This window comes from Narcine bancroftii, chromosome 7, assembly GCF_036971445.1.
Source record: "Narcine bancroftii isolate sNarBan1 chromosome 7, sNarBan1.hap1, whole genome shotgun sequence".
Classification (NCBI taxonomy): domain Eukaryota; kingdom Metazoa; phylum Chordata; class Chondrichthyes; order Torpediniformes; family Narcinidae; genus Narcine; species Narcine bancroftii.
The window spans coordinates 53,856,192-53,928,280 of NC_091475.1; the positions used below are offsets into that span (position 1 = coordinate 53,856,192).

Sequence of the window (72,089 nt, forward strand, 5' to 3'; positions counted from 1 at the left end):
AAGTGGCATCCCCCCCCACTTCAAGCGGAGCCCTGAGCAAGTGCCATGCCTGCTATACCCTAGATATGCCCCTGACGTCAAATGATATTTAATTACTTGACTACTAAACAACTATATAGACATTCCAGGTTGGCCTCTGATACCAGTGGCTGCCTATCTTCTACACACTCATGTGCACACTCTACAGACAAGGACTTTCAAACACACTGCCGGTTCCCTGTTCCAAAAGGGGTGCAGCTCACTCTGCGAGCACTGATTTATTGTAGCACTATGACTCAGCTCAACTGTGCTGCACACCTTTCCTGTGACTCTTCCAGCAATGTCCACAGTAGCGACTTGGTGTGGAGCAATGTCCGGGGCTTGGACCACGAGGCAGAGAAAAGGAAATGTGCTACACATTGATTTTTTACACAATTTTGAGCTTGGCGTCTAACCAATGATGACCCTAAGTAATTTAAATGAGCCAATGGCAAGGTGTGCACTAATGGGTGTGCAGAGTCCAACCTTGATTGGCAGGTAATGCGACTTTCGAATAAGTTTAAGACAGAGAGGACACACGACCATCCACAATCCACAATATTCCAGACAGAGAGGGCAGCCACATGTTCCACTACCATCCACATATAACATGGTACAGTGCTCAGACTGAGAAAGTTGTTAAAATAACTCCAACACCATCAACTAATCTCTATTTCCAGCACAACTGCCTTGTCCCCCTCTGCAATTACATTCACCTTATCCTCACATACCACCCCACTAGCCTCCGCATACCAGATATTATCCTTTAAAATTTCCGCCATCTCGAAAGTGATCCACCACCAGATACATCTTTCCCTTTCCACCTCCCACAGGGACAACTTCCTCCTTAACTCCCTCACCCCTTCCCACCAGTTGCCCACTTGGCACATACCCCTGTGACTGGAAGAGAAGCTGCACTTGCACCCACATCTCCTCCCTCACCACCATTTGGGACCCCAAACAGTCCTTCCAAGTGAAGCAACACTTCACTGGTGAATCTGCAGAGGTCATCTGCTGCATCTATTGTTGCCTCCTCTTCGTCGAACAGACTGGACGCAGACTGGGAGATCGTTTCGTTGAGCACCTTCGCTCTGTCCGCTGCGGCAGTGGTGACTTCCTAGTGGCCAATCATTTCAATTCAGTGCTCCACTCCCACGACGACATGTCTGTCCACGGCCTCGTGCACTGCCAAACTAAAGCCACCCGCAAAATGGAGGGACAACACCTAGTATTCCGTCTGGGCACTCTCCACCCAGATGGCACTAACATTGACTTCCATTAGGCTCTTTCCCTGACTTGCTCTCTCTCATTTTCTGTCCCTGTCCATTGCTCTCCTTTCATCTAGCCTGTTCGTTCTCCATTCAGAGAGCTATCTTCTCCCCCTATTATGTTCCATCATTTTCCTCTTCTGCCCTCCCATATCCTCTTGCCTGTGGGCCTGAACTCCTCACCCTCCCTATTTAGGTCCCCGTCTACTCTTTACTTATACCTTGATGATGGGTTCAGAACCGAAACTTTGCTTATGTATCTTTGCCATAAAGAATGCTAATGCAGCTGCCTAATTTCTCCAACACTTTTAATATTAAACGACAATCACAGCGTTATTTTTTGTTTAACTGCTAAGTTAACTTGTACTGTACTCTCCAATGAAGCAGAGCATTTATTATCACAAGAACACGCTCCAAGAATTTTGTTGAATGAAAGACTTTGTTGGAGCTCACCTTCCTTCTTCCTTCCTTGCTGATCACACCTTGCAGTCACTATAATATCACCCAACCTATCAGAGATATTTTTAAATTCAAATCTAAAACTTCCACAGCTTGAAGCATAATTATTTTCTCTCCGTACATTTCTGACGGGCTAGTCACCTGAAGTAGTAACTTAGTGCCACACACCTATGGATTTCCACCAGTTTTTGTTTCAATCTTAAAATTTGTGTTCTCCCAGTCAAAAATTAAAACATCAATTATTTGAAAGTGAAGAGGAACTTGAAACTATCATCTGAAAAGGAAAATGTCATGTTTAACTTCATTTTTTCCCTGAATGAGAATACAAAGATAGCACTGTTGAAAACAAACATCACATCAGGCATTGCATCCATCGCTCAGCTCAGTCAGCCCTCCCTCCCACTGCTTAGACCGGTCTCACCCACCCCCTCCCCCACCCGCCCTGCTCAGCCTGGCCAACACTCACTCCCCGTGCTCAGGGCGGCCTAGGGCAGAAAATAGTATGGTACCAACCCTGTGCTACTGACTCACGAATGCATCACCAGCTCCAACAGTGTCATCAAGTTTGCAGGTGACAATAACAGTAGTTGGCCTCATCAGCAACAACGATGAGTTGCACTACAGAGAAGAGGTGGAAAACCTCGTGAAATGGTGCAAGAGTAACAACTTGAGAAGATCGTGGACTTCAGGAGGACCAGGAATGACCATCCTCCACCACGCATCAACAATTCTGTAGTAGAGAGCTCGAGGTTTCTTGAGTTCATTTAACTATTGACCTATCGTGGACACTCAACATCTCCTCACTTGTCAGGAAGGCGGAACAGTGACTGCATTTCCTGAAAATATTGAAATGGGTAAGGCTACTGGCCACCATTATGTCAACCTTCTATAGGGGCTCTATCGAGAGTATCCTGGCCGGCTGCCTCACAGTGTAATGTGGTTGCTGAGGAGAAATTGATCAGAGATCAATCCTTAAGACCATAAGAGTGGCAGAGGGTATCACTGGAGTCTCCCTCCCCCCATCGATGTGATCTACCAGGATCGATACCTGTAGCGGGCGTGAAAAATCATTGAGGACCCCTTCCACCCCGCACACAGCATCTTTCAGCTGCCCCCGTCGGGGTAGAGACATAGGAGTCTTAGAGCCAGCACCAGCAGGATGAGGAACAGTTTCGTCCCACGGGCAGTGAGAATGCTGACACTAACCATCTGAGACTCTCATATTCATGAAACAATATTTATTTGTATGGCTGAATTACTTGCCCTGCATATGTATTGTTTGTCTGTATGTGTTATGTCTGGTTGTGTGTCTGTATGTTTTGCACCGAGGACCATAGAACACTGTTTCATCGGGATGTACTTGTACAATCAGATGACATTAAACTTGACTTGAGAAATGGATTTAAAATAGACTCTAATGGAATTTGTGAGAAAATAATTGACAAAATAAATGCAAAATACATAAAAACAAATATTGTCAATTTTTGTCAAAGGTTTGCTCAATAAAACAAAAACATGATTTTGTACTTTTGTTGGCAGCGAACTTACATAACTCAAATAACAGACCGTGGTGGAGTTTAATTTCTGTGATCCTGTTGAGATAAACAATGAAAGTTGTGTGAGGCTTTGAAGGTGTAAGGTCTAACTGACCCTTTCATTTATGGATTTTTTTTCTTAGCATTTTAGCTGCTAAGATTTACTTTCACAAATTTATTTCAAATTCCTTTAACTCTTAAATCCAGACTGAAGCTAGAGCTTTACTCACAAGCATTTTGAAGTGATTGTTGATTGGTACAATTCTAAACCTTGGGACCCATTTTAAACTGCACCTTAAATAGCTGCTTAAGTTAAGATGTAATTTATGATCTGTACAGCATTTTGGTCAATGTGAGTTGTTTTAAATGTGCTATGTTAATAAAATAAACTAAATTAATTTTCAGTTAAGTCCAATTGGAGAAGTGTTCAGTTTTTGGTCCTTATGTCTTTGGATTTTTTTATTTGCAGTTCTGAAATTATCCCTAAAATATGGGAACACTTTTTACCAAGTGAAAAGGCTGGTTCTGAAGTGTTTCTGTTGTCAAATTGAAGTAACTGTCCACACAGTACAGTAATATGGACAGCTACTTTGAAGGTCAACATTCTACGTGAACTGTTGTTAATGTTTAGAAACCACATTGACAGCTAATATGCTGGGGCCCAGAAATTCCAGTGCCTTTAATTGGGTGGTTAATTGGGTGCAACAGGTTGGATGGTAATTATTGTTTTGCCTCATTGGCAACTTTGCTTGTGTCTGATCTGATGTCAGTGCATCAGGCTTCAGGAAACCCTCTGAGACTGCAGTAATATGGAAACAGAGACTGCATCTCAGAATAATATTTGGTGGAATTGCAGGAATCAGAAGTGTTGTGGGAGATTTGGTTGGCAGATTGACAGGTGTAAGTGGAATGCTAAAACATGCAAATTAGTCTGGAATTTACTTGACAGCGCTCCCAATCTATCAATAGTCCCTTTGAAATTGTAGCACCTGGGTGGCCCTCCTGCAACCTGGGTATGATTACTGGGGCAAAGGTGCTGGAGGCACCTTTTAAATTGCAGGGGGATCCCGCCCCTGCAATGATGCATCACGTACTCACTGGAAGTATTGCTGGATGTTCAGAGGCTGGCTGCCCGGTGACACATACATGCAAGTGCTGACGTCACTGCAATAAGCGGTTGGCCATTTTCCTGTACAAATCACCTGTGGACGCGACCTAGGTAAGTTTAACTGGGTTCTTGGACTATCTTTCCGGTTGGGTTCCGACAAGGTAGACCCGCTTGGATGTTTTCCAACTGCTGCGTAACTGGGGTGCTAACCGGGCAAATTGTCCGCTTAACCCCATTTTACACGGCAGTTTGAAAGGGCCTAATGTATTGGGGGAATGGGGTTGTCTTTAAGTCCCCTTCAATGCAGGTGAACTTTATGGAAGAATAAAGTCATACTGTGCACCTGGATGCAAAAGTGACTCAAAAAAATGCTTAATTTTCTAGAAAATCACAATAGGATAAATGAAAGATAAATAGCATTGCGAGTAAATTTCTAAACTAAATTATTCAAACTGCTCAAAGTCTTAGCTAATAAAACAGTTCACTATCAAGTGAGCATCAACCTCAAATAATGGAGTGGTGTGGATGGTAAGTCAGTGCAGACAGACATGATCCTCAGCTAAAAATAGCTCCCCAAATATCTGCAGTTTGAGCAACAGTTGAACGGAAGAGTGAGCTGCACGCTTGGTCATGGTAACAGATGACACAAGACAACAGTGACAAATTATCTCAGCTATGAGGAACAGGAATTAAAATGGATGTATATACTGGATAACAAGGGAGCAAAAATTTACTGTCTGAAATGGAGAAACATAAATAATTAAAAAAAATAAAAGCTGAAGTGATTGGGACAGTTTATGTTATATTTTATATTGTATATAGATATGTTTTAAAGGAGATAAATTGTGGCCGGTATTTTAGTTAAGTCACACACAGATACAAACACTTCTAAACAGATCTCATTTAAAATGCCAGTGTTCTGCTCCAGCCAGATAGTCCAGGCTCTGAGTGCCTTTGCAAAAACTTTGAAGGATGCCTATAAGGACTTCACAAGTAAGTGTTAATGGACTGGAACATGACAAGCTGGCAAGCTTGTCCAAAAACCCTATTTTGAAGAATGGTTGTGAGTTTTTAGTTCACCCTGTTCAAAGCCCTTACAAGAGGAGATGGCTGGCTGTGTAATGTTTCACTTAAAATAAGGGAAACAGAAAGGAATTCTGTGGTGACCTGAAAGAAAGAGGTTATCATCTGGAAAACCCTGATGGGCAAGTTTCTTCAGCAAGACACTGAAGTGGCTGTTTGGAAGGGATCAGTTGTGGGTGTCCAACGAGCAACAAATCTCTCTCTGAAAACCAACAAGAACCTTTCTGAGCAGTAACTATTTATCTTTCAAGCACCAAAGTCTGGTGAAATTCATAAATGTTAAATTTGGTGCACAGTATAAGAATTGCCTGATACCAGTGAACTTGGAGGAATAAGTGAGATTAGACTGTGATTCATTGAACTTTTCTGAACTTACACACACACTACATACATGTGCACTTAGAATTAGAAGGGGGTTAAGTTAGGTTAAATTAATAGTAATAAGTTAAAGTTTGATCCTGTTTTGATGTTTAAAGCAACTCGTGTTTAAGTAACCACTTGTCTTGGTGAATTTCTATTGCTGCTGGGTTTTGGTGTCCTCTGGGCTCATAACAATACAGTATGGAAAAAAAAGTTCTTGAACCATCTCGTGTGGTGAAGCAGTGATATTTTGTTAATCGTACAAAGGAACCCCAGGGGGAAAAAAATTCACATACCATGTTTTTTTTTAAATATTGCACTTTGAGAGAAAGAACTAGACAGAATCTTGAGGTGTAAGAAAAACATACTATTTGCAGAAAGCACGAAGGGCAGCTTGGTGAAGACTGATTGGGAAATTGGATTAAAAGATTAGCTGGTAGCTGGCAAGATGAAAGAATGGTTTCAAAATTCTCAATCAACATTCATTCAACTGACGAGTCCACCAGAGAATGAATTCATCCACCTTAAGTAAGGAAGTTAAAGTCGGGCTAATTTAAGAGGATTGCAACATTTCCAGATAAATGGAAGGCAAAGTTTTAGAAAGCAACAACAAATCACAATCAAAGATCACTTTGAGGTAGCAAATATTGTTTCTTCAACAATGCAAGAGCTTCTGCACCAAAATAAAACCGAGAACGGCAAAACTGAAATGGATATCAGGAAGAAGGGCAGGGGAAACTATTATGGGGAATGAAGGTATTGATTTGTCATCTGCACTTGCATAAAGAAACATGAGTTGTTCATTTCTTTTTTTACACAAGTTTTGTGAGAACAAACTTTATTCCTATTTCTCACTTTTTGGGTTAGGATTTGAGAAGTCTGTTGGAGCAAATTTCTGATACCTGATGGCCATATCGTGAGTCTCAGCTGCTGTGCGAAATCAATGAGAACAAAAGGATAGGGATGATTTGGGTTTTGTAGCCTGCATTCTCAGGACTTCTCAAAGGTGTGGCTTTGGGGGAAAAGCACATTTTTCATTATCTTCCAAAATTTCCTCAATTGAGGATTCATTTATGCAGCTTTTTGTGCATCTGTATTTTACTATTTTGTATTGCACAGGGAGAGAGCATCAGAATGTAAAAATCAGTCAGCGTTCAGCCATTTCTGTTCAAGATGTCATCTTCAAAAATGTACCACAGTTCACGTTCCTGTTAACTTCCTCTTTGGGACACATATTTATGAACAACTGAACTTTCAGGTTCCTCTCACTGAGGAACAACTTCAGCACGACTTTACAGACAGAGAATCTTTCACTCCACTTAAAGGTGAGAAAGTCATTTTAATTTTTCTGATTGGTTTAAATTTGTTTGCAAAATGTGCTTTAATTGAATGTCTGGAACTCTTTGTCGAACAATTGAAAAGCTCAGAGATATTTTCATTTTGTTATGATCTAATGTCAGCTTTCTTCCATTGGCAACGGCAACATTAGGTCAGCAAAAACACAAAAGTCTGCAGTCACTCTGATTGTAGTAAAAACACACCAAAATGCATTTTGAGGATTCAGTCTTTGAGAAGGGGATATCGGATTTCCAGCATTTCGGTGTCTTTTTACATTATATCAGTACCAGCCTTCTCAGTGATCAGTAATTTCATCATTTCTGTGTTTATGGATTCTAAACTACAAGATCAGATTCACAAGGAATCAAGCGTTCAAACCAGTCTAGCTGCACACAATTCAGTTTCAATGAAAGTTGGCACACAGTTAATTAATATTTCGATAACAACCAAATTATTTTCACTTTGTTGCAGATGATGTTTAGAATTACTCCTCGATTTAAGTTATTTCTGTCAAGAGAATCTCTTTTGCAATATTTTGAAACCAGCAGTACTTTGATTTTGAATCCAAATACTTAAAACAGCACTAATCAATTCTAAAAAGCATCCGACAATGAATCTGTCATAAGATGTATTTACGATCTTCATAATTGTTGTTGTGTTCTCATACCCTCATGCCTACAAGATTCTGTGAAACATAGATAGGGTGGACAGCCAGCCTCTGTTTCCCAGAGTGGGAGTAGCAAACACCAGAAGACATCTGTACAAAATGAAGGGAGGAAGGCTTAGAGGAGACATCAGGGGCAATTCTTTAAACATGGAGAGTTACGGATGCATGGAATGCCTTGCTAGGGGTGGTGGAAGCTGCAATATTAGGGGCATTAAAGAGACTCTTAGACCAGCACATGGAAGAATGAAAAATAGATGGTTATTAGGTAGGAAGGGCTTAGTTTTTTTGGTGAGGTAGGAATATATAGGTCAGCACAACATTGAAGGCCAAAGGGCCTGTTCTGTGCTGTCATGTTCTATGTCAATTTTTTTTTTAATTCCCCCAAACTTCCCAGCCATACAAAGGGGCAAAAAGGCTTCAATTGTACATACTTGCTTAAAAAGTTTTTTTTCTACCAGATTTTTATGGCATGAGAGAAAAACAATTTGAAGCAATTTCTCAAATTCCTGGGAGAAAGTCTATCAAATAAATTGGAGTATTCTGCAGTATTATTTTACGGCATTTTGGATCAATTGAAAATAGCAATATTGCCCACCAATTTTTTGTTCATTTCATAAAGTGAAATGGCATACTTGAGATTTGATTTCAGTTAAAGCAGTTGGTAAAGTGTCACGAGTCAAAAGTGGTGTGTGACTCCTTGCTTCAGGTCAACACTGGCCTCATAACTAATTCAGGAACCGATTCCTTTGGGCAAATTAGACATGTAATTCTCACTCAAGTGCCCAGCTCTGAAATTAATCAGAAATTCTCAAGATAGATGTTGAGATTTGTTCTGTTCAAGATTCTACACTGACTTGCAAGTTAAAAAGTCTTTTGCATGCATCATACAAGTCACTGGACTTTGCTATTTAATGTGTGAATGCTTTGGGATATTTCCAAAAATAATGCACTATTCCAAAATGCTCCTTCCTTTCCATTAGTAAGTAATTGAACGTGGGAGAATAATCCAACTTTGTTCAAAAGTAGACAACATCACAAAAACTAGCTACACTGTGAATTGATGTAGGGATACTTCTGTGGCGCCAATGGCCTGCAATAGGTTATCATGGCCACATCAATCTGTGAAAAGGATTATCAACTCCATTCATGTCAATATGGACAACTCTAATCTATTGGCCTGGCCAGTATCAGATACCTTTGTACACACTTAATAACAAATTCATACCACAGAGGGGTTAAAGTACGAATAAGTTCGTTTTTTGCATTTTACACATTCTTTTTGTCAAAATGTGTCGAGATCATTTTTCTTTGAAATGTACGGGGTTGCTGGGTTAATTAGATGACACGGGTTTCATGGGTCAGAAGGGCCTTCCGCTGTGTTGCATCATTATTTTTGAAATTAAAAGTACAACCCAAAGTGGAAATTGGAAATTGTGATTGTTAATTCATCTAATGAATGTTCATCATGTTCTTCCCTAATCCAAACATTATAAGTTTGTGTATTTTTAAAAATATTGGTAGGCGATAAATTCCTTTCTCTTTAGACATCAAGATGCTGGTGTACATTTTACATTGGAAGCATTTATATGTAGCACATAAACTGTAATTGGTCCTTCACTGTTTGCCATATTCTGACATTCAATACTCCAATATCTAAAGCCCTGAAACAATTCCTCTCAGGCTACCAAAAGGACACACTTTAAAGGACGATGTCAAATTTGACAGAAGAAAAATACGAGGCAATTAGTGTAGCAATTAGCACAACGCCTTTATAGTGCCAGTGATCGGGCCATGGGTTTGAATCTCGCACCGACTGCAAGGACGTTCTCCCCGTGTTTGAACGGGTTTTCCCCAGGGGTCCCGGTTTCCTCCCACCATTCGAAACATTCCACGGCAGTAGGTTAATTGGGTTTAAATTGGGCAGCAAGGCCTCGTGGGCTGAAAGAGTCTGTTACCGTGCTGTATGTCTAAATTAAATTGGTGCAAGGATTAATTTATATTTCAGGGACACAAAGAGCCATAAAGCTTGGAAACAGGCCCTTCAGCTCACAGAGTGTGCACTGACTATCAAGCACTCATTTGTACAGTGTACCCTGACATGGAATATAGAACATAGAACATACAACACAGTACAGGCCCTTCTGCCCACGATGTTGTGCCAACTATATAGACTGATAAAAAATAAATACTGAAACCTTCCTGCCTCATAACCCTCTAATTCTCTTTCATCCACGTTCTTGTCTGAGTCTTTTAAATGCCCATATTGTTCCACCTTCCACTACCACCGCTGGCAAGGCATTCCAGGCAGCCACAACTCTCTGCAGAAAAACTTACCCCTAATGTCTTCCTAAACATTCCTCCCTTCACTTTGCACAGATAAACTCTGTGACTATTCCTCATCAGGGAAACCCAGTCTTTGTCTGAGATTTATCTGTGTGACTGGAGAAGCCTTTTGACAGGCTAAAAGCAATTTTGTGCAATATTACATGTCTATTTTATTACAGGATAATAAATAGGATCTGATCTGAGAACAAATATGTTTCTTTACGAGCAAGGAAAATGTTACTTATTTACAGAAGCAGCAGATGCCCATACACTTACAACGATAGAACCTGAATGCATTGCAGCACAGAAACAGACTGCTTCTATCCTTCTAGTCTGTGCTGAACCATTTTTCTGCCTAGCCCCACTGACCTGCACCCAGCCCATAACCCTCCACTCCTCTTCCATCCATGTACTTGTCCAAATTCTTCTTAATTGTTAAAATTAAGTCTGTATTCACCACTTCTTCTGGTAGCTCATTCTATACTCCAACCTCTTCTGTGTGAGTTTCCCCTTTCACTCTTAAAATATCCTCTAGTTTGTATTTCGCCTAACCTCAGTGGAAAAAAGCTTACCTATATTTACTCTGCCTTTCCCCTCATAATTTTAAATACATCTATCAGATCTCCCCTCATTTTTCTATGCCCCAGGGAATAAAGTCCTAACCTGTTTAACCTTTCCCTGTAACTCAGTTCCTGGAGTCCAGGCAACATCCTAGTAAATCTTCTCTGCCCACATTCTATCTTATTGATATCTGTCCTGTAGTTAGGTGACCAAAACTGCATGCAATACTCCAAATTTGGCCTCACCAATGTCTTGAACAGCTTTACCATGATGATATTATGAAGACCAATATGCCAAAAGCTCTTTTTACAACCCTATCTACCTGTTGATACAAATCTGGAGGACCCCAAAACCCAGCAGCAATCAAAATTCACCAAGACAAATGGTTATTTAAACAAAAATTGCTTTTAATTATCTTTAAACAGGAAAACAGGATTAAACTTTAACTTATTACTATTAACTTAATGTGACATAATCCTCTTCTAATTCTAAGTGCACATGTATGTAATGTTCAGGAAAGTTCTTTGATTCACAGTCCAATCTCACTTCTCACTCCTCCAAGTTCACAGGTATCAGGGTGCGGTGCGTTGTTAGACAGAATCAAACACACTCAAGGTAAAGACTGAACAACAGGCTTTAATCCACAAAAACCTCCACAGAGCCAGGCTGCCTGTGGCTGCAGCAACTCAGTGTGAGGCCTCGGCAGGCTTATATCCTGGAGGGTGGTTGACACCTGACTGGGTGGGGCTTGATCTATTCAGGCCGACTGATTGTCAGCCGGCCAGGCGTTGTCCTGTCCCCTTACACTCCTGCAGGTACAGAGGTTGCCCCCTGCAGTAGGCCGGTGGTGTACCACCACACGGGGAATTTTGATACTGTGCACAGAATTCAACATTTATGAATTTTCACCAAGCTCTGGTGTTTAAAGTTAGATGGTTACTGCTCAAGGAGGTTCTTGTTGGTTTCAAAGAGAGAGATTTGTTGCTCACTGGATACCTTAAAAGCCACTGCAGAACTCTCTCTCTCTCTCTCTCTCTCTCTCTCTCTCTCTAAAGAATCAGCAGGCATTTTCAGGTGGCCAATGTAAAGCCGCAGGTTTAGGGAAAATTGTTAGGTCTGCTTTGTTCATGAATGAGTGAGACAAACACCAGGCTGAGTCGAAATCAGGGTTCTTTGTTCTTTATTACCGGATTGTAACACTTGCGACCAACCAGGTTAGTCGGAGAATGCATTCTGCCGTTATCAGCAAAATGGTGATTTTTTATACCCTTGGATATGTGCTTAGAACATCATCATATCATTACTTGTCCAATGACTAAAACTGTTGCTATCCTTTCCCTGCTAGCTTCCTGCCTCTCAATCCATCAATGTCTCTCTTATCTTGTAAGTACAAGGATGCATTCACATCTTGTTACTGCCCCGTACATTCCCATCTCATGATGTTTTACCTTACAATATGTGGCTGTTTTGAGACCACCTGAATGTGCAGGAGGGACTCTTGAGGAGAGCTATGTAACCCTCCTCCTAGACGGATAATCAGCTCAGCGGCTCCCCCAGCCACCTGAATGCAGCTGGCTGAAAGTGGATGTTAAAGGGTCAGGCTGCTGATCACAGCTGACACTGGGCAGGAGCCGGAGTGTGCTCAGAGCCATGTCCTGTTCAGCTGTGTCCTTCAGGTGGCCAGCGTTGCACTTAAAACGCTGCCACCTGAATAGCAATTTAAAGGGCCGCTTCTGCTTCTTCAGGCACATTCTTACCATAGAATGCACCTGAAAAAGCCTAGTGTGTCCCATCTTAGGCTCCAGACCCAGTCTTTGAAAGATCTTATCAGCCTCTTCCTGGTACATGATCAACATTCTGTTCCATTTGCATCTTCTATTAAGTTCTTTGCCAAAGCAGTTTTTATTGTCTTTGCAAAGGCATTCAGGGTCTCAATGTCTCACTTTCAGCAAAACTTGCAATTTAAATGAGATCTCTTTTGTGACATTTTACCATCTGCTTGTGAAGTGACCGACACTAATTCCCCACACCCGACAATCTCTTTTAAAAACATATTTATATATTATATAAAATGTAATATAACCCGTCACACTGTGATGTCACTTTCAGGGAATTATGCATCATTATTCTTAGATCTCTCTGTTCTAATGCACTCCTCAGTGCCCTACCATTTACTGTCGATGCCCTTTCTTGGTTTGTCCTTCCAAAATACATCACCTCAAACTTGTCTGCATTAAATTCCATCTGCCATTTTTCAGCCCAGTTTTCTAGATGGCCCATATCCCTTTGCAATCTTTGAAAACCTTCTTTGCTGTCCATTACATCTCCAATCTTAATGTCATCTGCAAACTTGCTGATCCAACTTACCACATTATTATCTAGATCATTGATATAGATGACAACAACAATGGCCCCAGCCCTGATCCCTAAGGTGCACTACTAGTCACAGGCATCCAGTTTGAGAAGGAATCATCCACCATTACACTCTGGCTTCCCCCGTCCAGCCATTGTCAAATCAAGTTTACTTCTTCACCATGAATACCGAGCGTCTGCACGTTCCTGACTCATCTCCCACGTGGGACCTTGTCAATGGCCTTACTAAAGTCCATGTAGACAACATCAAATTTCATCAGATTTCCAGGCAACCTCCTCAAACAACTCTATGAACACGACCTCCCACACACAAAGCCATGTTGACTATCCCTAATCAATCCCTGGCGATCCAAATACTTGTATATCCAAATACTTGTATAAGCCTTCCAATACTTTACGTACTACTGACGTCAGGCTCACTGGCCTATAATTTCCAGGGTTACTTTTGGAGCCTTTTAAAAATAATGGAACAATGTGAGTTTCCTTCCAATCCTCCGGCACCACACCCATGACTAAGGACATTTTAAATATTTCTGCTAGAGCCCCTGCATTTCTACACTAGCCTCCCTCAAGGTCCGAGGGAATATCTTGTCAGATTTTATTACAGTAAGAACCTCCTCTTCTTTAATCTGTATAGATACCATGACCTCACTGCTTGTTTTCCTTACTTTGCTCGACTGTTCCAGTTTTCTGAGTGAACATTGATTTAAAAAAAAATAATTTAAGATCTTTCTCTATCTCTTTTGGTTCCATGCATAGCCAACTACCTTGATTGTCAAGCAGACTAATTTTGTTCCTTACTATCCTTTTGCTCTTAATATACCTGTAGAAACCCTTAGGATTTTCCTTCACATTGTCAGCCAAGGCAACCTTGTCTTTTTTTTGTCTTCATGATTTCTTCCTTGAGGTTTTTCTTGCATTTTTTATACTCTTCAGGTACCTCATTTGCTCTATGTTGCCTAAACCTGTTATACACCTCTCTCTTCTTCTGAACCAAATCCCCAATATCCCTCGAAAACCAAGGTTCCCTAAGCCTTCTAACCTTGCCTTTAATCCTGACAAGAGCATACAAACTTTGAACTCTCAAAATTTCACCTTTGAAGGTCTTCCACTTACCTTGCACATCCTTACCAGAAAACAATCCATACATTCTAGATCCTTTCTCATTTCCTCAAAATTGGTCTTTCTCCAATTTAGAATCTCAGTCTGAGGCCCTGACCTATCCATCTTCAAACATGAAACTAATGGCAGTATGATCACTGAACTCAAAATGTTCCCCGACACATACTTCTGTCACCTGTCTTGTCTCATTCCCTAATAGGGGATCCAGTATTGCACTCCCTCTTGTTGGTACCTCTACATATTGATTTAAAAAAACTTTCCTGAACACATTTGACAAGCTCCAGGCCATCCTGCCCTTTTATGGCATGGAAGTCCCAGTCAATATTGGAAAGTTAAAATCTTCTATCGCAACTTTATGTTTCTTGGAGCTGTCTGCTACCTCTCTACAGATTTGCTCCTTCAATTCTCGTTGACTATTGGGCGTTCGATATTACAACCATGAGTGTGGTCATACCTTTTCCGTTCCTCAGCTCCACCCATAAAACCTCAGTAGATGAGCCCTCTGGTCCGTCCTGCCTGAGCACAGCTACAATATTTTCCTTGATAAACAAAACCACTCCTACTCCTTTCACCCACCCTCTCCACCATTCTATCGCGTTTGAAGCAACAGAAGACAGGAACATTGAGCTGCCAGTCCTGCCCCTCCTGCAGCCAAGTTTTACTAATGGCCACAACATCATAATTCCATGTGTCAATCCACACTCTAAGCTTGTCTGCCTTTGCTATAATACTCCTTGCATTGAAATATATGCACCTGAGAACATTTCCACCATGTCCAACCCCCTGACTTCTATTTTATTTAACATTTTATTTAATCAACATATATAAGATCATAATAAGTAAGATTGATAAGTAACCATAAACCCCTTGACTTCTAATGGTGCATGCAATTTTCACATGATCTATTTCCTGGTCCACTCCTCTATCTCCTCTGGCACTCTGATTTCCATCCCCCTGAAAATCTAGTTTAAATCCCCCTGGAGCAGCACTAGAAAACCTTCCCACGTGGATATTAGTCCCCATCTCATTCAGATGCAAACCATCATGTCGGAACAGATCCCACCTTCCCTGCAAGAGAACTCAATGATCCAGAATCCTCAACCCCTCCCCACACCCCACACCATGTCTTTAGCCTCATATTAAGCTGCATTATCCTCCTATTTCTAACCTCACTGGCATGTAGCACAGGTAGAAATCCTGAGATCACCACCCTGGAGGTCCTGTCCTTCAACCTAGCATCTAACTCCCTGAACTCTCCTTGCAGGACCTCCTTACCCTTCCTACCCACATCATTGGTCCCTACATGGACCACAACATCTGGCTACTCAACCTCCCTGTTGAGAATGCCGTAAACTCGCCCCGCACTGTAGTGCAAGGCGACGAGGAAGCGCTCTGATGCAGCGGGGCTGTCATTCAGGAGCCACCGCTTGTCAATGTTGGGCTGGGGAGTTCTTCCTTGATGTTGTAGCTAATAATTCTCCATGAGCACTGAATCATAGACTACGTGTGAACCATTACATTTTGGGTACCATGCCGTCTGAAAATTGACTGTCACATTTCAGCAATCACTACAGAAGAGTAAAATATGACATTTACTTAAGCACTTCATTGTGTCCTGAGATTATGGCAGAAAAATGTGTATTCAAAATTGTTATAATTGATTCATACACACAATAGAACTCATTTAGTTCCTCAATATGGTCTCAATTCCTTCTTCCCAATTTATTTTTGCTCTTTCATGATCAGAAGTATGTTGTTTTTGTAACTTTGGGGAAATAATGTTTGAGGTTGATGTTGAGGAAATCTTAGAATGTTTTACAGTTGCTGTTTTAAGTGGAACATGGGCAAGAAATATAACTAAAAATATAAAACGGAGTCAGCCATTCAGCCCCTTGAGCCTGCTCTGTCATTCGTCCAGAATGATTGATCCTCCAGGTGGCGCGGTTCGCAGAGCGGCTAGCGCCACGCCAGCGCCCCGGGTTCAAATCCAGAGCTGTCTGTAAGGAGGTTGTACATTCTCCCTGTGTCTGCGTGGGTTTCCCTTGGGTGCTCTGGTTTCCTCCTGTCTTCAAAAGATGGACAGGGATAGCCGGTTAATTGGCCACAGGTTTATTTGGGTGGCGTGGACTCGAAGGCTGGAAGGGCCCGTTACATTCTGTATCTCTAAATTAAAAAAAAAAATCTCAATGCCACATTTTTTGGTCTTTGTCCCTAGAGTGCTTGATATCTTTTATTTCCAGAAATCTTTTCCTGCTTAAATACATTTAGCTACATGTTCTCTACAATCTTTGATGGGTGAGAATTCCACAGGTTCACCATCCAAATGAATACTTTTCTCTTGAACTCAATTTTTTTTGCTCTAATAAAATCTTTTGTTCTTCTGGACTCTTCTGTATAATGACCAAATTGATGCAATTTCTCTTGACACAACTGTTCTGACACCACAGGAATCAGAAAAGTGAGAATTTATTGATCTCTATCGATAAAACGGAATAATCTCTAAAGTCAGGAAATCAATCCAGCACACAACACTCCAGATGATCGTGAGATTCCCTTACTCCTGTTTTGAAAACCTTTTGAAATGAAGAGCACTAAAGAGCCAGTTGAATTCTCAATTGTTTGTTAAGAATGTACAAGGAGATCAAGGCTATTAACATGTCAGAATTTTTCACCATTGTCTGCTTTTTGTGTTTTGCTTGCCTGAATGGTTACTCTCTTCATTCACCATCCTTGGCCATGCCATATGTTTGTCCATTCAAATCTTGCCTAAATTTCCTTGAATATAATTGGTTACACAGACTATACATTACACCGCAAAAGTTAAATAAATGGGACCCAACAGTATCTGATAGATGTTTTTGATGTAAAAAAGAAATGGGAACAACAATTCATGCAATCTGGACATGTGAGAGAGTAGAAAAATTTTGGGATGATCTCAATCGGATATTAAATAAAATAACAGAAAACAATATACCAAAGAATCCAGAGATCTTTCTCCTAAGTAACATAAAAAACAAAGAATTTGGAATTGATTTGGAGGATGCACAAAAAAGATTTGTTAAGATAGCCCTAGCCGTAGCAAAAAAATGTATTATGTCAACCTGGAAATTGGAAGATAATTTGAAAATACAACAATGGTATATAGAAATGAATAAATGTATTCCATTAGAAAAAATAACATATAGTTTAAGAAATAATATTGAAATATTTGAACAAATATGGGAGCCTTACATTAAATACAATAGCGAAAACCTACCGGGGACAAACATTACCTAAGTTGATGGAAGGAGAAGGAAAGAAAAGAATGGACTCAGTAGAATTTCTGGTGTATTTTTGTTGAATGACAACATTGTCTGACTGGTTTAATGCAACCTAGATTGTATACCTAAAATGGATGAGAGGGGGGGGGGGGAGGGTGGGGGGGGGTGGCTTGGGAGGAGGGGGGGGGGAGAAAAAGTCACTGTATATGTGTGAAAAAGAAAAAGTGTATATCATGGCTAATGTGATTTATGGTGTGAAAAATAAAAAATTTAATTAAAAAAAAATACTGAATTCACTTCATAACCTCTAACTCCATTTGGTTTTGGGTCAGATTCAGATTTCAGATTTATTGTCAGAGTGCCTACATGACATTACATACACCCTGAGATTTTTTTTTCCTGTGAACCAGGGATAATTACCACTAATTTGTAGTTTGAAAAAGTGTACACAATGTACACATCTAAACAGTCAAATGTAATCAACTGTGCAATATAGAGAGAGAAAAAAAACAAATAATAAAGTTCAAAAGTTAGAGTTTTTAAATGAGTCCCTGATTGAGTTTGTCGTTGAGGAGTCTGATGGTGGAGGGGTAGCAGCTGTTCCTGGTGGTGTGAGTCTTGTGGCACCTATACCTCTCCCCTGATGGCAGCAGCGAGAACAGAGTGCGTGCTGGGTGATTGGGTCTTCGATGGTTGCTGCTGCTCTCAGATGGGAGTGTTCCCTGTAGATGATCTGGATGGTGGGGATGGTTTTGCCTGTGATGTCCTGGTCTGCGTCCACTACCTTTTGGAGAGTTTTACACTCAGGGGTATTTGTGTCCCCATACCAGACCATGATGCAGCTGGTCAGCACACTTTCCACCACACCTTTGTAGAAATTTGCGGGGGTTTCTGGTGTCATACCAAACCTCCACAAACTCCTGAAGAAGTAGAGGCGCTGACATGCTTTTTTCACAATGCCATTAGTGTGTTGGCTCCAAGATAGTGACCCCCCCAAGAACTTAAATTTGCTCACCCTCTCCACCCTAGTCCCCCAATGATCACTGGATCATACACCTCTGGTTTTCCCTACCTGAAATCAAGCATCAGCTCTTTAGTTTTGGTGACATTGAGTGCAAAATTTTTGTTGTTCAATCTCCCTGCTGACTCATTGCTTTTATTAAATACAAAAAAAGTGATGAGTGATATATGCATAAATATTAAATTTGTGTTTTTCTTCATACCATTGATCTCCAGAGAGAATAGCTGGGATCAAAGCAATGATCCCTATGGTATCTCATTTGCAACCACTTGCCAGCCAAAAAATTGAAGCAATGTTTTAACTCTCAGCTTTCTCTCTGCCAACCAACTTTTGATCCATACATGTATATTATCCTTAATCTTATATGCTCCAACTTTGTACATTAAGTTCTGAAGTGGGACTTGTTACAGAATAAGTTAATAAGATTAGGATAACATATATCTTACAAAGGTATAGATTGTGGGGAGTTAGTTTAGGTCACACGTCACAGAGATCTCAGTTACATTTCACAAACAAACATCTGATTTGGAATGAAAAAACCTGTGCAGGTGGAACCTTCAAGTCTCCAGTGTTTTACAGAGACAATGGAAGTGCTTTTGGGAAGGGTTTTCACCAGTATATGTTAATTGGACAGCATGTTTATACAGTGTCCAGACTCAAGAACTGAGAGGTCTTTTATTGTTTCAGCAAGGGCCAGGTGTTTTTGCAAATGGAGGAATTCATCCATAGTGGGGGTGGGGGATGAAAGAGAGTGAGAGTGAGAGTGTGTTTGGTGGCAAAGCCTGCAAATTGAGAGACTTGGTAAAATCCCCATTTGAAAATGGGTTTTGAGTTCCGAGTTCAGCCTACTGACCCAAAATCTCTGTAGTCAATTGCAGAAGCTGTGGCTAATTGATGCGTTTCTCCTGAAATAGGGGAAAAATTACTCTTTGTGGTAACATAGGAAAAAGAGGTTATCTTTTTCAAAACCCAAGAGAGGGAAAGTTTTATCGACAAAACACTTCAGTGGCTGATTGAAGGAGATCAGTTTTTGTGTGTCCAAAGAACAATGAATATATCACTGAAACCAACAAAGACCTTCCTGAGTGGTAACCATTTAAGTTAAAGCACCAGAGACTGGTGAAGATCATAAATGTTAAATTCTGTGCACAGCATGGAAGATTGCCTAATACCAGTGAACTTGGAGAAGTGAAAAGTGAATGATGGGACAGTGAAAAAGAACTTCCCTGAACACATAAACATTACATACATGTGCATTTAGAACTAGAAGGGGGTTAAGTTAATAATAATAAGTTAAATATAAGTGAATTTGTGCTGATGTTGGTTTTTGAGTCCTTTGGGCTCGTAACAAACTGTATCAAAGGTCTTTTGAAAGCCTTGTGTGAACTGAAGGTAATTAACCCTGAGGAGGTTTAGGACCAGAATTCAATAGCAGAATACCTTTTTCAAGTTAGCAGTCAGCTTGCAAAATTCGACTTCCATGAAATGTGTGATTTACTTTCCTCTCCCTTGGTCCCAAACAGACATGTTAAGTGAAGGCTTCATCTGTGGAATCCCTTATTGGAATGAGTACCCAAGGGAAGACAGGAGTGAGCAGAGGGAACCAAGCCCATTATATGATGACATGGGTCATGAGCTGAATTCAGTCGAAAACTTCCTGCATTGCCCTCATTCTGATTCATCAAGTGTGGCTTTGTCGCTTCTTGAAAAGTGCAAATCTTTTGGCAGCTCCTTCAGATCGAGTGAACGGGAAAAGAAAGCAACACCACTGTTGCAGGCTGCCAAGGTGACTCTGATTGCCAAGCAGAAGTCTCTGGTCGTGGATATCCCAGGAAGTTCTGGAGTGAGCAAGGAAACTTATTTTGTTCCCTCCTGCTGCAAAAGTATTTGTGACAATTACAATGACCTGCAGATTGCAGGAGATCACGTGTTGCCAATTGATTCAGGAACATCTGGCCTGATATCTCAAAGTAGCCTCGAGGACAATATGGGCCCGTTCTTGTACTCTCTGGAAATTCCATCACCAGAGTCTCCCAAACTGTCAGAGTTCCCCAACAAGCTCCGCAATAGTGATACATCCTGCTGGTGTGAAAGCAGTGCAAAGTACAAAAGCATCATTCAACACTCTCAGCCTCTCACCAACTCTGTCCTCAATGACTATCTCGAGCAGAAAGTTATGGAACTCTACAAGCAGTACATCATGGACAGCATGGTGAGCAGTGCATCACCAACAAAAATAATTGAATCAGAATTTATCATGAATAACGTCGACCAGATTAGCATGCAGATATCACGAGAGCAAAATATGGAAACTACAAAAGCGAAAGATATTGTTATCAGCTGCTTGTTGCGACTTGCAAGTGAAATTCAATCAAATGAACTCAGCACACCAAACCTACAGATATCTTCATGAAAACCAGAGTTTGATCCAACTGAGTTTATCAAGCTTGTTCACATAAAATATGGTCATAGTCGGAGAGTTCTGCAACATAGAAACAGGTCCTTTGGCCCATCTTTTCAATGCTGACCAGGCTGATCCTATTTTCCTGTGTTGGCCCATATCCCTCTGATCCATGTACCCATATAAATATATTTTGAACATCACAATGGTTCGCTGCTGTTTTTGGTGGGATTGTCACCTGCTGTTTGCTCCCACTGTTAATGACACTCCCAATGATCACCACCACAATCCAGGAATCAAAGCTCCTCAAGACCACCAACCATCCTCCAAAGACATCAGCAAAAACCTCCCAGTCATTTGACACCGCTTCTTCCTGCAATCAGTGAACCCTCCCTCCGGCAGCAGAGATGTTTAAGGTCCAGATTGTTCCTCCAAAATCCTGATGACCCAGAACATTGACCACCCCTCTGCATCTGTCGATGATTCCTGACCTGTCAAGATTTGCCTTGTTTGCTGCAGTTTGCAGTCCCACGTCTCCAGTTATGTTCACGGATGGTCCAACAGCGGGCGTCTGATCTGTGCCAGCAGGAATCAGTCCAGTCCTTCTGTCTTCCAAGTACAAGTGTGAAATTTCCACCCATCTCTCACTGCACACTGCAAGAGTCCTCACGACTCAATCACAGCAAATTTCCTGTGGCAGTGGCACAAAATAACAAGGATAAGGGTACACCTACATGAAATATGTTCACCAAAAGTTTACAACATTATTACAAAGATGTCAGTGGATCCTGAAATGGGGAGAAGTTGGGTCTCTCTTAACTTCGGAGATTACTGTAAAATGTGCTGCCACTATTTGGTGGAGGAGGGAACATGCCTTGGATGTAACTGGACGAAGAATTGTTGAACTCTTTCTGGCTCAGATTAAAGGAGTAAATTAAGATATATTGGATACTGAAAGAATTGCTTGGGTTGAAAGTGTTTTTATGATATAATTATTGACAATTAAATAAAACCTTGTGTTGACTTCTGATGAAGAACAAGTAGCAGGAACATTTAATTTGAATGCTTTTCAGTGAAAAGTGTTAGAATCATATGTGTAGTTTCAAATAAAAAAAATTAATGTTCCTATCAAGTGTATCTTGTATTTCAATAATGTTACTGGACATTGATATTTCTTGTAAAATTGAACATTCTGCTGTTTGGAATGTTTCTACCTTGATGCACCATCAATAATCACAAAAGTTGTGAAACTGATTGGCTTTTATTAACAATGGAATGGAACAGCCTTCAACCTCATTGACTGATCAAGGCAGAGTGGACTGGGGAGCATGCAAAGGGCTATGAATAGGATCAGTTTCGGGAGGTGTGTCCAGCCTGCACCAGCCATTCATAGGACTACCACACCTCTGCTTCTACAATATAAATGAGCGCAGAATCAAATTTATTTATGAAGATTCCTTTGGGTGCTTGTTACAATAATCAAATGAATTACTGATTGTCAAAAAGGGATAACTCAAATAAACTTTTGGACAGGATTTAATATGGTTGCTATATTTTGCATTTAAGTTAGATTGAAGATTGCACGAGATAATAGGGCTTTAGGACTTTTTCAAAACAATTTCATAATTTACTTCATTTGAGATTAAATTACATTTTAAAAATTTAGACATACAGCATGGTAACAGGCCATTTTAGCTCATGAGACCATGTTTCCCGATTTACACCCCATTAACCATACTCCCAGTATGCTTTGAAGTGTGGGAGAAAACTGGAGCCCCTGGAGAAAACCCATGCAGACACGGGGAGAAAGTACGAACTCTGTACAGACAGTGCGGGATTCGAACTCTGATCCAGTCCCAATAGCTGGCACTGTTAAGGTGTTGAGCGAACCACTATGCCAACTGTGCTATCTTTATCGATTAGAAACTCACACTTTCTGGATGCAGATCAGGAAAGTGTTCATATTCTCAACCAGTGTCACTGGACAAAAATTAGTTTAAATTTTAAAAAGTGCAGCAATGTATACACACAGAAAAGGATAAACCAAATCAAAGATGGTGATACAAATTGGGGCTTTAATCAAAGACTTAAATTTGGTAGATATTTGGAGAAGCATTAACCCAACAGAGAAAGATTTCTCTTTTCATTCTTCCCGACATGATACCTTTTCTAGAATAGATTTTTAAAAAATATTGTCACATTTACAAGGAAAGGTATTGCAGGCAGACTATAAGAGTAGAGTTATATCAGATCATTCTTTATTATTTTTTTCTTATGAAAGTTCGGAGGTGGTACGTTCATCCTATAGATGGAGGTTTAATACAATGTTGTTGAAAAAACCTGAGTTTGTTGCTTTTGTTAAGAAACATATTGATTTTTTTCTTAACTGAAAATACTAATTCAGTTAAAAGTTGTTTTGTATTATGGGATGCGTTAAAAGCTTATTTAAGAGGACAAATAATTAGTTATGCTACTAAAGTTAAGGAAGGGTATATGGCTGAAAGTCTTAAATTAGAAAAGCAGATTGATGAACTGGAGAAGGAATTTCAGAAGGGAGTGACAGAAGATCAGAAAGTAGCTTTGACTAGATTGAAACTGCGATATAATACGTTACAGACCTATCAATTTGAATGTTTACTTAATCGAACTAAACAACGATATTATGAGTAGGGTGAGAAGGTGCAAAAAGTACTTGCTTGGCAGTTAAAGAAGGAGCAGACTTCCAGGGTTATTAATGCTGTTAAAAAGAATTCAACAGTTACTTATGAACCTCAGGGAATCAATGAACAGTTTTATTAATTTTATAAAAAATTGTATACTTCTGAGGGGAGACAGGATAATGGATCGATTGATTCTTTTTTATCTACATTAAAGTTACCAGCATTAGATGAAGAGAATATTATAGATTTGGAAGCTCTGTTTACAGACCTAGAAATTAAAACCGCTATGATGGAAATGCCTAATGATGTCACCAGGTAATGATGGGTTTTCGGTAGAATTTTATAAAGTTTTTTATGAGGATTTACCTCGGTGTTTGGGGAGGTATTACAACAAGTGACTGAACACTATGAGTTACCAGAATCTTGTTCTAATGCTTTAATTACTGTAATTCCAAAGAAAGATAGAGATCTGTTAAAGGTGTCTTCATATAGACTTATTTCCTTATTGAATGTGGACTATAAAATAATAGCTTAAAGGAAGCAAATCGGCTTGCTAAATATTTACCTAAATTGATACATGTAGATCAGACAGGTTTTATTAAAAAGAGATATGCTTCAGATAACATTCTTTGATTAATTAGTTTGATCAATGCATACCGACAGCAGCCCAACCAGCCCACCTGCTCCCTTCTTAATAAAATCCCTGCTCTCTTCTTCTTAACAAAATCTTCAATATCCTTCAACAGCCAAGCTTCCCTATGCCTGTTAATTTTTCCTTTAATCCTGCAGAACATACTGCCCTCTCAAAATTTCACTTTCAAAGGGCTCCCACTTACCAAGCACATCTTTGCCAGAAAACAACCTGTCCCAGCCGACGCTTTTCAGGTCCTTCCTCATTTCCTCAAAATTGACTTTTCTCCAATTTAGAAACTCAACCCAAGGACCAGACCTATCCTTATCCACAATTATCTTGAGACTAATAGCATTATTATGACTGTACCCCTCCAGCTGTTCCTGACTCATTCCCAAATAGGAGATCCAGTATTGCACTCTCTCCTATTGATTTTGAAAACTTTCCTGAACACATCTGACAAACTCGAACCAATCCAGCCCCTTTAAAATGTGCAAGTCCCAGTTAATATGTGAAAAGTTAAAATCACCGACCATCACACCTTTGTTTCCTGCAGCCATCTGCCATCTCTCTACAGATTTGCTCCTCCAATTCTTGCTAACTATAATGGTCTATAATAGCTCATTAATGTGGTCATACCTTTCCCATTCCTCAGCTCCACCTAAATAGATGAGCCCACACATCTGCCTGAGCACTGCTGTGACATTTTCCATGACTAACAATGCCACCCCTTTCATCCTTCCCCCTCTATCATATCTGAAACAACAAAAGCCTGGAGTATTGAGCAGCCCCTCCTGCAACCAAGTTTCATTAATTGCACAATGTTAGAATTTAATGTGCCAATCTGGGCTCAAAGCTCATCTGCCATTCTTACAAATGCTCCTTGCATTGAAATAGACTCACCACAGAACATTTTTCCTCATCTTTGATTCTCATCTTTGTATATAGTTTTAACATACTCTTTTACCAGCCCCACTCTACTATCTGCTCTGGCACTCTGGTTCTCATCCCCCTGCAAATCTAGTATTAAAACCCTGGAGCAGCACTAGCAAACCATCCCTCAGGGATACTAGTCCCTCTCCAGTTCAGATATTAACCGTCCTGCCAGTACAGATCCCACCTTCCCTAGAAGAGAATGCAATGATCCAGAAATCTAAACCCCTCACTCCTGCACCATCTCTTTACCATGTCTGAAGCTGCATTATTCTATTTCTAACCTCGCTCACAGGTAGCAATCTTGATTTCTCCACCCTACAGGACCCGTGCTTCAACTTTGTGCCGAACTCCCTGGGCTCTCTTTGCAGTCTGGGTGTCTTCTTGTATAATAAGGAGAGACAGACAGACAGACAGAAGGGGAGAAGATGATCAGAAAAGAATAGTGAGCAACAGAGAATAAAAAAAGAATGTGCAAATAGTCTTCCAAGAGTTTGCAAGGCAGAAGAACAAAATAACAACAGACAATTGAACAAAATATTCAGGGGTGTGTTCAGGTGGTTCAGTCGGCCAGCTATTGGGGGGGTGGGGGGGGAAACGCTTGTAATCCTGAAATTTTATAGTGTGCACATACTTGCAGGAGTTCATAAATACATTTCTTTGGTGTGATTATTAAGGGCAGTGATGATAAGCAATGTGCATTTGCTTGCCAACTCTTGTGAAAAGGGACTAAACTGGCAGGATAACCTGAAAGTTGACCGCCAGGTTAGATCGGCGGTAAAGAAGGCAAATGCTATGTTAGCAGTCGTTTCAAAGGGGATTGTGTATAAGAGTAAAGAGGTGTTGATGAAACTCGATGGGGCACTGGTGAGACCTCATTTGGAGTACTGCGTTCAGTTTTGGGCCCCATATCTTAGAAGGAATATAGCAAGGTTGGAGTGGGGACAGCGGAGGTTTACCAGAATTATTCCAGGAATGAGAAAGAGAACATATGAGGAACGCCTAGCGCCTCTTGGACTCTATTCATTAGAATATAGAAGAATGAGAGGGGATCTCATAGAAACATTTTGAATAATGAATGGATTGGACAGAGTCAATGTAAATAAGATGTTTCCCCTGTTGGATGTTTCCAGGACAGTCTTAGAATTAAAAAGTACCAATATACAAAAAAGTTGAGGAGAAATTTCTTTCGCCAAAGGAGAGTGGATTTGTGGAAATAATTGCCACATGCAGCTGTGGAGGCAGGATCATTGGGGGAATTTAAAGGGGAAATTCATAGGGATCTAATTAGTCAGGATATAAGGGGATATGGGGACAAGGCCGGAACTTGGAACTAAATGAGAGAACAGTTTAGCAGGGACATTTTACGGAACAGACTCAATGGGCCAAATGGCCTGCTGCTGTTCCTTTTTCTTGTGATCTTGTGAAACCACAGAATCCATAGATACTTGGCAGTGATAACATGAGACAGACAAACAGAAAGAGGAGGAGATCGAAAACCTGAAGGATAACAAAGAGATTAAAGATGAGAGGCAAAGGAAGGAGCTGCAGGAGAACAGCAAAACCTGTTTTCAAAAAAAATTGATTAATGAGGTACAGGACAAAGTGATATGTAGCTCATTTTATCCCAAGTTTCAGCTTAACCATGTTTGGTTAATTGCAAATCGTTGCAAAGATCAAAACCTGGTGCAGTCCTCTCCAACATCAATTCAAAAAATACAATCTGCCTTTTGCTTATAGATCATCAGCCACAGAGATGAAACTAAACTGTTATCAGCAGGAAACATCTGTGAGCCATTTCTAACAGTTTTGGTTTCAGTGAATGCAAAGATAGAGATGGCAGTAAGAAAAAAAGGCTTTCTGAATCATCCCCTTTGAGAAAGTGTGATCAAGGGGTTGTACACAAGTTATGCATTAATAATCTCTTTCTTTAGAGGTAATCCTTCAGGAATGAGGCTGACTTACTTCCAATAGGCAAGGGAAGGGATTCTTTTCATGGGGGATATCTATTGCACACAAACTACCACATGATCACGATAAGAGAGAGGCCTTGATTCAATGGTGGACAGTTTATGGCAAGTGGAGACCTAGCTTTACTACACAGATTTTAAACACATACACCAGACATCATGGACCATAAATTCAGAAGTGCAATCTTGCACTCATTCTTTTCCTCCCTTCCACTCCTTCATGCTCTCCCTCCACTTCCCTATTTCTGAACCCTTTTCCTTCCTTCTCTCTCTTTACTTCCTTGGATCCTAACCCTGTTGGTGATAACAGTTTAGTTTCCCGAGTTTCAACTCTTTCCTGATTAGCCCTTCCATGCTTAATCCCTCTTCATTCATCCCTTCTGTCTACAATCTCCAAGGTGCTGACCACTCATTCACACACTGTGTGATGTGGCCTGCCTTCTCAGCAGCCACACCATTTAAAGCCTGAAATTTCGGAACCTGGGGCGCTCTTCCAGAAAGCCTGTCCTCTCAGTGCCGGCTGGTTTGGTGGCTGTGGTCTCCCACTGAATCTAATCACGAGATTTCCCCCAGTTAACATGGGCAGATTCATTCCACCTGATTTGGGGCATCTGATTTCCATGTCATCAAACCCCAACAGAAAAAAATAAACCAAGACAAGGCGATCTGTCACTATGCACCACTTGTTAGTGAAGGATTCTCAGAAAAGCATCTGACTGCCCAAACACACCAATTTCAATTATTGAAAGGGATTTAACTTCAGAGGCTTGTGATTTCAAAGATAGGTTATTTTTGTAATTATTTTGGGCTTTCTGGTAGCTGATGTGACAAGCTTGCATTGAGGCAGTGCAGCTGTCAAATATTGGGCAAGTTTATTTTTAAGAAGTTTTAACTTTCGACATACAGCACGACAACAGGCTAATTTGGTCCATGTGCCACTCAACTGATCCACAACCCCTAGGATGTTTCGAACGATGGGAGGAAACAGGAGGCCCTGGAGGAAGCCCACGTGTTTAGGGAGTTTTACTTTGCACATTATGAATTGCAGAATATTTATATCATCTGTTGCCAATCAGTTTGTTTCCATTTCTTTCTTTGTTTACATTTCTTTTGCATACGTATCTTTTCTTGAGTACAGTTTGTTTTTTGCACTACCAATAAGTAGATATTCTGCCTGGCCAGCGGGGAAAAGAACTCGAGTTTGCGTGTGATGTCAATGTATGTACACTGGCAATACATCTGAGCTTTGAACTCTGCCCTATAGCCAAGTCTAACAACTCAAGGGCCCTGCAAGTCATCTGATCTGCTCACGAATGATATGTATGTGGGTAAAGACAAAAATAGACTGAGGGATGAAGACGGGTAATGAGGGTAAAAATGACCACGATTGATATGTATGCGGGTAAAGAGGTATAAGAGTGAATAGAGACAATGTGCATACGTGAATGTATCTGTAATTAGAGGAAAATATAGATAGTATAGACAAGAATTAATAAGGGAAGGTAATGGAATAGAGAGAATAAGGAGGGAATTAAAAGAGTGACCTTTGTGACATATGAAAAGTGAAATCTTTTCTGGGGGGGGGCTGGGTGGGGGAAAATAGCGGTCACTGCAAAATCAGTTGACGCTTGCGAGTGGATTCGCAAATCTAAATGGAGAGGGGAGATATGGTTGTCCGACAAGGGATAAAGGACAACTCAGGAGGGGAAGGGGAGATTGGGGATAAAGAAGATAGAAATAGGAGAATAAGGAAAATGTTGGATGTTGCAGGAATGTTGTCTTGTAAAGAGTTGAAAATAAGAAAACAGAAATGGAAAAGGAGGAAAGGTAATGATGGAAAAACGGAAAGAGAAGATAAACAAAATATAAAATGGCTACGCTGAACTATATGACTTTAAATATTAATGGAATACATAACCAAATTAAAAGGAAGAAACTACTAAATTTACTGAAAAAGGAAAAAATAGATATAGCATTTGTCCAAGAAACACACTTAACTGAATTGGAGCACAAGAAATTAAAGAGAGATTGGGTAGGGCATGTAACAGCAGCATCGTATAATTCAAAAGCAAGAGGAGTGGCTATATTAATTAGCAAAAATGTGCCATTTAAAATAGAAGAGGAAATAATAGATCCAGCAGGGAGATATGTTATGATAAAATGTCAGATATATTCGGAGCTTTGGAATCTACTTAATATATATTCACCTAACGAAGAAGATCAAAAGTTTATGCAAGATATCTTTTTGAAGGTAGCTAATACGCAAGGGAACATACTAATAGGAGGGGATTTCAATCTGAATTTGGATCCAAATATGAATAAAACGGGGAAAAAAATTAACAGGAACAACAAAGTAACCAAATTTATAATTAAATCAATGCAAGAAATGAAACTTGTGGACATATGGAGGAAACAAAACCCAAAAGAAAAGGAATACTCATACTACTCGACTAGACATAAAACATACTCAAGAATAGACCTATTTTTGTTATCAGCTAGTATGCAGGATAGAGTAAGAAAAACAGAATATAAAGCGAGAATGCTATCGGACCATTCACCCTTAATACTGACAGTAAAGCTAGAGGGCATCCCTCCAAGAATGTATAGATGGAGATTAAACCCCATGCTACTTAAAAAGCAGGATTTTAGAGAATTTATTGAAAAACAATTAAAAATGTATTTTGAAGTAAATACGGAATCAGTGGAAGATAAGTTTATACTATGGGACGCAATGAAAACATTCATTAGAGGGCAAATAATAAGTTATGTAACCAAGATGAAGAAGGACTACAATCAGGAAACAGAGCAGTTGGAAAGGGAAATAGTAAACATGGAAAAAAAATTAGCAACAAAGGAAGATACAACTAAAAGAAGAGAATTGGCGGATAAAAAAATAAAATATGAAACATTACAAACATATAAGGTGGAGAAGAATATAATGAAGACAAAACAGAAATATTATGAACTAGGTGAAAAAACACACAAAATCTTAGCATGGCAGCTTAAGACAGAGCAAACTAAGAAAATGGTATTGGCAACAAGGAAAAAAGACAAACAAATTACATATAATCTGAAAGAAATTAAGGAAAACTTCAGAGAATTCTATGAACAATTATACCGAACTGAAAACGAAGGGAAAGAAGGGAAAATAGATGAATTTTTGACTAAAATTGAACTACCAAAACTACAAATAGAGGAACAAAATAAATTAACAGAACCATTTGGAACAGTAGAAATACAAGAGATAATAAAAAAATTACCAAATAATAAGACACCAGGAGAGGATGGACTCCCAATAGAATTCTACAAAACATTTCAAGACCTATTAATACCGCCCCTCCTGGATGTAATCAACCAGATTGATGAGACACAAAACTTACCAGATTCATGTAAAACAGCAATAATTACAGTGATACTAAAACAAGGGAAAGATCCACTCTCACCAGCGTCATATAGACCAATATCTTTGCTAAACACAGATTATAAGATAATAGCTAAACTATTAGCAAACAGATTAGCAGAACAGGTACCGAAAATGGTAAATTTAGACCAAACTGGATTTATCAAAAAAAGACGCACAACAGACAATATTTGTAAATTTATTAACTTAATTCAGGCAGTAGAAGGAAATAAAGCACCTGCAGTAGCAGTTGCTTTAGACGCAGAGAAGGCCTTCGACAGAGTAGAATGGAATTATTTGTTCAAAGTATTGCAAAAATTCAGTTTACCGGAGAAGTATATTAATTGGATTAAAGCATTATATAAGGGACCATTAGCGAAAGTGACAGTAAATGGACATGTATCAAAGCAATTTAACTTAAGCAGGTCAACGCGGCAGGGATGCCCACTATCACCGTTATTGTTTGCGCTAGCTATAGAACCACTAGCAGAATTGATAAGAATAGATAATAATATAAAAGGAATAAAAATAAAAGACAGGGATATAAAATCAGTCTATTTGCGGATGATGTGATAGTGTACTTAACAGAACCAGAACTATCAATAAAAGAATTATATAAGAAATTGAAGGAATATGGAGAAGTGTCGGGATACAAGATAAACGTAAATAAAAGTGAAGCAATGCCTATGAATAATGCGGATTTCTCAAATTTTTAAGAAGGAATCCCCATTCAGATGGCAAATGCAGGCAATAAGATACCTAGGTGTACAAATAAACAAAAATCTAGGCCAATTATATAAACTCAATTACAATCCACTAATGAAAAAATTACAGGACGATTTAGAGCATTGGAAAGAGCTACCACTAACACTGATAGAAAGGATAAACTGTATTAAAATGAACATTTTTCCAAGGATACTATACTTATTTCAGGCATTGCCAATACAACTGACAGAAAAATTCTTCAAAGAGTTAAAGAAAATAATAAGGAAATTTTTATGGAGAGGGGGGGAAACCGAGGATAGCACTAGATAAATTAACAGAATGGTATAAACAAGGAGGCTTACAATTACCAAACTTCAAAAATTATTATAGAGCCGCACAATTAAGATACCTATCAGATTTTTATCAAACAAGGGAAAAACCAGACTGGACGAGATTAGAATTAGATAAAATAGGGGAAAAGATACCTGAACACATATTATATAAATGGGACGAAAAATTGGTACAACATAGAACTTCTCCAGTATTACACCATCTCCTCAATATTTGGAAAAAGATTCATGTAGAAAGAAATAAAACAAATTATCAATTACCAAAACTAATATTGACGCAAAATAAGCTACTCCCTTTTACAATAGACAACCTTTCCTTTAGAAAATGGGAAAAAAAGGGATTAAAAGAATAGAAAATTGTTTTTCAGGAAGTAGATTCTTATCCTTTGAACAAATGAGAGATAAGTACAATATAACTGGAGATACAGCGCTGGCATATTACCAACTGAGATCCTACTTGAAAGATAAATTAGGAAGCAATTTGAGTTTACCAGAGGGAAGTAACCTTGAATATGTGATTACAGATACAATGTTAATCAAAAGATTTATAACAAATATGTATATTAAACTGCAAGAGAAGGAGAATAAGGAAACAAATGGTAAAACTAAACAAAAATGGGAACAAGATTTAAATATAAAGATAAAAAAGGAAACATGGGAGAAATTATGTTCTGGAATGAAGAGAAATACAATAAATACGAGGCTACGTATGATACAATATAATTGGTTGCACAGACTATACATTACACCGCAAAAGTTAAATAAATGGGACCCAACAGTATCTGATAGATGTTTTCGATGTAAAAAAGAAAGGGGAACAACAATTCATGCAATCTGGACATGTGAGAGAGTAGAAAAATTTTGGGATGATCTCAATCAGATATTAAATAAAATAACAGAAAACAATATACCAAAGAATCCAGAGATCTTTCTCCTAAGTAACATAAAAAATAAAGAATTTGGAATTGACTTGGAGGATGCACAAAAAAGATTTGTTAAGATAGCCCTAGCCGTAGCAAAAAAAATGTATTATGTCAACCTGGAAATTGGAAGATAATTTGAAAATACAACAATGGTATATAGAAATGAATAAATGTATTCCATTAGAAAAAATAACATATAGTTTAAGAAATAATATTGAAATATTCGAACAAGTATGGGAGCCTTACATTAAATACAATAGCGAAAACCTACCGGGAACAAACATTACCTAAGTTGATGGAAGGAGAAGAGAAGAAAAGAATGGACTCAGTAGAATTTCTGGTGTATTTTTGTTGAATGACAACATTGTCTGACTGGCTTAATGCAACCTAGATTGTATACCTAAAATGGATGAGGGGGGGGGGGTGGGGGGGTGGCTTGGGTGGAAGGAGGTGGGGGGGGAGAAAAAGTCACTGTATATGTGTGAAAAAGAAAAAGTGTATATCATGGCTAACGTGATTTATGGTGTGAAAAATAAAAAATTTAAAAAAAAGTCATCTGATCTGCTCAGGAACCTGTGGAGGGTGCACGCACATCAGTATCTTCAAGGAGAGCAAAGAGGAAGAGGGGAAGTCCCCTGTCAGGACACAGTGTCCTGAATCTTCACTGATTTTCCTTGTCATTCTGCAGTTGCCTTTTCTTTTTAAAAATATTTTATTGGTGTTTATATTATGCATTATAAACAGTACAGTTATATATTGTGTAATAAAATTCAAAAGGATAAAAAAAAGAAATTATTACAAAAAAGCTTTTTGTGTTTAAAAAACATTCCAGAGCACAAACATATTGAAAAAGAGAATTGACCACAAAAAAAAACCCCAAAAGAAAAAAAAAATCAAAACTCCCTACCACTAGGCAAGGTTCCAGACACCTTAATCTGATTTGGTTTTGTGTACTCATTGCTTTGGTAAATTTCTTTAGCATTTGCTTATGGAAAGATCCAAAGTAGAAGAGGAAAGGAAACTGCATGATTCTTGTGGTGAAACAGGAAAGTCTGGTGACGGTGTGACTGTAAAAGTGCTGGAGAAACTCAGCAAGCCACGCAGTATCAGTAGAAAGTAAAGGGCAACCAACGTTTCGGGCCTCAGCACTTCGTCAAAGTCCGAGCAAAAAAAATCAGACAGGCACCTGAATAAAATGGTGGTTTGGAGTAAGAGGGGATGAAGGAAGGGGAAGAGGAAAGCCAAATAGATGGACATGGGTGGGAGGGTAAAACAGAAAAAAGCTGGTGATGGTGGGGGGGTGGGGGTAGCTCTATAAATGGAGGGAATTGGGTGAGGAGGTGGCGGAATGGATTAGAGGAATAGGGAAAGAGAGACCTGGGGGGAGGGGTTTAACTGAGAAGTCGATGCTCATGCTGTCTGGTTGGAAAATGGCCAGATGGAATATTAGTTGCTGTTCCTCCAATTTGCGGGTAGCCTCAGTTATCTGATCAGTTGCAAGCAAGACCAAAACGTTGGTGCAGTGTGGGTTTTTGGTGATCTGAAACTGTTCACAACATTTAATGAATCATTTGGAAAGGAGAACCAGAGGCTGAAAATGGTATCTCTGCATGCCAACAACAAACTCGCAGTTTCATCCTCTGATAATGCACTAAATCATTTTGCCAGAAAAATACTCACTTCTTCAGTGTGAACCTCAACTGCTGGTTCCTGGTGTAGCCACGTGTCTGAAGCAGGCCTCATTCGTAGGCAGAGTGGGCAACTTGCCTAAATGACCAGTGGCACTCACATCCACAGAGATGATGTGTTTTGAGAGGCTGGTGTTGAAGCATACGAGTTTCCTGTCTGAGCAACGACATGGATCTGCCCAATTTGCCTCCCGCAGCAACAGGTCTATGGCGGATGCCATCTCACTGGCTCTTCACAAAACCCCGGAACTCCTGGACAGCAACGATTCATACGTCAGGATGGTCTTCAATGTCATTAGTTCAGCATTCAACACCATCATCCCCTCAAAACTAAATTCCAAGTCATGGGCCTCAACACTACACTGCGTAATTAGATCCTGGATTTCCTCACCTCCAGACCCCAATCAGTGGGGATTATCAAGAAGATCCCCTCCATAATCTCCATGGGAGCACCACAGAGCTTATTCAAGTTTATTTATCATCTGATTGTACTAGTATAACTCAGTGAAACAGTGTTCTTCGGTCCACAGTACAAAATAATACAAACTCACACATACAGAGAAGTACAGTACGTATATATTTAAAACCAATATTAGTGGGGTCTCATCAGTCACTCAGCATCTTACTTCCCATTGGAAGCTGTTACTCAGCCTCTGGTGGTTCTGGCTCTGAAATTTCTTCATCTCTTTCCTGAATGGAATGGCTGGAAGATACTGCATGCAGGGTGGCAAGGGTCCTCACTGATTTTACAAGCCCTCTTAAAACAACAATGTGAAAAATCATTCCACTTGGGGGGTGGGGGGTTATGGTGGTGGAGTGTGGTGGGGGGGGGGGGAAGGGAAACCCCAGTGATCCTCTCTACTGGTTTAATGGCCATGTGGATCGAACTCCGATCCGATGCTCTGCAACCAGCTCTTGATAGAGCTCCTACAGAAAGTTTATAGAATGGTGGCCGGTAACCTTGCCCCCCTCAGCCTTCACAGGAAAGTGCAGTCGCTGTTGCACCATCTTGACAAGTGAGGAGACGTTGTGAGTCCAGGATAGGTCACTTCTTAAGTGGACTCCGAGGAATGTGGCGCTCTCACTCTTTCCACTACTGAGCTATTAAGGTGTAGTGAAGGGTGGTTGTCCCTGGTCCTCCTTCAGTCCATGTCATCTCCTTTTGTCTTGTCCACATTGAGATTCAGGACGTTATTTTTGCACCATTGCATGAGATTTTTCTACCTCTTCCTCAGATGAGGGGCTCAAGCCAGAAATGTCAGTTATGAACCTTTATCTTTATTATTGAAAGTACACTGTTTGACCTGCTGGGTTTCTCTGACATTGTGTTTTTATTGTGATTCATCGTTGTCGCTTATGAGGCCAACTACTATTGTGCCATCTGCAAACTTGATGACTCCGTTGGAGCTGGATCTGGCACTGCAGCTGTGAGTCACCAGAGTGAATAGAAGCAGGCTGAGCACACACCCTTGAGCGGTGCCAGTGCACAGGGTGATGGTGCTCAATGTTGTGCTGCCAACCTGGACAATTTGTAGTTATTCTGTTGGGAAGTTCAGAATCCAGTTACAGCGTGGAGTGTCGTGTCTCAGTGAGGACAGCTTCTTCCCCAGCCTCTTTCATGTGACTGTATTCGAGACCGAGCTGAAGTCAATGAACAGCGGCCTGGTGTATGACGCATTGTTCTCCAGGTGGGTCAGTTCCACCAGCAGGCGAATTGAAGTGGGTCCAGTGTCTTGGAGAAGAAAAAACAAAACGGTAGCACCATCGGAGCTGCTGTAATGGCAGTACTGCCGCTGGTCTGAACCCTTGAGAGCAGAGAGGGGTGACAGAGCGCTGCTCTGAAAGGTTTAATTGCCCGGTCCTAATGCTAGCTATTGTCCAGGCGTTAAACAGCCTGTTAAAGGAGCCCTTGGTGTTTTTGAACTGAGAAAGGTTCTTTAGCAGAGCTGCCTGACAACCTTCCAGTTGCTCTTTAGAAACGTGCTGTGGCTGTCACTTAGAATATAAAGCGGAAATGTTTCTTCTGAGGTTTCTCTTACCATTCACAAGATAACTGTTCAGCATGCGAGGCTACTTGTATAAATGTGCCAAGAAGGGACATTATGCCCAGGTGTGCAAATCCAAGGCCTCACCAAGCTCAGTGGCAACAATGGGCAATTCTCAGGTACTGGCTACACTTCCAAATGTGCCACAAGGACTCGCTCAAGCTGCAACGTGAATGGTAAAAGGTTAAAGTACTCTTTTGGATTTATGCAGCACTAATGGTTGCATTAGCGCAGTCACGCAGGACTAAAACTAAAGGTTCACCCATCCAGTAAAGACATTACGATGGCTCAGAAAATTTTAACAGTTGTTCACAAGGGTATGTTGTTGTTGACCTAACTCTTAGTTTTAATAGCCAGTCATATGCTGTCATATTGAAGACCTACGTTCTGATTTAATACTTAGCCAGGATTTCCAGTGCCAGCGTCTGAGTGTGAATTTGAATAGGGAGACCCTTTGTCTGAGCTGACTGGGAATGGTGTTGATCTTTAGTGTGTACTGACAGCAGCAAATCCCTTTTCCAAGTTATCACCAAGCTGTGAACCAATTGTTGCCAAATCAGGATGATTTAGCAAAGATGATCAGGATTTCATTGCAGAGGAAATTCACCAATTACTTTCAGAAGGCATAATTGAGACATACATATCACCATGGCAAGCCCAAGTGGCAGTGGGGAAGGATCCTACCACCAACACAAGAAGAGACTGTGTGTGGATTATTCACAATCAATCAATACATGCTAAGGATTGACAAAATGGTGAATGAACTTGCAAAACATAGTGTGCTCTCTACCTTTGACCTGAAAAATGACCACCGCCAGTGTCAGTGAAGGAATCGGATAAGAAGAATACGACTTTTGAAGCCAATGGTTGTTCATACCAATTTTGTAGGATTCCATTTGGAGTCACCTTCCAGCGAGTGATGGACAAGTGAGTTAGAGAAGAAAAACTGCAAGATGCCTTCCCTTACCTTGATAATATCACTATTGCTGGACATACAAAAGAGGGACATGATCAAAATGTAAAAATCTCTAAAGACAGTCAGAGGCACCTAACACTTGATGATACAAAGAGTGTGGAGTCTGTGATTTTCATTAATGTCCTTGGATACTGTGTAGGGAAGGGTATCATCCAGCCAGATCCTGAGAGACTTCGCCCACTACAATGGCCTCCTCCATCAGAAAACTTGGGATCCTTAAAAAGGGCCCTCAGGATGTTTGCTTAATGATGTCAAATGGATTCATGAGTTTTCCTACAAGATTCAACTGATGGTAAAATACAGAGAAGTTTCCAATGGAGGAAACAGCCCTGAAAAGCCTTTAACTTACTAACGAGAGAGTTGGAGAAAGCCACCCTGCACTCGGTGGATGAAAACTTACCCTTTGAGGTAAAGGGTGATACATCTGATGTGACTATTTCTGCTGTCCTTAACTAAGGAGGACGGCCTGTTGCATTCATGTCGAAGACGTGACAAGGAAGTGTATTGCACGACCACATTGTAGAGAAAGAAGTGACTGCCATCATTGAGGCAATATGCAAATAGAGCCATTACCTGGCACAGCGCCATTTTAGCTTGGTTACTGATTGGAAGTCAGTGGCCTTTATGTTTGACAGTAAAAAGTGTACAAAGGTAAAGAATGCTAAGATTCAAGAATGGAGGCAGAACTTACAGCGAGTGATGGACAAGTGAGTTAGAGAAGAAAAACTGCAAGGTGCCTTCCCTTACCTTAGTAACACAATAAAGTACCATCCTGGGAAAGAGAATGTGGTCCCTGACGCCTTAGTCGGGTGTACACTTTTTCAGCCTTTACTACCTCCTCACTCACTCACATTCACAATGGACTTTGTCATCCAGGAATAACTCAGCTGCTGCATTTTGTAAGAGCAAAGAATCTTCCCAGAAGATGTCAAGAAGACTTGTGCTTCATGCAGAGTCCACAATGAACTAAAGTCTCAATTCTACCACCCACCAGGAGGGATTCTTATCAAAGCAACAAAACATATGGAACAGTTTAGTATTGATTTCAAGGGACCCTTGCCTACAGCTTCACGTAACCCATATCTACAGACAGTAGTTGATGAATACTAACGTTTCCCCTTGGCCTTTCAAAGTCCCAATATGTACACAACAATGGTCAGATGCATGGATCTGCTATTTAGCCTATGGGGAATGCCAAATTACATACGCTCTGATTAAGGCACCATCTTTTTATCTAAGGATCTGAAAGATAATCTCTCCCAGAAGGGGGTTGCCACAAGTCATAGTACCCCATACCACTCAAACGGGAAGGGACAGGTAGAGAGGTTCAATGGCATCATATGGAAAGCCCTTATATCACGTAACCTGCCTGAGAAGCATTAGGAACTGGTGCTTCCTGAGGTACTACACTCCCAAAGATCCCTGTTGTGTACAGCAACAAATGCTACACCCCATGAAGGTTTTTTTCCATTCCAACATTGCTCATCCTATGGAAATACACTGCCCTCCTGGCTAATGACCCCTGGACCTATACTCCTAAGAATTTCTGTGAGGAGAACCACTTGGAGATCAAGTTGAACTCCTTGACAGTAATCCAACATATTCAAACATCAGGTATCCAGATGGATGCGAGTCTACAGCATCTGTTCATGACTTGGCACCTTGTCCAGAAGCCCAGGCAATCCCCACATCTCCTATTGTGGAAGAGGATAAAAGAAATCTGGTTGCACCAATACTGGAGGAGGAGGAAGATATGACCTGCCACAGTGGGGAGGATGATGAAACGGTAGCTTCACAAGAAGTAAGGAGATCCAGTCATGCACCAGAACCTCCCAGTCAGTATGGATGGGAGCAGTCCCGTGAAGTGTTGCTTGATGCTGCTAGTGATTTGTTTTTAGGAGGGAAGAATGTAGCGCTGCAAAGTTATTCTTAATTGCTTATGAGCTTGCATTTCATATTAGATGATCCTGGTTGCTGCCACTCCACTTTAGGAATTCAGAACAGACCTTTCTTTTAAATTCTAACTGCAACGGTATAATTAAGTTGAATAAAGCTTGGAAAGTAGCCACGGGACCCTGCCCGTTAATTGCTCGGTTTGGTTTTTCTCACGACTCAGATGAACCTCGATTGGCATCTCAAGTCACGGAACAGTAATGACCCAGGAGGCTGCCTTTCGAGTCCATACTTGCTCCAAAAGCAATCCAAATTTGTCCCATTCATCTGACTCCACCCCATAACTGAGCACATTATTTCCACTCAGATATTTATATTTCCACTCCCTTACGAATGCTCCAAATGAATTAGCCTCGACCACTACACCTGGGACTATAGTCCAAACACTCACAGGTTCTGTGCAGAAAAAAAAATCTCGCGTCTCTCCTACCAATCTCCTTCATTCCAGGTTGAACCAAGAGGAATAGATTTTCTGTTTATGCATACAAAATATTAAAAACATCTGTCAGATATTCTCAGAGTCTTGTATCTCCTTAAGGCACACATGTCAAACTCTGGCCCGCGGGCCAAATTTGGCCCGCGATATAATTATATTTGGCTCGCAAGATCATTTCAAAAATGTATTAGAGGTGGCCCGCCCTGCAGCGAGAGCCGATGCTGTTTTTTGGTAATATCACCCCCACCATCCTCCCCCTTCATTGCACATCCTTCCCCATTGTAACAGGAGAAATTGTGACACGAGAAGTCTGTCGATGTCATCAGCCGGCAAGCCAGTTGGAAGGCTCCCTGCACAACCAGTCACTTCTCCCACCTGTCGAGCGGTGCGGCGGATTGGCGAGCGTCTGTGATTTCCTGTCGGCGCGACAGGCATGGCAGGCTGCGCACGGCCCCCGGGCAGCGCGAGCCCCGCGCGACTGGCACCGGACGGCCCTTCCACAGCGCGAGCGCACTTCTCCCGGTCGCCACGGCCTTCAGCGCTTGAACCCGCGCGGGCCCCAGGGACAGCTGGTTCGGCCCTGCATGTGAAGAGAGAGATGATGGCTGTCCGCAAAGGCTGATCGGCAGCGCGCTGGGCCTGAGTGGGTGGGTAAGCAGGGGTGGGCAGAGGGTGTAGGTGAGGAGTAATGGGCAGGGGAAGTTATGGTGGTGCGAGGGGCAGTTAGAGGGTGGGATGAGTAGAAGGAGGGGTGGATAGGGAAGAGGTAAAAGGGGAGGGGCAGGGCGAGTAGGGGAGGGGTGATTAGAGGGTGAGAGACGGGTAGAGGGAGGAACAGGTTGAGGGGAGAGGCAGTAGAGGGGCGTGTATAGGATGAGGTGGGTAGAGGCAGAGCGAGTGGAGTGAGGGGTGAGTAGAGGTTGGGTAAAGGACTGGTCAGGTAGTGGGATGGTGGGTCGAGGGTGAATAGTGGCCTAGAGCCTGAGGAGTGAGTAGGAAATGCTGAGTCCTAATGCAGGCCAAAATGGACACAGCCTGTGAATGCTGACTACATCTCCACAGGGACCAAATATGTTTCCCTCAGGTCAAGCAAAGTGTGAACTTGAGCTACCTACTCCTGACCTGTAACATTATCCTCCTAAAGTTATATCCTAAAGTTTAACATTACATATGTTGAAAGAAGAGAAAACATGCAGATGTTGTTGAAAATTTTCAATAAATATTTAGTTCGGCCCTCGACTTAGTCCAAGTTTTTAATTTTGGCCCTCCGTGAATTTGAGTTTGACACCCCTGCCTTAAGGGATTGATGAGAATTTTCACGCTGCTGTCACCCTGACAACAACACTCAACAATGGTGTTGCCTTCATGACAAGAAGTACTTGCTGTTACTATCTGTCACTTGGAGACAGAAATGAGACAGCAGGAGAGCAACACAACACCATGGTAGCTAGTGGTGGGGAAATTCAACAGGTCACAAATTATCCAGAGGAAGTAAAAAAGAGCAGTCGATGCTCCAGGCCTGAGCCTTTTGCCAGGAATCAAGAAAAACATGTCGACACCCAAATATATAGGAGGAGGAGAGGAGAAGAGGGGGGAAGGGGAAGGGGGAGAAGCACATGCTTCTAAGTGGATACAGGTAGAGGGGGGTAGAAAGCCAAGAAGGATGACAGGAGATGGAAAGGAAGGGAGTGGGGATGTGGAATGCTTTCCCTGTTCCTTTTGCGCTTGTGGGAGTGTAGGCCGATGTCCTCTAACTTGAAGTCATTGAGGCGATCAGGCTGGGCCAGGCAGTAGATACCCAACCCACCACTCTTCCTGCCACAGTGCACACTGGGGACCATACTCTGGACACCCACCATCATCCCTTCTCTATGTTTTTCTCCTAATCTGCTGGCGTGACAAGTGGTTGGCTCTAATGTAGAAGCACACTGGGCAATCCTTTCCGAGGTCTGTAGTGCATCAAATTACTCAAAAACTTGATGACTCAAACCAAGGCTTTTATTAATAAAAGACTGGAGCATAGAGGTCGGCCAGTCCAGACTGACCTGGGTCTGGCTAGGAGCAGCCCTTTATGACCTGCCAGTAGGCGTGGCTACAGCTCTCAGCCAATCACTACTACTATATGTAAATATATACAAATGTATACATTGGTGATAGTATCCTGTACTATCACAAGGTCGCAGGTCGAAATGCATTCAATTTATTATGTACTATGTAGTAGTAAAACATCAAAGTCCGTGGACATATTGGTTGAAGTACCACATACCTTGATGAAGGGCTCAAGTCTGAAACATCGGTTAACTCTGCTACATGAAGGACACTGTTTGACCTGCTGAGTTTCTCCACCATTGTGTTTTTAACATCTGCTATGCTTACCTACTCAGAATCAGATTTCATCGTTATGAACATGTCACAAAATCTGTTGCTTTGCAGCAGGTGTCACAATGCAAATGTTGCTATAAAATTACATTTAAAAATTAATAAATAAATGAGGTTGTGTCTGTGGTTCATTGTCCATTCAGAAATCTGATGGCAGCAGGGAAGAAGCTGCCCTTGTCCCACTGGGTGTTCGACTACAGGCTCCTGTACCTCTTTTCTAAGGGTAGCAGAGTGAAGAGGGCATGTCCTGGGTGGTGGGGGTCTTTGAGGATAGAAGCTGCTTTCTTAAGGCATTTCCTCCTGTAGATGCCCTCGAAGGAGTGGAGACTGGTGCTTGTGATGCGCTGGCTGAGTTCACAACTGCAATTTTTTTCTTGTCCTGTGCATTGGCACCTCCGTACCAAACAGTGATATACCAGTCAGAATGATCTCCACAGTACACCTGTAGAAATTTGCAAGTCTTTGGCAAATGACCAAATCCCCTCATGAAGTATAGCTTTCTTCAGAATTGCATCGACATAGAGGCCCTTGGACAGATCCTCAGAGATATTGACCCCTCGATGAGGACTGGCTCGTGATCCCCTGATTTCCCCTTCCTGAAGTTCACAATCAGCTCCTTGGGTTTACCCACATTGACAGCAAGGTTGTTCCCTGCAAGACTCCACGAGTCACATCAATCATAAAAAAGGAGATAAGCTGGTTCAAAATTTAACATTAGAGGTTTGCCAGAAGAAATATTATTTTTGAATAACAGGCCAAATGAATTTGTAAACGCAAACAAAAATAGCTCGCTTCAAAATTCTTTCAAGGTGCTCCATAGAAGCACAAGAAATGAAAACAGCAATATTAGCAGTGATGGCAAGATGTTTTGCGAAGCTCTCCGGCCGAGAAGGAAGGGAAAAATTCCAGTAATGCGAGTTCAGGCTGTGGGCTGGCAATGTTGAGACGAAGTCAGAGAAATTTCAATGCTATTACAGCACCAATGACCCAGGTTCATATCCAGCACTGTCAGTAAGGAGATTGTATGTTCTCCCCATTGCTGCATGGGTTTTCTCCGGGTTCGCCACGTTTCCCCCACCCTTCAAAACATATGGGGTTTGTAGGTTAATTGGGTGGCACGGGCTCGTGGGACAGAAGGAGATGTTACCATGCTGTATGTCTAAAGAAAAATGAAGTGATTTGGAAGCAAAAATCTGCATTCAAGGTATGAACTAGAGAGGCGCAAAAATGTCGAAGAATTAGATTTGTTTTAAAGGTGAAGTATTGGGGGAGAGGCGGCGTCGGTCATTGTGAATAACCATTCCCGGAAGCACGCTTGGCAGCAAAGCTGACATTCTAAATGCTGTAGGAGATGGCTGCTGTCTGATAGGTGAGAAAGACTCTGGACGTGGCAAAGGCCTGGGGTAGGGTTGCAGATTCGGACTTCAACATTTGGAAATGCTCCTCATGGACAGTCTGAATTATGGCGATTGAGTCGTTTACTGTTTTGAAAAGGATAGAAATGGTATCTTTTGTATTTCCATCCACTGTTACAGCTTGCAGTTCCTTTTTTGCTGCGAATTATGAGAGAAATGAGTACTCCAGCCAAAAAATCTTCAGACAGTAACAAAGTAAGACAAAATAAAACTCATGGGAGAAGGAGCACAGTTAGTTTATGAACTATTAAGAAAATCAGAAGTAGTAAAGTAAAAAACAAATGAATGCCAACAGAAGCTTGCTTTATATTTTAAACCCACCACCTCTTGAACTGCTCCATCTTTTGAAGGGCAAACTGAAACAAATTTATATCTTTGTTTTATCATGCCAATGTGACACAATGAGTTGAGCTGCTGCCTGACTGCTCCAGTGACCTGGATTTAATCCAGACCTGTTTGTGTGGAGTTTCAACATTTTTTTCTTTGAGCAGAAGTAAAACATGAAAGTCTTGCCACCGCTGTTGAAGTAAAACCAATGCTGTAGAAACTCAGCAGGACATCAGCGTACCAGGTAGTCCTCAATTTATGACCACCTTCCATTCTGGCTGACCGGATGCATCTTGACATGGACGTAAATTGGAAATGCACTGTATCCATTTGTCAAATGCAACATGGCGGCCACCAAGGCCAGCTCTCGTGAGAGGTTGGCCACTCCTGCCATAGGCGCTATTTTCCATAGATTAGGCCCAACTTTCCCCTCAAAAGTGTAATTTTTATATTTACATATATTTAAAAAAAATTTATAGTTTTTTTTGGTTTCATGTACGGATGGTCGTAAGTTATAGAGGCCGTAAGTCAGGGTCTACCTGTACCTTTTATAGCAAAGATACATAACCAACACTTCGGGCTTGAGCCGTTAATATCACTGGCATATCGTATCATATACAGTGACAGGGATCTCTCAGAGGCCAACCATTTCAATTCTGCACCCCACTCCCATGCTGACAGGTCTGCCCATGGCCTCATATACTGACCAACCAAAAGAACGTGTAAATTGAAGGAGCAAAACCAAATTTCCTGTCTTGGCAGTCTCCAGCCAGATGGGATTAACATAGACTTCTCTGGTTTCTGCTGTCCACCCCTTCACTCTCCATAGGGCCATCTCTCCTCCCCTTGTTTGCTGCTGTGCCCTCCACTCCCCACCCCCCCATCCACCTATTACCTCTGCCTATGGGACTGTGCTCCTCCACCAGCCCCTATCTCCACACTATTTCATTCAGGTGCCTACTTACATTTTGCTCATACCTTGAAGAAAGGCTCAAACCCAAAGTGTTTGGTTATGTATCAATCTTTGCTATATAAAGTGCTCTGCTTGAGATGCTGAGTTTCTCCTGCATTGTGCTTTTACTTCTTTCTGTGAACAATTGGGCTTTCTCCAGACACTCTCATTTCCTCCCACCTTCCAGATTAATTAGGCACTTGATCTGTGTTTTATGTACCAATGGTCGTAAGTCATAGAGGCTGTAAGTCAGGGTCTACCTGTAAAAACAGGAAGAGTGAAGAGGGATTAGCTTGGACAAGAGCCTGGCATGTGAGGCCAAAGGTCTTGCTTCTCTGCTGAATTGTTGGTAGCACCCAAGAGACAGGAAGTTAGTCTGTCCAATGACTGCAACCTCTTGTGCAAACTGAAGTGTCCAAGGCACATTGTTAAGACAATTTTTTAAAAAAGAACATTTGTCACGCAATTCACATCTTTATGGTGAAAGGCTCCTGGATCTGGAAAACTAAGTTTTATCTCAAATAAATTTGTTGGGTCTGGAGGTTAATCTGGAAGTTTGACATTGCATTTACTGCTCAGATGGCATGTAGAAATTCAACGGGAAGCCAAGGGCTTCACCCTCTGCTCACAGAGCTTCATTGGTGTTGAGCACAGGTCAGGAACCAAAAATGCATTTTGACACTTCCATTTCACTTGCCACATGAGTGAATCCTGTTAACCTATTCACATTAAGGTGTACCTGTGATTCATGCATTGTTACCATCTGTTGCAGTATGTACACAAATTGCACTTGAGCCAGGTGCAATTCTGACTTGCATGAGGGTCAAGAAGTCTAACCTTGGTTCCTATTTTCTGAAATGGGTGAATTCATATGGCATTTACTTTTTAAAAAAAAAAATCCTGGTTAAATTGCTACTTATAAAAGTCAGCCTGGATCCTAATTTTGATCATTCAGAGAGTCTGGGAGTACTTTGCATTCTGAATTCCTGCATATCATTTATGGTGCCACCCTGTGGTAGAGAGCAGCACTGCTGCAAGGGATAATTTTGTTCAACAAACTCCCCTTGGAACTTGTAAACCTGAGCGATACATGACAGACACAGGATGATCAGCTCAAGGAACAAAGTGGTGCGTGCACCCTCTTCTGAAAGGGCAAATTGACAGAGCAATGATGGTTTCCTGGAGGTGGGTCACATCATCAGATATTCAGGCATCAGAGCAGCCTTTCCTCTTGGATTTGGCAGCATCTCATGCCCTTCTGACCCACTGTCAGGTGGAATTAGAACACCAGTCATCAGCACAAAGGGACCAAAACAGGAGTTCTACTTGGACCTTCAACGGTTCCGAACAAGTCCCAGTGGGAGACAAACAGATCCTCCCCACACTTTCACAGCCAGAATCAGAACGCCTGTGAATCTCTGGGCATTTGTGATCGAGAGGAAAGTAGTCGCAAAAGCCAACTTCAACGGAGGCCTCCACCTGACAAAGTTAAACATGGTCTTGACTGATCTGGCACCACCACCGCTGACAAAGCCCCACTGCAATATGGGCTGAGGCTATGTCATTGCACCAAGCCCCCTTTCAATAATATCAAACCCCACCTCCTCATCTCCAAACCAAAGAGGAAAGTATGAAACTTTAGAGGCTGGTATAAAAGGGACATCCAAAAGACTCTTAGATAGGCACATGGATGCAAGAAAAATAGAGCGTTATGTGTGTAAGGTAGATTGTAAATTAGATGATTGTCGATTACGCTTACACAGGTCGACACAACATTGTGCGCCGAAGGGCCTGTATGTTGTTGTCATGTTCTATGCTCTGTGAAACATTTGTCACCTGTTCTGTTGGCCCAAGATTACTTTATCCCCACTAGGCATGTGATACCACACAAACTGCTCTCAGATATAAAGTTCTGTTGCGAGAGGATTGGCTGGACACCAAACATTCAGAAGACAACATTTTCTCTGCCAATCTGCTACTACTGTCCTTTGTTCAATCCCCAACAATGAGGGACAAAACTTTGGAAACTGAGCATCAGAAATTTCTATCAATGATAGCACACAAAGATGAAATTCACTGATGCGCCAGAGCAAACTTTGGCCATCCAAGGATTGAAGATAAGAACCTTAAACATGTTGATAAGCCTGTGGTCTCCTGATCAGTGGTGATGTCCACAACCCTGAATGGTGTGAAAACATGGAATATCTGCAGGGCAAGTACCAGCCACAGTGTCTGAAAATTTCCATGATTTAATCAATATCATCGCCCTTATCCACTCCAACATCTCCAGCCACAAAGGTTCTGAACACACACACAAATACTGCTCAGGAGGGCAGAACACATCATCAGCACATGACATCAGACTCTCAGTTATGGCACTTAACTCCAAGCTCCATCACGACAATGTATTACCAGGAGGAGATGGTATACACTGAACAGCGCAGAAAAGGTGTAAACTCCTTGGTGCACCATATCTGTGCCATCCTCAAAGCTAAATTAAACTCACCCCTTCTGCCTGCACATAAAAACAAAGAACACTACAACATAAAAACAGGCCCTTCAGCCCATCTAGTCTGCGCTGAACATAAATCCGTATTCATTCATTTCTGCATGTTCAAAGTGCTTTATTAAATGTTACAATTGCATTTCCTGACTTTCTGACACTATATTCCCACAGTGCAAAATGAAAACTTGCCTACAACATCTCCTTTATCCCCTTCCACCTTGAAGTTATGCCCCTCAGTATTTGGCATTTCCACCTTGCAAAAAAAAAGACTGCCTCTGCCTCTTCAGTTAACATACTTTAATCAGGTTACCCCTCAGAGAAAGCCATCCAAGTTTGTCCTGATGGTAAATACTCTCTAACCCAGGCAACTTCCTGTTAAACCTGTTCTGCATCCTCTCACAAGCTGCTGTATCCTTCCTGTAACACAGCAAACCAGAACAGCACACTATGCTCCCAATGTGGCTTTACCCAAGTTTTAATATAGTTCCCAACATTCTGCTCAATGCCTCATCCAATGAAGACAAGTAGGTGGTCTGCCTTCTTTACCACTCCATCTACTTGTGTGGCCACTGTCAGAGAGTTATGGATATGTACCATGAGATTCCACTGGACATCAATGCTCCTGTGGGCCCAGCCATTTACTATACACATTCCCCATTACATATAACCTCCCAAAATACAAGATTTCACCATCATCCAGATTAAACTCCATCTACCACTTCTGCATCTATATATCGAACTGACCTACATCCTGCTCTCTCCTTTGATAACATTGCTCTCCAACCACAAACCCTCCAATTGTTGAGTAATCTGAAAATCAGCACACCTGCATTTTCATTCCAATAACTTTAAAAAGTATCTCTGGCATCAGAGATCCAGCAGTGATCCTTGGTCTCAACCCTCCAGATAGATCAACTTCCCTGAATCCACCCCAATAACTTCCTGAACTGAGACTCACCAACTAAAACGTTGATGGACAAACGAACGACCCTGACCACTCTCCAGTTCTCCAACCTTGCCTGTGGTGACTAAAGATGGAGAGATGTCTGTCAAGGTCCCACCAAGCTCCCTTCTTGCCTTTCTCAAATAACCTGGGATAGACCCCACAGCCCTGGAGAACTCTCCTCTTTAATTTTTTCTTTACTGGACCCAGCACCACCTCATTCTTAATAGACCTCAAGGATATTGTCAAAGTCAACTTGAAAAAAATGATGCATCCATGGAAAAACTCTGGCTTTTGACCACTCAAAAGAGAGGAACATCTGAAAAGGCAGGGTTTACCACCAGGTACACAAGGGCTCAGCCCCAAAGGGTTGGTTGGAGTGAAACACGCAGATGCTGGGATTGTTGTAAAACCACAGAAATGCTGGTGGAACTCAGCAGGTCTTGTAGCGTCCATTAGAGGAAAAGATATATAACTGACTTTTCGGGCCTGAGGGAAGATATGAGGGAAAAAAGGAGGCCCATGCCTGAATTAAAAGGCTGGAGACAAGAAACCCTCACCTTCCTATGAAGGTTGTGTGAGCTGCCGAATTCATGCTTGTGGATTGCACTTGATCCCAGCATCCACAGACTTTCTTGTTCAATTCTTTTTGGGGTGGACAATGTCTCCCATCTTCAGGCACATCTTGCCAAAATCTGCCCATCGTTGATGGTTTGATCCCTGGCACAGGGAACCCAGACACTTCCAACAATGTTCAGAAGGAGTGGGATTTTGCCACAGAGGTTTAATTAAACAACTGTGAACATTTTGGGGGGGGGGGGGGCGGGGGGAGGGAATTATATCCTGCTTCACCGTTTACAATGTCCATTTGCCATCTAACAGTTGGTGCACAGGAACACACTTTGCGGAGTTTATGTTTGTTATTAAATGATAACGCTCAGCTTTGACACAAGTACTTTACAGCATGTGGTTTCTGGTCTGCATATTAAAACAATGCATTTGGAAAAAGACTGTTGTAGAGCTCGTCGAAAGAACCAAAGACTTGTTGATCCAAACTAAGGCTTTTATTAGCAAAAGACAGGAGCTGTTCACAGGTGGCCGACCAGTCCGGAATGATCCGACCTGGCTAGGGACAAAACCCTTTAAGGCCCAGACAGTAGGCGTGGCTTAACTCTCAGCCAATCGCTGTAAGCACAGTCTAGATACAGTAACTATATACACATTGGTGATAGATCTGTAGTATCACAACCGTTCAAATATTTACTTGACAAGATTTCTTCTTTAAAACCAACATGTATTAACTTTAATATCAAATTCAAGACATGGGCATTTTTGGTAGCTTTTGCAAGGGAAAAATTCTAACAGGAATTTTACAGCTGCCACACATTGAAACTGTTTAAAATGTATAAGTGGCCTTAACACTCTGGCATAACTTTCTTTGCTCTGGGAATATTAATCGTTCTATACCCATACATAAATGTATCTCATGCTTACCGAATTTTGCACAAGAACCTGGATCAGACAAGGCTCTGACCTGATGTGGAACACAAAAATCTGCAGACGCTGAGCTTGTGAAAAATAAACAGATGATGTAGGAACTCAGCAGGTCTTGCAGCGCCAAAAGGAGGTAAATCTATGTTCCCAATGTTTCGGGCATGAGCCCTTCTTCAAGGTATAAGCAAAAAGTAGGCAGGTGTCTTAATTAAAGATGAAAGAGAAAGAGAGGAGGGGAGGAGTCTAGACCAACAGCCAAAAAGTGCTAATTGGATATGATGAATGGAAAACTATGAAAGGAGACAGAGAGAAAAGGGAAGAGAGAAAGAAAAAAAGAGAGAGAAAACACGAACTAGAGGGATGGAGACAGGGAGGAAGAAGGAGGGAGGGTTCTCAACGGGAACCAGAGAAGTCTATGTTAATATCATCCAGTTAGAGGGTGCCCAGGCAGAAAATGAGATGTTGGGTTTGGTCACAGGAGCACACAATTATACTCAGAAAGAGAGACCATTTTTGGAAATTGCTGTTCAGCTGAAAGTTGTATCCTTGACAAAAACTGGGTGACCGCTAATTCAAAGCTGTAAATAGTCATAAAAGTCTTTGGATTGTTCTCCTTTGAGAATTCAAAGCAATAGGTATTTGCTCAGGAGCAGCTGTGTCGGTGTTCTGCCATTCTGCTGGCTCAGCAGAACCATATCCACTCAGACGTTTGGAATTTAAACTTCAAAGACTGCAATGATGTCATGTCATATGATTAAAGACATTTTGAAAGAAGATATTACTGAAGACAGATATTTTGAGGGATGAGACGCCTTACCATCCTGTAGGTGACACAGGATTGAAATACAGTAACCAGAAAAGTACAGTTATGCATTACTCCTGGTCAAAGGAGCACACATAATAAGGGGCTTTTGAAAAAGAATGACCACTTCTGTCTCTGCAAGAGAGAGAGAGGGCAATCCTGCTGCATCCATTTCTACATGGCACTTTGTATAACCCTTGCCTGAGTTTGTGAAATCATCATGGGAAGGACAGATTCCAAATCCTCCATGCAAAAGGGGGTTTTGTGAAAAATCACTGGTATGAAGAAACATTGCTCTGAAAACAACTCATCAAGAAATTTGTGAGTTTTAAAGAGGTCTGATGACTTGATGTTTCAAACTACAAAACTACTTTTGAGTAACAATTTAAAGAAATACAAAACAAAACTGACCGAACTTTCAAATAATCTCTTCAGAACGATAACGGCTTTGGTTTTGCCACACACACGTTTGCACATAGTGGGGGTGAAGTAAGAAGGATTATGCATCAACAATTAATAATAGAAATTATTGTTTTTGAAGATACGATTGTCTGCAGTAAATTACCACTGTTGCTGGTTTAGGACGTAACAATATGCAAGACACAAACACCTACCCTCAAAAGACTGGTAGTACAGGGATCATCACGAAAGTGTGTCTTTGAAATGTTACTTTGGGTTCACTATTAACTAATTGCCACTGATCAGTTAACTAGCCAATTAATAACCCCAGTTTCAGACACATCAACTCTCAATCACTTCGAGAACAGTAAGATTGTCACGTGATGGAGTAGTGACCAGTAAGAAAATACCAGCCCTCTCCAGAAAAGAAAAAAAAAGTAAAGAAAAACCAAAGCCACAGACACACAAACCACAACAACAAATTAAAAATAAAGGTGTGGAGAAAATGGCACCAAAGAAAGAAAGACCAAAAACAATGGGAAGAAAACAAGAAAGAAAGACGTCGGAAGAGAAAGGTGAAGGCCTTACCTGTACAAAGAAGCCTGCCGTGGAGAGAGAAACCTGCTCCCTGAGGTCAATGGAAACCCCAAGCGCAGGACTATAAAGATGGCTCACGGAGCCAAACAGAAGTGCGCAACCGCGCATGCGCGAATCCTTGCACACGCGCAATGCACACGACAAAAACAACACCGACGGGAGGGGAGACCAGCTGAGGAGTGGATCTCCACAGCTTGAAAAGACAAGAATGACCTGACAGCAAGGCTCCCAACAGGAAAACACAGAAAATAACGGAAACAAGAAGGAAGAGAGTGAAAAAAGGAAATCAGAGAAACAGCAGATGACCAACCCAGAGGAAGGAGACCAGCACCAAGACACCTTTAATAAAAATAATAAAAACAAAAATACCCAACAAACTGAGATAAACAACCCAACAAGAAAGTCAGAAGAGACAGAGGTAAAGAACACAGATCCTGGAGTGGACTCAGAAGAAGAGGAGGGAGAACATCAAGCTCTACACAGAGCAATGGAAGATGAAGGGAAGGGACAGTACATGGATAAAAATTTTTTAAAAGAATATATGGAAGAATTAAAAGAATGGCTGACACGAGAATTCAGTGAAATAAAAAGAAGAATAAAAGGTACAGAAGAAAAAGTGAATAAATTAGAGATGGTCATGACAGAAATAGGGAAAAGAGTAGACAAGGTGGAAGAACGAGAAACAGCCATAGAAATGAAGGTAGATGACTTAAAAAAGAAATTGGAAGAATCTGATTAAAAAAGTTAAAGAAACACAGGAGCTGTTAGCTCAGAAACTATAATGGAAAACTATAATAGGAGAAACAATATAAAGATAGTGGGCCTTAAGGAAGATGAAGAAGGCAAAGATATGAAAGAATTTATAAAAGAATGGATCCCCAGGGTCCTAGGAATGCCAGATTTACAGGAAGGAATGGAAACAGAAAGGGCACACAGAACATTAGCCCCTAAACCACAGCCACAACAAAAACCAAGATCAATTCTAGTAAAATTCCTGAGATATACGACAAGAGAAAATATATTGGAGAAGGCAATGAAAAAAAATAAGAGAAGTCAAAAAACCACTGGAATATAAAGGTCAAAAATTTTTTTTCTACCCAGACATAAGTTTTGAGCTCCTGAAGAAGAGGAAGGAGTTTAACGCAGCAAAATCGACCCTATGGAAAAAAGGTTATAAATTTATGTTAAAATATCCAGCGGTGCTTAAAATAGTTATCCCGGGGCAGCAAAGCAAACTGTTCTCGGATCCGGAGAAAGCACGAGAATTTGCAGAATGCCTACAAAACAGACAGAGAGATGAAGAGATGTAACAAGAACAAGAATGATGACAAACTATATATAAAGAAGAATAAAGTATAAGTAAGAACTTATACTTGAAAGAAAGGGAAGAAAGGAAGTAAGGGGGGAATTAAGAGAGTGAGCTTTGTTATATGTGAAGATTAAAATCTTTACTGGGGTCTGGGTGGGGAAGAATAATAGTCACTGCGAAATCAGTTGATACTTGCGAGCGGGTTCACAATCCAAATGGAGAGGGAAGATGTGGTTGCCCGGCAAGGGATAAGGCGAAACTCAGAGAGGGGAGGGACTATTGGGGTTAAGGGAATTTTAGATGTGGGAATAGTGAAAATATTTTATGTTTTAGAAGTGTTGTCTTACAGTGCGTTCAAAAAAAAGAAAGCAGAAATGGATAAGAAGGGAAGGTGGTGATGAGGAAACAGAAAGGAAAGATAAACAAAATATGAAATGGCCATGTTGAACTATATGACTTTAAATATTAACGGAATACATAACCAAATGAAAAGGGAGAAGCTGTTAAATTTACTGAAGAAAGAAAAAATTGATAGAGCATTCGTGCAAGAAACACAGCTAACTGAAGTGGAACACAAGAAATTAAAGAGGGATTGGATAGGGAACGTAACAGCAGCATCATATAATTCAAAAGCCAGAGGAGTAGCTATATTAAACAATAAAAATGTACCAATCAAAATAGAAGAGGAAATAATAGATCCAGCAGGGAGGTATGTAATGATAAAGTGTCAGATATATTCAGAATTTTGGAATTTTCTCAATGTATACGCACCTAATGAAGAAGATCAAAAATTTATGCAAGATATCTTTTTGAAGATTGCAAATACACAGGGGAATATACTAATAGGAGGGGATTTTAACCTTAATTTGGACTCAAAGATGGATAAAACTGGAAAAAAGACTAACAGAAAGAACAAAGTAACCAAATTTATGATTAAATCGATGCAGGAAATGCAACATTTGGATATATGGAGGAAACAACACCCAAAGGAAAAGGAATATTCATATTATTTGGGTAGACATAAAACATACTCAAGGATAGACCTGTTCCTGTTATCAGCCCACATTCAAGGGAGAGTTAGGAAAACGGAATATAAAGCTAGATTGTTATCGGATCACTCACCCCTGTTATTGGCAATAGAACTGGAGGACATCCCACCAAGAACGTATAGATAGAGATTAAACTCCATGCTACTTAAAAGACAGGATTTTAGAGAATTAATTTAGCGATAAATTAAAATGTACTTTGAAATAAATATGGAATCAGTGAAAGATATGTTAATACTATGGGACGCAATGAAAGCATTCATCAGAGGGCAGATAATAAGTTATGTAACTAAGATGAAGAAGGACTACAATCGGGAAATAGAACAACTGGAAAAGGAAATAGCAAGTACAGAAAAAGAATTAGCAATAAAGGAAGATACAACTAAAAGAAGAGAAATGGCAGACAAAAAAATAAAATATGAAACACTACAAACATATAAGGTGGAGAAGAACATAATGAAGACAAAACAGAAGTATTATGAGCTAGGAGAAAAAACACACAAAATACTAGCCTGGCAGTTTAAGACAGAACAAACTAAAAGAACAGTATTGGCATCAAAGGACAAACAAATTACATATAACCCAACGGAGATCAACAAAAACTTCAGGGAATTTTACGAGCAACTATATCAAACTGAAAACGAAGGGAAAGAAGACAAAATAGATGAATTTCTAACTAAAATTGACTACCAAAATTGCAAGAAAAGGAGCAAAATAAATTAATAAAACCATTTGAAATAGAAGAAATACAGGAGATATAAAAAAAAACTATCGAACAATAAAACGCTGGGAGAGGATGGACTCCCAATAGAATTTTATAAAACATTTAAAGACTTATTAATTCCTCCTCTCCTGGAAGTAATGAACCAGATTGAAAAAAACACAAAACATGCCAGATTCATGCAAAACAGCAATAATTACAGTAATACCAAAGATGGGGAAAGATCCACTAACACCAGCATCGTATAGACCAATATCTCTACTTAACACAGATTATAAGATAATCGCTAAACTATTAGCAAACAGATTGGCCGACTGTGTACCAAAAATAGTAAAACTAGATCAAACTGGATTTATTAAAAAAAGACGAACAATGGACAATATCTGTAAGTTCATTAACTTAATCCATGCAGTACAAGGAAACAAGACACCAACAGTGGCGGTTGCTTTAGACGCAGAGAAAGCCTTTGACAGAGTAGAATGGAATTATTTATTCAAAGTACTACAAAAATTCAACCTACCAGAGAAATATATTAATTGGATTAAAGCATTATATGAAGGACCATTGGCAAAGGTGACAGTAAATGGATATATATCAAACCAATTTAAATTAATCAGATCAACAAGGCAGGGATGTCCACTATCTCCCTCACTGTTCGCGTTAGCTATAGAACCCTTGGCAGAACTGATAAGAACAGAAAATAAAATAAGCAGGATAAAAATAAAAGAGAAGGAATATAAAATCAGTCTATTTGCAGATGATGTCATAGTATACTTAACAGAACCAGAAATATCAATAAAAGAATTACATAAGAAATTGAAGGAAAATCTTTTGAACAAATGAAGGACAAATATAGCATACCACAAACTGAAAACCTACTTGAAGGACAAATTGGGAAATAGTCTGAGGTTACCAGAAGGAAGCAATTTTGAATATGTGATTACAGACACAATGATAATTAAAAAATTTATAACAAACATGTACATCAAACTGCAAAAGGAGAATGAGGAAACAAGCTGTAAACCTAAACAAAAATGGGAACAAGATCTAAACATAAAGATAAAGAATGGAACATGGGAAAAGCTATGCTCTGGAACGATGAGAAATACAATAAACACGAGGTTACGCATGATACAATATAATTGGTGACTCAGGCTATACACCACGCCCCAAAAGTTAAATAAATGGGACCAAACAGTATCAGACAGATGGTTTTTGCTGTAAAAAGGAAACGGGAGCAACAGTACATGCAATTTGGGCATGTGAGAAAGTGGAAAAATTTTGAGAAGATCTAAACCAGGTATTAAATAAAATCACAAAAAGTAACATAACAAAAAACCCAGAGATCTTTCTTCTAAGTAATATAAGAAATAAAGAATTTGGCCTCGATTTGGATGGAGCACAAAAAAGATTTATTATGATAGCCTTAGCTGTAGCAAAAAAATGCATTATGTCAATGTGGAAATTAGAAGATAGCCTGAGAATACAACAATGGTACAGAGAAATGAATAAATGTATTCCATTGGAAAAAATAACATATAATTTAAGAAATAACATCACAGTATTTGAACAAATATGGGAACCATACATGGAACAAAATAGAGAAATCCTACCATGGACTTACACCACCTAAAATGACAGAAGGAGAAGACAACGAAATGAAGTGACCCAGTACGTAAAAGTAGAGGACACAAATTTCTTGTTTATTTTTATTATGCGACGACGTTGTTTAACGGGTTTAATGTATCATATAGATTGAACGTTGAATGAATGGGGAGAGGAGGGGTGAGGGAGGGAGGGAAGGGAGGGGGGAAAAGGGGAAAAAATGACACTGTGTCTTTTCAAGAGAAAAATGTCTGTATGTATTTTGGTCAGTATGGTCCATAGTGTGAAAAATAAAAAATAAAAAAAAAGAACAATAAGATACTCTCAAGTGCCAGTCTGGCACAATTGATGGCAGTTGCGCACTTGAATTTCCTTCATCTTACCTACATTTTTCCTGTGAAAATCGATGAAAAAGTGCATAGAGAAATTTCTAATCCTGAATATATTTAGAGAAATTTATATCAGAACTAGCTGAGAAAAGATCAGGAATATTATGCCAATGTTATTCACTTATTTGTCAGATTTTAATCAGATTGATATTTTCCACTTAATTGCCCATTGTTGGAACATTGATTTTGTGGATGCTCCCAGAGACCATGCAAAGTTGTTTACTGCTTTGGGACCTTTTGTAATCCCCCGCATTTGCTTCAACTTGATAGAAACTCATCCATGCTCCCATTATCCAGATGGTGACCCTCTCTGCAGATGAGTGGGGTCAACTATGACCTGTATGGATTCACAAAAAGTGACACTTGAGGCATATGCTGAGAGCAAAACATCACAGGCAGCACATACTACCAATCAACCACAATCAGACAGAGGACCACATTAAAAGTGTCAGAACAGCTTGCATGTTGCTGGCCTGGTTCCAAGCCAGATACTCTGGGAGGAAGGAGCTACAGGTTCATGGGGCAGGCCAGCCCATACATACATCTATATACATATTTTAACCACAAACTCAGTTTAAACATTCATTGGAAGCAGGCTTTGCATGTGTATTTGGTTACGCTGTGGAATTTATCTAGTTCCTTGAATGTGTCACGGAGTCACACAGTACAGAAATGGACCTTCTGTCCAACATCCCTATGGCAATCAAGTTAGCATTCTGGGCTCATTCCACTTACTTGTGTTGGGCCCGCAGCCCACTAAATTCTTTCAATCCATATACAGGCATGCGTTGCTTAACATCCATGATATGTTTTGTGAAATAGGAAATTATGCGATATGGACATTATGCGAACATCATATTATATACTGAGAAAAGTTATATGAGAATCTGTAGATTACCTGTATTGACCTGTAATATTTTCAAAAGAAAATTAAGCAGAGAGATAATGCTACAACACTCAAGAGATGCGTGATAGATGAAATTGGATGCTGCTGCCTACTGGTTGAAGAATACATTATTGTATGTTAAACTTTTTGTTCGTAAGTAGAGAAAGTTCACATTAAATTAATAATATAAAGTACAGCCTAGTACATACATAAGCCAGTTACGTAGGTGTTTATTATGAATATCAAGACATATGTATAGTGTGATATGTTATGTATACACTGTACCATTATCTGCTTGGCAGCGCAATTGCTTTGTATGCATGAGATACATTTGGGAAAATGTTGCATTTGCTCTGTCTGGTTACGTCCGCTATGTTAGGTTCTCTAATCGGGATTTCTGAACTAATATTACCTTATGGGATCACCGACATATATGCGGTCAGACATTGCCCGAATGGACATTACGCAGTGCACGATTGTATCTGTCCAAATGATGTTTGAACGCTTCCAAGGTTTTCTCCAGCAGCTGGTTCCAGATATAGACCACCCTCAAAGTGGTTAAAAAGTTACCCCTCAGGTGCCCTGTAAATTTCTCTCCTCTCATCTTCACTGGAAACAAAAAACTGTGAACTTTCACGTTATCCATACCCCTCATGATTTTATATATCTCTATCAGGCTACCCCTCAGTCTCTGATTACAGGGAATAAAGACTCAGCCTATTCAGGCTCTCACTGTAACTCAAGCCTTCAAGTTCCATCACATCTGGGTGAATCCCTTCTGAACCCTTATCAACGATGAAATTTTCTCTGCAGCTGGAGCACCAAGAATTGCACAAAATACTTCAAATGTGCTGTCACCAATGACTTGTAGAGCTGTACCATGATATCCCAACTTTTGTACTCAGTCCAATGAAGGCAAGCATTTATACATCTTCACCATCCTGTTCACTTGAGTCACTATTTTCAGGGAACCTAGCACCTGTACTCTTCAGTATCTCTGTCCTCTAAACCTCTGGGATCTACCCTGCCCCAATTTGAGGGGAATAGACAGAGTAAATGCACGTTGGCTTTTCCACTGACCATAGGTGAGATACAAGCCAGAGGATGTGGGTTAAGGGTGAAAGGGGGAAAAAATTTTAAGGGATTATTAGAGGGAACTTCTTCACACAGAGAGGTGGGAGTATGGAATGAGCTGCCATCTGAAGTGGTAAATGCAGACTCAATTTTAAAATTTAAGAAAAATTTGGGCAGATGCATGGATGGGAGGGATATGGAAGGATATGCATAGGGTACAGGTCAGTGGAACTAGGCAGAATAATAGTTTGGCACAGATGAGAAGGGCCAAAGGGCCTGTTTCTGTGCTGTAATGTTGACAAAGTGCAACACCTGACACAAGTCAGAGATAAATTCGATTTGCCTTTCCTTGCTCCACATGTCCAAGCAATCTAGATCCTATTGCAATCTCAGATATAACCCCTGACCGCCATGATACCACCAATTTTGATGTCGACAGTAAATTTACTTCCCAGTCAGCAGTGCCATTTTATGAAGTTGTTTGGCCTGGAAGTCAGCCTGAAGAAAACGGAGGTCCTCCATCAGCCAGCTCCCCACCATGACTACCAGCCCCCCCACATCTCCATCGGGCACACAAAACTCAAAACGGTCAACCAGTTTACCTATCTCGGCTGCACCATTTCATCAGATGCAAGGATCGACAATGAGATAGACAACAGACTCGCCAAGGCAAATAGCGCCTTTGGAAGACTACACAAAAGAGTCTGGAAAAACAACCAACTGAAAAACCTCACAAAGATAAGCGTATACAGAGCCGTTGTCATACCCACACTCCTGTTCGGCTCCGAATCATGGGTCCTCTACCGGCATCACCTACAACTCCTAGAACGCTTCCACCAGCGTTGTCTCCGCTCCATCCTCAACATCCATTGGAGCGCTTTCATCCCTAACGTCGAAGTACTCGAGATGGCAGAGGTCGACAGCATCGAGTCCACGCTGCTGAAGATCCAGCTGCACTGGGTGGGTCACGTCTCCAGAATGGAGGACCATCGCTTTCCCAAGATCATGTTATATGGCGAGCTCTCCACTGGCCACCGTGACAGAGGTGCACCAAAGAAAAGGTACAAGGACTGCCTAAAGAAATCTCTTGGTGCCTGCCACATTGACCACCGCCAGTGGGCTGATATCGCCTCAAACCGTGCATCTTGGCGCCTCACAGTTCGGCGGGCAGCAACCTCCTTTGAAGAAGACCGCAGAGCCCACCTCACTGACAAAAGGCCAAGGAGGAAAAACCCAACACCCAACCCCAACCAACCAATTTTCCCCTGCAGCCGCTGCAACCGTGTCTGCCTGTCCCGCATCGGACTTGTCAGCCACAAACGAGCCTGCAGCTGACGTGGACTTTACCCCCTCCATAAATCTTCGTCCGCGAAGCCAAGCCAAAGAAAAAAACAATGAGCAAAAGCAACATTACATTTAGAGCAGGCTAGGACCGGCCATCTGGTAGCTCTGGTAAATGAGTTCAAGTAATGGAACAGAGAAAATTACAGCACAGTACAGGCCCTTCAGTTCACAATGTTGTGCCTACATATGTGAACACCTTGAGTCCTGTTCAAGTGCAAATTATTGTTGCGTGCACTAAAGTTATTTTTACGTTGAAAAAAAGCAGGTTCAACTACATGTGGATTTATCAACACATATGAATGCTAAAAACACATATATTAAGCACGAAAAAATAGTGTGTAAATTGGGCTTCAAATGTCAAGGCCAGTTTTTGTTGAGTCTGTTCCTAATTTTGAGAAACAAACTTTTCAGAATTTCCATGAGTATCACCTCCTGGCTGCACAGAAGTGTCTGTTTAAGAGTTCCTCACTCCACACCTAGATCAGATGGAACTTTCCACGATAACTTTGGCAGGATAATGAAGGAACATGAAGTTACCATGTACCATGACCCCTCAGTGTCAGAATCAGAATTTCTTGCCATGAACAAGTCATGAAATTTGTTGTGTTGTAGTAGCATCACAGTGCCAACATTCATATAAACCACCTTACAAAAATAATTAAAAATAGTGCACGAAAGTTCAATGGATAAGGCAGGTTCAATGATTCTTCAGGAATCTGATGGCAGCAGGGAAGAAGCTGTCCTTGTGCCATTGAGTGCTCGTCTTAAGCTCCAGTACCTTTTTCTTGATGGTAGCAGAGTGAAGAAGGCACGGCTGGGTGGTGGGGGTCTTTGAGGATAGAAGCTGCTTTCTTAAGACACTGCATCTTGTAGATGTCCTTGATGGAGTGAAGTCTGGTGCCCATGATGTCATAGGCTGAGTAATGCAACCAGCCAGGATGCTCTACAGGGTACACCTGTAGAAGTTTACGAGCATTTTCAGTGACATACCGAACCTCCTCAAACTCCTCAAGAATATAGCTGCTGGTGAGCCTTCTATGTGATTGCATCAACGTGGAGGCTCCAAGACAGATCCTCAGAGATGTTGACACCCAGGAATTTGAAATTCTTGACCCTCTCCACTACTGAGGTCTCGATGCAGACTGGGTCATATTCTTTTGACTTCCTTCTGAAGTCCACGATTAACTCCTTTGTTGTTCTAATGTTGAGGGCAGGGTTGTTGGCACGACACCACTCAACAAGCTGATCTATCTCCCTCCGGTACACTTCCTCATTGGCATTTGTGATTCAGCTGACAACCATGGTGTCAATGACAAATTTGTAGATAGCATTCATTTTGTGCCTGGTCACACAGCCATGGGTGTATAATGAGTAGAGCAGTGGGCTAAGCACAGATCACCAAGGAGATGACATTGATCATCAGTGAGGAGGAGACGTTGTTTCCAATTCATACTGACTGCGGTCTTCTGATGAGGAAGTCAAGGATCCAGGTGCAGAGAGGGGTGGAGAAGCCCAGGGTTTGGAGCTGGTTGACCAGCACTGAGAGAATAATGGTGTTGAAGGCTGAGCTGTAGTCAATGAAGAGCAGCTGAACGTATAAGTTGCTGTTTTTGAGGTGATCCAGAGCTGAATGGAGAGCCAGTGATATTGTGTCTGCTGTAGAGCGATTGTGAAAATAGGCAAATTGCCAGTCAGTCAGCATTTTATTGTCATATTTAAAACTGTACAACACCCATAAAAATGAAATTGCATTTCTCCAGGACAAGGCGTGACTTAATAACATAATACTGGACATAAGACCAAGCAAAGAAGTGGGCAAAATGGCACCATGGCAAGGGGCTGCAGTGGGTCCAGTCCTTTGTATAGGTACATATTAAGTCTGGCCATGACCAACCTCTCAAAGCATTTCATCACAGTACGAATAGGCGATGGTCATTGAGGCAACTCACTCTGCTCTTTCCTGGGCACTGGGATGATTGATGCCTTTTTGAAGCAGGTGGGAACCTCTGACTGCACCAATGAGAGGCTGAAAATATCTATGAACATGCCAGGGATTGGCACCTTGTGAGGGTTCGACCTCTTGAATGATGTTGAATGATGTTCTAACATCTGGCTCAGAGACAGTTATCACAGGGTCCTCAGCCTTTTCAGGGATTTTCGTAGGTACTGTTGGGTTCTCCTTCTCAAAGCAAGCATAGGAAATATTTAGCTCATCAGGTAATGAAGCATCACAGCCATCTATGGTGTTTTCCCTCGCTTTGTAGGCTGTAATGGCCGCACTCCCTGGCACGTGTCTGTCTCCTGCTTCCTCCAGAATTGCCAATTTGTTTCAGAGATAGCCTTCTGCAGGTCATACCTGGACTTCTTGTAGAGCTCTGGATCCCCGGCCTTAAACACCCTTGATCTCACCCTCGGTAGGTCACCAATCCTCTAATCCATCCAAAGGCTCTGGTTGGGGAACACCCAGTATGTGCACGTGGGCTGGTCTTGATGAAGACAATGACACATGTTGCACATTCATTCAAATCAAAGGATGAGTTCTTGAATATGGTCCAGTCCACCGATTCAAAGAAGTCCTGCAGATGATCCTCCACCTCACTCACCATCTTCACTATGGTTCTATAGTTCTCAGACTCTGTATGTACACTGGGAGTAGAAGTACAGCCAGATGATCAGACTTGCCGAAGTGCGGTTGTGGTATGGCTCGGAAGGTGTTCTTCATGGTGGTACAGCAATGGTCGAGTGTGTCGGCTCCTCTGGTCTTGCATGTGATATGTTGGTGGTAGTTCATTAGAAATTTCCACAGGTTGACCTGATTGATGTCCCCTACGATGACCTACAATCACTTGAATGCAGTGTAATAGTGCAAAAAAAGAGGCCCTTCAGTGAGAATGGCAATTGAGAGGTTTAAGATGAAGCTCTTCAAAATTGTGCTCCACAGGATGGCTGCTTGCTGAGCTACTTTCGGCTTTGATCGAGGGCTTAGAGGTGGAAAGGCTTGGAATTGGCATTGACTGAGGATGCCGAGGGAAGAAGACAATTGGCGCCACTCCCATTGTTGACCTGTTCACCCTGGAGGTTTGGCCAGTTTGTTAGCTGAACTTGCTTCATGTTCAGTCCTTTGAAAGACTGTGCAACCAAAACAGACATATTGAATGAAATTTGTTCTTCAGCCCCTTTTAGTGCATCTGTAGAATTGCACTGAACCTACCTGTAAAAAGAAAATGAAAATCAAAACCCTCTGTGTGCTGGAAGTATCAAATGTGATCTACTCATCCAGTACCTTGGGCTTTTGATGCATCAATGCACATTATTGGATTTAATAATAGGAGTAAAGTGATCTGTTAATTTTGAAAGGACTGAAACTGTGCTTTGAAATACCTTTAAATACATGTTCCTTTTTTACGTTTGCATTTGATTGTAATTGGTATGATTGAATAAACCGCATCAAAGCTATTGTCGAGAATGAATTGTTCAGAATACTTCTGAGTCAGAGTGTATGCCTCGCTCCAGAGGGTGGAGCACAAAACTGCTGGTTGCCACTCAAGTATAACAGGAGTGAATACAGGAAGGTCAGAGGTACCATCCGTGGCAAGGGGCAGCCAAACTACATACGAGAAACTTCAGATATTTGACAGCAGCAAGACATGAAAAACTATTAAATACTCGTTTTTACTCTTACATGCACATTTTTTAATAATAAATGTTATATAAATATTAAGAAATACTTGTACATAATAATATTTATTCATGTATGTAGATTTTAAAATGCTAAATTGTATTAGTTTCAATAATGAAAATGTATATATGGAGTACATTCTGAGTTGAATTTTGTGGATCAATTTTTACTGTAAAATTTAGGGGGTCAACTATTTTTGACTGCATTAAATACCTGTGTTGTTCGGTTGTCGAGAGCTTGGAATGGATGGGTGGTTGTGGTGTCGGGAGCTCTTGTGGGTGGGCAGCCAGGCTGTCGGGAGCTAGGATGGGAGGGTGGGTGAGGCATCGGGAGTTGGGATGGGGGGTGACTGGGGTGTCGGGAAATCTGGAGGGTGGGCGGCCGGGGCATAGGGAGCTTGGATGGGTGGGTGGCCAGGGTGTCAGGAACTTGGTGACTGGGGTGTTGGGAGCTCCAGAGGGTGGGTGGCTGGGGCATCAGGAGCTCAGATGGGCGGGTGGCCAGGGCGTCAGGAGCTCCGGAATGTGGGTGGCCAGGGTGTTGGGAGCTTGGATAGGGAGGTGACTGGGGCATCAGGAGCTTGGGCGGCCGGGGCATCAGGAACTCGGATGGGCGGGCGGCCGGGGCGTCGGGAGCTTGGATGGGTAGGCAGTTGGGGCGAGCATCCACAATCGGGCGACCTAGATCACACTTACACTCTACTATTCCAACTGCCTGCAACACAGCCACATGCGCCACAATGATGCAATCTCAAGCCATGGCTTCTCACACTACACAGCCAAAATAACCTCCGCACACCACACATTCATGTAAAAGAGCCGCATGTGGTTTGTGAGCCCCAATTTAGCCACTCCTGATCTATTGGATGATATTCTTCTCTCTCAGAAGTAAGTGAGCGGTCAACGACACCCTCTCCCCCATTTCTTGTCAGTTTTTTGATCTTCTGCCCACATGTATCCACCTATGATGTCTTATCTGTTGGCCTGTGCTTGTGCCCCTTCCTATCCTCCTCTCCTCTCCTTCTCCCACCACCTTTTTATTCAGGTGCCTGCCTGTTTTTGCAGAAACGTGTGTGAAGGGTGAAGGCCCAATATGTTCATCGCCCTGTACTTGCTACAGATAATGCTGTGTTTCCTGCTGAATTTCTCCAGCACCTTTGTGTATTTCAGATCAATGACTGTTCTGAAGAACCTGTGTGGTACTGAACATATATTGGCCAGAATCCACAAAATTTGATTCATTAGTCATTGTGGAATCTTGTGGACATTGAGCCCCATATTCCTACGGACAAGTAGGTCCTGATATCCTGAAGGGTGCTATTTGAATGCTATTTGTTCTATCAGTTTGGAGATTAGGAAAACCGATTCATTCAACTGTCTTCTCAAGGTCTTGTCTGGGCCAATTGCTTGACATTGATTCAAGTGCTCAGATGAGAACACCTTGGATCCAGGATTAGCAGGTGTGGAAAGCCACTTAAAGATGTTTAGAGAGTGACTTCTCTGATATTATTTTGCTTTCTTCCTGAGGATTTTTATATCTTTCGAGTACACTTTCTGCTCACATTCATCATAATATAAAATGATTTGTGTTGCAACGTTCATAAATATTCCAGTGATTCGTGCATAGAAGTATCAAGAACTGGGAGTTCTATCACAAAAGTACTGATCCTGTCAAAGACTTTCTTGATACCTCCTTCATAGAAAGATCAGTGAAGTCACACAGTGGTGGAAAAAGTGAGATGATGAATTTACTCACAGGTGTGGTTCAAAACTGGAGATACATACACTTGTTAAGTTTCAAAGGAATTAGTCAGATGGCACCATACCATGTTTCAGATTAAAGCTAGAACCATGTACAAAAATGAGAGTGACCTGCTTGGTTACATCATTGTGTGGGATGGTTGCTGCAATGCATTGGACCAGAAGTCAATACAGAGGATCATAAAAAAGGCTGAGAAGATCAGTGAGTCTCCCTTTCCTCGACTGATGACATTCATTGGATGTATTGCCCAAATAAGGCTCAAGGAATTATTGAGGACACTGATCATCCATCACACAGGATCTTTGACAACAGAAAATGGTTCAAGAATGCAGCAATCCCAAGATTTCCATGTTAGAGTCATAGATCATTCAACTATTGGGAGACACATGATATTTCAACCTGAGCAATCCAAAAAGATGAGACATAGCCTCAAGGTTCGGGTCAGTGGATTCAGGACAGCGATGAGGAGGAACTGCCTTCCTCAGAGAGTAGTGAATCTGAGGAACTCTCTGACCTAGAAAGTACTAGAGGCCTGCCTCATAAAATATATTTAAGACACTGACAGATTTTGCATTGTTGGGAGACTCTGTGAAAAGGCAGAGAATGGAACTGAGTTCACAGTCAGATTAACCATAATCTTATTAAATGGCACAGCAGGCTTGATGGGCAAGATGACTGACTTCTGGTCTCATGTGGCTGGAAAGGAGAAACCTGAGGGAACTCATGCTCTTGTTCACGCAATGAGCTGTTGCAGTAGTCTGGGCAATGAACCATCATGGTATCATCGGAGCAGACATACCAGTGATTGATGGCAAATCCATGAATAACTCACCTCCCCAATGTTTTCCCTCAGAGTCTGTGTCAAAGTGAGTCAAATAAGCAAATTTCCGGTTGGAGCAGAGCACAGAACTTCACAGGTAGCATGGCAGTGATGTAACTCTGGCAGTAATCCCAGAGATAGAGACCCAACTCCCTGCACTAATATCCTGGAAACACATTCTTGTTTTGATTCATCAAGGTAATGAGGCATCACTAACATTGTAAACCTTTCCTTCATTTGCACTTGGCAAAGCACATTCGTCAGCCTATGCAGTACAAGGTATCCAAGTGAAGGTGTTCCACATGCCAACTTGGAGGATTCTGACCTCTCAACAAGGTTGGAATGCAGATATATATAATATATATATATATCAGATCAGGACAATTTGCAACTAAGATGAAGACTCAGACATTATTCCTGGTGCCTTTGTTCTCCCAGGTGATACACTTCATTGGTTTGGTAGCTGTTGCCAAAGAAACCTTGAAGACATCATGTGTCACTGGTTGCCTGAGGAATCTGCAGGTGGCAGCTGGAGAGCTAGTCTAGTCAGCTGGGGCCAAGCTCCTCGCTTGTTGTCCACTCTTGGCTGAGAAAGGGGGTTATTCTCTGCAGGATCCCTAACCCCTGACTTGTTCATGTCCTCATGATATCAGTGTCCAGCCAAATCGCTGAGCCTTGTGTCAGGATCAGAAAGCCAGTTCCATCAGTGTCCCAGGGTACAGTAACACAGGAGACCTCCACTGGCATTTCCTTGCCAGTTTCTCCCAGTTGGTTTGCCTCTTGACTTTGTCCAAGCAAAACTTCTTGGCAAATGAAGGGACTTATCTTCTAAATAACCTCCCCATAATTGACAACATAATTCAAGATCAACCTGTCCTTCAATCAATGCAATGTCAATGAGATGATATTGTTGGCGACATTCAGTGACAAGACTCACTGCGCACATAGCACAGATTGTCAAACACAGTCTGTCACTATGAGAACGTCCTTCTGAAGATGAATCATTATTTAAGAATTACTTGGACACTCCTCAAGGTTGATGTGCAACTAGAGTGTTTCATTTTGTGAGATATGACTGGAGACCAGCAGCATCTTCAGGGCATTTCTGACAGAGCCAACAAATTGAGGAAGTTTGTATATTGAACATACTGTGGTGGAAACACTTTGAGTCCTACAGTGTAGAAACAGGCTGTGCCAACCACCAGATACCCATTAACAACAAACCTGAACATATCTCATGTTATTCATTCACCCCTTTCCCCTTCACTCCTCTGCCCTCTCTTTTGATTCAGGTTTTTTTCTTATTCCTGAAGAAGGATGCAGGGTCGAAACATGGCTTACCCTTCACCTCCTGCAGATGCTAAGTATCTCCAGGTCTGAAACTTGTATCATTCTAAATAAAGGGTTCTGACCTGAAACGATGACTGAACTTTTCTCTCCACGGATGCTGCCTGACTCATTGAGTTCCACTGGCTTCTATTTGTTCACTCAAAATTCCAGTATCTGCAGCTCTTGTGAAACAATTTTTCTTTGCTTTTCATTCACATCATTGCAAAAAAAGAGTTGCAATCAATTAGTGTGGTGATAAGTATATACTGTTTTGTGTATAAGTGGCTGGCCCGCCCTGTAACTCCTTCCCCTGTGACCTGGCCACAAAGGTGACCTCCCTGCCCCCTTCCATTCATTCGAGCACATGGAGTCGGGCCTGCTGAAATCAACTGTGTATTAAAGCCGACGTTCCTCGCTCAGTCTTTTGAGTCATTGACAGTGTGTATCAATTAGGAAAAAAGATCAATCTAATTTCTTAAACCACGATTTAATCATAGTATCTCCAGTCCTAATTTTGGGAATGGGTCAGGTTTGAGTCAAAAGTCTGCTTTTTGAGGAGAATGAAAGTGTTTTTGGCCCAGAACTAAACCCATTCCTGCCAGATAGACCAGGTTTAAGAGAGACAAATTCAAGATTAAATATGGAGTGAAACAATAATGTAATTTTGGACAGCAAATCATTTGAACAGGAAGTGGGCATGTGCACATGATTCCTAGCGACAAAGCAAAGAGAATGAAGGTTCAAGTTAAAATGTCAGTCTGTGGAGAAGAGCAGGTGAATGAGACGAGATGTACAACTCCTTCAAAGAAATGGTGGAGGTATCCTGTGTGAAAGGATATATTTTTTTCAAAATAATACTTCTGAGTGAAAAAATTTTCTGTGGCATGCAAAAACCAGGAAGAATATTTGGCTCCAGGGTGAAATGCACTCCCACTAATTTTATTGCTCTTTGACTTTGGAGTATATTTTAGGAATGAGGCGATTGAAAATATTGGCGAAGAGCACCCATGAATTAAGTGCTTACCATATTGTGGCTTGGGGGAGAAATTTTTTAAAACCACTTCCCTGAAAAACAGGGGCACACTTCAACAGTTTCAGACATATGGTTCTGCTACATTCAATCGGGATGAGTTGGTCAGGATGAGAGAGAGAGAGAGAAAGAAACCATTATGCTCAAAATCAGGAACATTTTGAGGTTGAACAGACAATGTCTTTGCCTACTACAAACAGCACATTGCTGTTTGAATGGACAGAAAGGCATAGTGTCTATATTCTGTCCCAAATTGTGTCTTGTCCCTGCAACAATTATTTAGAGTTTGGCATAGATTATTGGAGATTTTCAGAGCTAACAGGTTACTAAACTACCATTCAGCATTCATCCAAGGATTAACAGATGTCACCTATATGAAATATTGTTGTTATGGGCAATATTCCATTACAACCTACTTGCAATGATTCAGTAAAAATTGAAGTGATAACACCATAAACAACATCATACATCTGCTTAAATTTAAATTTGTAGTCTGTCAGTTTGTTTCACACTGACCTTGCATGCAGCCGCATAATGTGACCCTCAACATATTATTAATCAATCACAAAAGTACCTGGAGAGAAGAATCAAAGTGATAAGTGACATTTGCAGGCAATTTTCATAAATAACCTTTGGTTGACATCAATGACATGTGGACTGACGTCTCCTATATGCCAGTCTATCAGAAGGTGTCTGAATTATATTGTAACTGCTTTCCAGTTTCTTCTGGCTATTCAATTACATCTAAACAGCAAATCAGTCTTAAAAGTTCCAAGGTTACAAATAACAATGGTTATACAGGAAAGGTGATCTGTAGTCCACTGCTATCAATGCATCTCTCACCATATCACCTCCATTTTGCCTCCCTTACCCTATTCCCTCTGACATAACAGGGGCAGGGTTTCTCTTTTTCTCACCTAACACCTCACCTTCCTCCACATGCAACATATTTTCTGCAATTTCCTTCACCTTCTAAAGGATCCCTACCACCAGACTCCTCTCTTCATCTTCCACAGGGATCTCTCTCTCGCTCCATGACTCCCTTGTCCCTCACCCAGACACATTCCCAACTACAAATTAGAGGAACCATACTTGATATTCTGTCGAGGACATCTCCAACCAGACAGCATCAACATTAATTGGCCAATTTCTAGTAACCACACCCCTTGTTTCTGCCTCCCCCAACCCCTTACTTTCCCTGATCCTTCTGGTCCCATTCCTTCTTCTCTTTTTCCTCCCCGCCCTCTCTACCTGTCTGTCACCCACATCTTCTTTCCTTCAGCACTCTACTCTCTTCCCTCCATTCCTTGATCTACTGTCCTCTCCAATCAGAGTGCATTTTCCTTAGCCCTCTATATCCTCCTATATCCCCCTGACCTCACATCATTCCCATTTTCCCACCTCCCAATGCACCTTCCCTCTCCCTCCTGCACCTCCTCCATTCCCCCCTCCCCCCAAATCTTTTTATTCAGGCTTCTTCCTTCTTTCTTACCAGTCCTGAAGGTTTTCAACCTGAAACATTAGGTGCTTTTAAACTGCTTTTTAAAATGGGATACCTTGGAGGTAGTCAGGGAATTCAGTTAAACTTAGCCAGGATGTGTTGACTGGCGGCTTGAACAGCAAAATGGCCGACCCAGTTACTCCTGTAACGTCTGTACTTACGTGCTGATATCACAGGGAAACCCCAGCTGAAGTATCTGCGGTGATCGGGGGGTGGTGAGAAAGGGGTCACTGACAGGGCTCGGGGTGGAGTTGGGGGGGGTGAGAAATTGCTGCCGCGAGGGGGAGAGCTGGGGGCCACAATCGGGGGGGAGTGAAGTTGCTGCCGTAGGGAGAGAGGTCGATGTTGGGGGGTGTGGGGATGTCACGATCAGTGGGAGAGGGGTCGCTGATGCGGGGCAGAGGGGTAGGGGCGAATGATGGTGGGGGGGAGACTGACGGCTGGTGGGGGGGCGGGGGAGATGAGTTTGTGTGACGTGTCACTTACCATGTCATTGTGGGGGCGGTATCCCCCTTAAATTGCTGGATTGGCAATTTACTGGGGCTCTCCCCCCCCCTCAGCTTAAAAGGTGCTGGAAGCACCTTCACCCCACTAATCGCACCTGGGTCCCAGGAGGGCTACCTGGGTGCTGCAGCTTAAAAGCACCTATTGCCTTCCATGGATGCTGTCTGAGCCCCATTTTGTGTTCCTTATACCTTCAAGGGAGAGGAAGCTCTCTTTTGAAAAGGCTCAATTCAAGACGAAGAGAATTCCACAGTCCGCAACCAGAAAAATGTGCAAACAGAAATAAAAGAAACTTTTCTTTTTAAAAAAATGATGATCCCATCTTTGGAAATAAACTGATTCATAAGATCAAAAACAGTATTTTTTTCCATAATTAACTCAGCAGAAGATGTACAAAGCTCTCCTTAAGACACCACTCCCCTTTTAAATTTCATAGGTAACTCAATTTCTCATTTTAGATTGTGTGGTTTGGGCTCATTTGCCTGGTACAATTAGCATAACACTATTACAGTGCCCAATGACTAGGGTTCGAATCCCGCACTGTCCATTAGGAGTTTGTTTTCCTCATGTCATGTGGGTTTCCTCCAGGTGCCCCATTTCCTACCAACATCCAAAAATGTGCAAGGTTGTTAGGTTAATTGGTCACATGGGTGTAATTAGGTAGCCTGGGTTCATGGGCTGGAAGGGCCTGTTACCATGTTGTAGCTCTGAATTAAATTTTAAAATTATCACAGAACCTTCACTGAATCATAATAAGGTAACAAACTTGCAGAGGTACTGGGTGGGGTAACGGATACAACCAATGGGACCCGGAAATAAAGACTTGGACATTATTGTCTCATTCAACCAACAGAAATCACGTGGCTATTTGTCAAGGACTCTGCATTTTATGGAAACCATGACAGTATCCTCAGAAACTGCTGAGCGAGTCTCTGGAAGAACACTTCCAAGAAACTAACACAATGCAAAAGGTGGCAAAACTACTTTCAGTGGGAACCTGAACAGATTCAAAGGAGAACAAGCATTTTAGGGGGCCATCATCTTATTAAGATTATAAGGTCACATAAGATTGAAAGATTTTGATTTGAAAGTCAATTAATGGAATTCCAGTCTGCAAAGCCTGACTCTACAGCAGAGGTTCTCAACCTTTTTCTTTCCACTCACATACCACTTCAAGTAATCCCTTCACCATCGGTTCTCTGTGATCAGTAAGGGATTGCTTAAGGAGTTATGTGAGTGGGAAGGGAAGGTTGAGAATCACTGCTCTAGACCCAATTGTTACAGAGATATTTTGCTTGAGAAAAATTGTCATAGGCCCATTTCCTTTGAAGTTATGAAAAGGTGCACATAACGAGTCAATAGGAACGATTAGAACAGTGGTTTTCAAACTTTTTCTTTCCACCCACATACCATCTTAAGCAATCCCTTACTTATCATAGAGCACTGATGGCATAGGGATTACTTAAAGTGGTATGTGAGTGGAGAGTAAAAGATTGAGAACCATTGCTCTGCAGCCTCAGGGCAAGGGTCAAGTTTTCCTCAATAATCATAGAACCATCTTCCTGGTTCTATGGTCCAACAACAAAAAAGAAATACAGAACACTGGGAAATCAGGCATTGAATGCATGATGTCACAGATAAGGTTTTTGACATCTCCCACCTCCTTTAAAATACTCCTTTCATGAGGTCTTTGCACACCTATACTTGC

The 72,089-nt window shown here is 41.3% G+C and overlaps 1 protein-coding gene across 1 annotated transcript; it reads left to right on the forward strand.

The window, feature by feature from the left end:
* Positions 1 to 6,984: 6,984 nt before the first annotated feature.
* Positions 6,985 to 22,483, forward strand: LOC138739852 (TLR adapter interacting with SLC15A4 on the lysosome-like). Its single transcript, XM_069892388.1, has 2 exons — positions 6,985 to 7,156; positions 20,022 to 22,483. Exon 2 carries the CDS (start codon positions 20,024 to 20,026, stop codon positions 20,909 to 20,911), a length of 888 nt encoding a protein of 295 aa, XP_069748489.1. The 5' UTR covers positions 6,985 to 7,156; positions 20,022 to 20,023; the 3' UTR covers positions 20,912 to 22,483.
* The last annotated feature ends 49,606 nt before the right edge of the window (positions 22,484 to 72,089 follow it).

Excerpts from the sequence above, each read along its gene's own strand:
- LOC138739852 (XM_069892388.1), top strand. The coding sequence starts at position 20,024 with ATGTTAAGTGAAGGCTTCATCTGTGGAATCCCTTATTGGAATGAGTAC.